General features: G+C 42.8%; 1 protein-coding gene, 2 pseudogenes and 2 gene segments (V, D, J or C); all 5 read left to right on the top strand.

Moving 5' to 3' along the window:
• Nucleotides 1-898: 898 nt before the first annotated feature.
• Nucleotides 899-4031, top strand: LOC115508071. The segment is given in 3 exon segments: nucleotides 899-1035; nucleotides 1134-1444; nucleotides 3990-4031. Coding segments are annotated over 3 exon segments (384 nt in total).
• Nucleotides 4032-31011: 26980 nt separating this feature from the next.
• On the top strand, nucleotides 31012-34121 carry LOC115508082 (annotated as a pseudogene).
• Nucleotides 34122-34230: 109 nt separating this feature from the next.
• Nucleotides 34231-36437, top strand: LOC115508081 (disintegrin and metalloproteinase domain-containing protein 21-like). Its single transcript, XM_030306467.1, is given in 2 exon segments — nucleotides 34231-35311; nucleotides 35314-36437. Coding segments are annotated over 2 exon segments (2205 nt in total).
• An 18260-nt stretch (nucleotides 36438-54697) lies between these two features.
• On the top strand, nucleotides 54698-55206 carry LOC115508068. The segment is given in 2 exon segments: nucleotides 54698-54779; nucleotides 54865-55206. Coding segments are annotated over 2 exon segments (360 nt in total).
• A 7148-nt stretch (nucleotides 55207-62354) lies between these two features.
• On the top strand, nucleotides 62355-62868 carry LOC116737916 (annotated as a pseudogene).
• Nucleotides 62869-72089: the final 9221 nt, after the last annotated feature.

Here is a 72089-nt window from a genome sequence, read left to right as displayed (position 1 = left end):
CTCTGGGAAACTGTATGGAGATTCCTCAAAAAACTGAAAATAGAACTCCCCTATGACCCAGCAATTGCACTACTAGGCATTTATCCACGGGACACAGGTGTTCTGTTTCAAAGGGACACATGCACCCCCATGTTTATAGCAGCACTATCAACAATAGCCAAAGTATGCAAACAGCCAATTGTCCATCGATGGATGAATGGATAAAGAAGAAGCGGTAAATATATACAATGGAGTATTACTTGGCAATCAAAAAGAGTGAAATCTTGCCATTTGCAACTATGTGGATGGAACTGGAGGGTATTATGCTAAGTGAAATGAGTCAGTCAGAGAAAGACAAAACTCATATGAGTTCACTCATATGAGGACTTTAAGAGACAAAACAGATGAACATAAGGGAAGGGAAACAAAAATAATATGAAAACATGGAGGAGACAGAGCATAAGAGACTCATAAATATGGAGAACAAACAGAGGGCTACTGGAGGGGTTGTGGGAGGGGGGATGGGCTAAACTGGTAAGGGGCACTAAGGAATGTACTCCTGAAATCATTGTTGCACTATATGCTAACTAATTTGGATGTTAATTTTTAAAACTGAAAATAAATACTAATTAAAATTAAAAAATTAAAATATTGTAAGAGAAAATAATGTGTAATCATGCTGTTGAGGTAAATATTTCTTTAAGATTATGCCGAAGCCTCCATTAATAAAGGTAAAAATCCAAAACTGAAAAAAAAAAGAATTCTTCATATTGTCACACCGCCATCCACACAAACTAATATAGAAGTGCGTCCCTACCCTGTCATTCACTTTTACACAATCAAATCTAAGTCTGGAGCTTGATATATATGTCAGAAGACATGCAAATGGGGCTCTCTCTGTGCTGATAAAACCAGCCCAGCCCCGACCCTGCAGCTGGGAGACGAGCCCCAGCCCCAGGAGTCCCAGGTGTTCCCATTCTGTGATCAGCACAGAACACACACACCTCACCATGGAGTTTGTGCTGGGCTGGGTGTTCCTGGTTGCTCTTTTAAAAGGTAATTCATAGTGAACGAGGGACACTAAGTTGTGAATGGAAATGAGTGAAACAGTGGATGTGTGACAGTTTCCTGACCATGATGTCTTGTGTCTGCAGGTGTCCAGTGTGACGTGCAGCTGGTGGAGTCTGGGGGAGACCTGGCGAAGCCTGGGGGGTCCCTGAGACTCACCTGTGTGGCCTCTGGATTCACCTTCAGTAGCTATGGAATGAGTTGGGTCCGCCAGGCTCCAGGGAAGGGGCTGCAGTGGGTCACAGCAATTAGTGGTAGTGGAGGTAGCACAGGCTACGCAGACTCCGTGAAGGGCCGATTCACCATCTCCAGAGACAACGCCAAGAACATGCTGTATCTGCAGATGAACAGCCTCAAGACCGAGGACACGGCCACATATTACTGTGCGAAAGACACAGTGAGGGGACATCACTGGGAGCCCAGACACAAACCTCCCTGCAGGAGGGGATCAGCACCACCAGGGGGCGCACACTATGCACAATTCTCCTTTGTGTTCCCAGGAGCAGGTGCAGATGGAGGTTACAGACAGGTTTCCTGTCAGGGTCTGGGGCTTCCTGTCCACACAGCAGTTTCCCCAGGGAGCCTCCCTGGTTATATGATTCTGTGTGTACCTATTAACTCTCTGAATTAGCAACTGGGTTCTCATAGGGAAACTAGACTAACATGCACAAAGACACAGTTGTTTGCACTTGCTTACTCTGGTCCCTCAACATGAGTGAATTACAGATTTCCTGAGGCACAACAGCTGCACCTTTACAGGATTCCCAGATGCGCTCCCTGTGCAACCAGGACCACAGGATCCCACAGCTCCTCCTTATCCTCATCCAGCCCTTGTCCCAGTCAACCAACGTGACACTTTCTTCATAGCCCTTTGCTACTCAGGACTTTAAATGAGCTACAGTTTTATTCAATTACTCTAAAAGAGAGACAAACAATCTCCATGTATTAGTCAAGATTCCCCTGAGGAACACAACCCAAAGGTCATTGGTTTCCATAACTAAATATGTTGAGAAGTCCCATGATCCACTGTCACAAGCTGAATACCCAGGAAAACCAGTGATGTAATTCTTGTCTGATTCTGACTAGTGTCTAGTCTCAGAACCTGGAGAGCTGATGATGTAACTCTCAGAAAAAGGGCCGGAGGAGACCAATATTTCAGTTCAAACAAGCACATGGGAAGTAAAAATGAGGGAATTCGTCTTCCATCTGCATCAGATTCTATTCACAACCTTAATGGAATGGGTGGTGCCCAGGCAGAAAGAAACCATGGATGGAAATGCCAATCTCTTCTGGAACACATCACAGACATCCACAGAAACAGTGGTGAATCTGGGCACCCATGACGCAGTCAAGATAACCTATAAAGTTAATAATGACAAGTCAACCTCCTGTAAACGTGGAGCTCAAAGACTGAAGATTTAAAAGACGATCCCATCATTGGGGTGGAGTCTGGTGGGCACAGCAGTGCTCCTGTGGAGGAGGGCAGAGGCCCATAAGGGGAACTGTGGTCTGAGTATCCCCTGGGTCGCATGGGGAGAGACAATTCCCTTCGTGGAGTGCATTTGGGAGATGGGGTATTGCCTCTAATAGGACAGGAGAGCTGACAGGCACCGTTAAAATTCCCTGATCGTTAGCACAGGAGCTTCTTCGGAGAGCAGCTAGCTGGACGCTGCCTTCTGGTTGTTCTTCATCATGTACTCCAAGCCCCTAGTGTTCATGCAACTGCCCATCTGGGGTAAACCAGCTCCAGGCACAGCACATCAAGACCCTCTCCCAGAGGATCAGTGGGGTCCCTGTCATATTGAGTTCACAAAACTTGGAGTTTTCAAACCCAGCTAGAGCTCCTGAGATAAAACATAAGAGCCCTGTGCCACCAGATGGGCCAATGGCTTGGACGCAGACAGGGTGAAAGCAATTCTGACAGAAGCCTGGGACCCACAAGTGTTCTCTCTGTGTGAGGGCTTCCCGAACAGGGGAGGCTGGGAACTCCAACTCAAGGGACTAGAGAGGGAGCTGATGCCAATATTTCCTCCCACCAATCAGCATGGACAGATTTCACTCAGCAGCACAGCATACCCAGTGGAAGCTGAACCACTAACACCAAGCTCCACCTACTCCAGTCCCCATCAAGTGCTTGCTTACTAGGAAAGAGTGCCTGGCAAGCAGACCACCACTGCACCCCTTCCTCCAAAGGCCACCGTAAACCCCCACACGCACCAAGTCAGCTGATCATACAGTGAGGCATATCCTCAACTCTAGGAGAGATAGGAATTAGCCTCTTTTAACAAGCAGACCAAACTCACCTAGTGAAAACTCACAACACTGGGGACAAGGTCCAACACTCCCCACTGGAGACAAGGAGAAAATCTGCAGAGGACGCTCCTGAGGGACAGAGCAGCCAAAACACGACAGCACAGTGCCATGGAACATAAAACAAATGCTTCATGAAGTGTCAGGCCCTGGACAGTATGTGAACACTTCTCTAGAAAGTATGTAAACACTTTCTAGAAGCAGAAAACATAACAATATTTTCTAAAACATTTAAGAAGGCAGAGACATAGACAACAACATGATGGAGGAATTCATCCTAAAAGAAAAAATGATAAAAGGTCATTGTGAGGGATACAATTAAACACATAAACTAGGGGCACCTGGGTGGCACAGTCGGGTGAGCGTCCGACTTCAGCCAGGTCACGATCTCGCGGTCCGTGAGTTCGAGCCCCGCGTCAGGCTCTGGGCTGATGGCTCAGAGCCTGGAGCCTGTTTCCGATTCTGTGTCTCCCTCTCTTTCTGCCCCTCCCCCGTTCATGCTCTGTCTCTCGCTGTCCCAAAAATAAATAAACGTTGAAAAAAATAAAAAAATTAAAATAAAAACACATAAACTAAAATGCCTCAAACAGAATTGCTAAAAACTCTCATAATGAAACAGGATTTTCAAAAAGTACGATAAGGATACTAGCTGTGCTTGAGGAAAATATATGAGACATGAGGGATACCCTTACTGCAAACAGAAAAGACCTAAAAACTAGTCAGCATGAAATTTTAAATGTTGTAACCGAGATGTGAAACTGATTGGATATAATGACCTCAAGGCTGAAAGAAGCAGATGAATGAGGAAGGGACATAGAAGATAAAATTATGGGGGAAATGAAGTTGGAAAGAAGAGGAAACTTAAAATATTGCATCACAAACGTACACTTAGGAAAATCGGCAACCCCATAAACTGTAATAACATTCTTTTGAAACGAGTCCCAAAAGAATAAGAGGGAGAAAAGGGGGGATACATTTTAGCTGAGTGAATTATAGTGAAAATTTCCACAAGCTGGGGAAGGAAACAGACATCCACATCTAGGAGGCAAAGACAACTCCCATTAAAATAAAAACTAAAATAAAAAGCAGGCCAACACTGAGACATATCATAGGAAAATGGCAAAATATCCACATAAAGAAAAACCATAAAAGCATCAACACAAAAGAAGTTGCTAACTAACAAGGGAAGATTAAAAAAAAAAACTATGGCAGATGTCTCTACAGAAACCTTCATGCAAGGAGGGAGTGGCATCGTATCCTCAGCATGCGCAACTGAAAATTATGCAGCTAAGAATACTTTCTCCAGTAAGGCAGTCATTCAGATACAAGGAGTGATAGAATTTCCCAGACAAACAAAAACCAAAGGAGTTCATGGCCTCTAAATCAGCCCTGCGAGAAATTAAAGGGGACCCTTTGACTGGGAAAGGAAGACTAAAAGTAACAAAGACTAGAAATAAACAGAGAAAATCTCCAGAAACAATGACTTTGGAGGTAATACTATGGCACTAAGTTTATATCTATCAATAATTACTGTGAATGTAAATGGGCAAAATATCCAATCAAAAGACATAGGTGTTTCAACCTAAAACACCTGTAGTTTGAAAGTGAGGGGAGGGTGAACAATTTATCATGCTAACGGACGTCAAAAGAAAGTTGTAGTACCACACTCATATCACACTAACTACTTTTCAAACCAAAATTTGTTACAAGAGATCAGGAAGGAAGTATATCATCATAAAGGGGTCTATCCAACAAGAAGATCTGAAGCTTTAAATATTTATACCTCAAAAACGTAAGCACTGAAATATATAACTCAATTAATAAGAAACATAAACAAACTCATTGACAACAGACAATAGAAATAATAGAGAACATTAATGTTCCACTTACAACAATGGAAAGACAATCTAAGCTGAAAAGCAATAAGAAAACAATGGCTTTGAAAGACACATGGACTGAATGGAATTAACAGATATATTCACAACATTCCATCCTAAAGCACCAGAATACACATTCTTTTTGAGTGCGCATGGAACATTCTCCAGAACAGATCACACACTATGTCACAAATCAGCCCTCTACAAGTGCAAAAAGACTGAGATCATTCCATGCGTATTTTCAAACCACAACACTATGAAACTTGAAGTCGACCACAAGAAAAATTTGGGCAACACCACCAATACATTAGGTTAAAGAACATTGTAGTAAAAGCGGAATGAGATTTTCAGGAAATTACAGAAGCAATAAAAAATACATGGAAGCGGGGCGCCTGGGTGGCGCAGTCGGTTAAGCGTCCGACTTCAGCCAGGTCACGATCTCGCGGTCCGTGAGTTCGAGCCCCGCGTCAGGCTCTGGGCTGATGGCTCAGAGCCTGGAGCCTGTTTCTGATTCTGTGTCTCCCTCTCTCTCTGCCCCTCCCCCATCCATGCTCTGTCTCTCTCTGTCCCCAAAATAAATAAACGTTGAAAAAAAATTAAAAAAAAATACATGGAAGCAAATGAAAATGAAAACATGCCAGTTCCAAACCATCTAGATGCAGCAAAGTTGATGGAAGACTGAAATATATAGCAGTACAGGCCAAACTCAAGAAAGAAGAAAGGTCTCAAACACACAACCACTTTACAACTAAAGGAGCTAGAAAAAGAACAACAAATGAACCCTAAAGCCAGCAGGAACAGATAAACAAAGAAGACTGGAGAAGAAATAAATGATATAGAAACAAAAAAAAACAGTAGAACAGATGAATGAAACTATAAGTTGGTTTCTGTAAGAATAAATAAAAATGAAAACCCATGGGCAGACTTGGCAAAAACAAAAGAGAAAGGACGAAAGTAAATATAATCAGAATTTGAGAGGAGACATCGCGACTGACACCACAGAAATACAACTATGAGAAAATAGTTTGGAGATTTATATGCCAACAAATTGGGCAATCTGGAAGAAATGGATAAATTCCCAGAATAATGTAGACTACCTAAACTGAAAAAGGAAGAAATAGAAAACGTGAACAGACTAATAATGAGTAAAGAAATTGAATCATTAATAAAAAATCTACTGACACACAAAAATCCAGGGCCAGATAGGTTCACAGGTGAATTCTACCAGATATTTAAGAAGAGTGTAAAATATTCTATTTAAGTAGAATAGAATATTCCTGTCTTCACAAACTGTTCCAAATAATAGAAATGGAAAGAAAACTTCCAAATTCATTCTATAAGATCAGTATGACCATGGTTCCAAACCATATTAAACCCCACTAAAAATGAGACTTTCAGGCCACTAGCCCTAATGAGCAAGAATGCAACAACTGTCAAGATAATACTTGCAGGGGCGCCTGGGAGGCTCAGTCGGTTAAGCGTCCGACTTAGGCTCAGGTCGTAATCTCGCGGTCTGTGTGTTCGAGTCCCGCGTCTGGCTCTGTGCTGAGAGCTCAGAGACTGGAGCCTGTTTCAGATTCTGTGTCTCCCTCTCTCTGACACTCCCCCATTCATGCTCTGTCTCTCTCTGTCTCAAAAATAAATAAACGTTAAAAAAAAGAAAGAGAATACTTGCAAACTGAATCCACCAATACATTAAAAGGATCCTTTAACGTGACCAGGTGGGATTTATTCCTTGGCTGTAAGCGTGGTTCAATAGTCACAAATAAATCAATGTAATACATACCATCAATCAGAGAAAGGATACGAATGATATGACCCTCTCAATAGATGCAAAAAAAAAATTGACATAGTACAGCATCCTTTCTTGATAAAACCCTCAACAAGGGGTAGAGGAAACACACCTCAACATCATAAAGTCCATACATGAAAACCTCACAGCTAATATCCTCAGTGGGGAAAAAAAAAAACCTTTTGCTCTACTGTCAGGAACACAAGAGGGACGTCCACTCCCATCATTCTACTTAACACAGCAGTGGAAGTCTTATCCTCAAAAACAGACAACAAAAATAAATAAATAAATAAATAAATAAATAAATAAATAAATAAATAAATAAAGGCATTCAAGTTAGAAAAGAAGAATTCAAACATTCCCTCTTCACAGATAACATGACACTCTATATAAAAAAATCAAGACTCCACCAAAATATTGCAAGAACTGATTCACAAATTCAGCTAAGTCACAAGATACAGTATCAACATACTGAAATCTGCTGCATTTCTACACAGCAATAATGAAGAAACAGAAAGAAAAATAAAAAAACTATCCATCCCGTTTACAACTGCACCAAATATAATAGGATACCTAAAGAGTTAAATTATCTATACTCGGAAGACTCTAAAAATGGTGAAAGAAACTGAGGATGACACAAACAAATGGAAACACCTTCAATGTTCATGGATTTAAGGAGCAAGGAGTGTTGAAATGTCTATGCTACACAAAGAAACGGGAGACATCATGATTATGGATTTCATGCTATATTACAAAATGTGCTTATCAAGACAGTAAGCTACAAGCACAAAAGAGACACATAGATCAAGAGAACAGAAGAGTAAACCCAGATATGGACTCACAAATGTATGGCCACCTCATCTTGGATGAAGTAGGAAAGACTATGGAATGGGAAAAAAGACAGCCTTGTCAACAAAGGGTGTTGGGAAAACTGGACCAGAACATGCAGAAGAATGCAACTGAACCACTTTCTTACTCCATACACAAAAATAAATCCAAATGGGTGAAAGACCTAAATGTGAGACAGGAGACATTCAAATCCTAAGGGGGAACACAGGCAGCAACCTCCTGGACATCGGACATAGCAACTTCTCACTAGACGTGCCTCGAGAGGCAAGGGAAACAACAGCAAACTTGAACTACTGGGACCTCATCAAAATAAAAATCTTCTGCACAGCTAAAGAAACAATCAACTAATCTAAAAGGCATTCTACAGAAATTAAAAAGGTATTTGCAAACCACGTGTCTGATAAAGGCTTACTATCCAAACTCTATATATAAAAAAAAAACTTCTCAAACTCAACACCCAAAATACAAAGAATCCAGTGGAGAAATGGGCAGAAGACATAAGGAGATACTTTTCCAAACAAAGCATTCAGATGGCTAACCGACACACGAACATACGCTCAACATCACTCATCATCAGGGAATTACAAATCAAAACTACAATGAGAGATGACCGCACACCTGTCAGAATGGCTACAATTAACAACTCAGGAAACAACAGATATTGATGAGGATGAGGAGAGAAGGGAACCCTTTTATACTCTTGGTGGGAATGCAAAGTGCCCGGACCATTCCAGAAAACAGTTTAAAAACTAAAAATTAAACAACCTTACACTCCAGCAATTGCTCTACTAGGAATTCATCCAAAGCATACAAAACTGCTGATTTGAGGAAGTACATGCACCCCAATGTTTACAGCAGCATTAACTATGACTGCCAAACTGAGGAAAGAGACCAAAAGTCCACCATGTGATTAATCTGCTATATGTATAGAATGGTATATTACTCAGTCATGAAAAAGAATGAAATCTTGCCATTTGCTAAGATGTTGATGCAGCTAGAGGGTATCATGCTAAGCATAGTAAGTCAGTCAAAGATAACAAACACCATATGATTTCCTCATATGGGGAATTTAAGAAACACAACAGATGATCTAGGGGAAGGGGAAAAAGAGCAAGAAATCATAAAAAAACCTCTAAGGTTAGAGACCAAACTGAGGGTTGCTGGAGGGCAGGTGTGTGGGGGATGGGATAATGGGTGTCTGGGATTAAGGAGGCCACGTGTTGTGATGAGTACTGGGTGTTCATGTCAGTGATGGACCAATAAATTCTACTACTGAAATTAATATTACACAATATGTTAACTAACAAATATTTAAACACAAATTTAAAAAATTTAAAAAGTACAAAAAAGGAAGGAAGAATTGTTGTCACAAATTGTCATGAACATGGAATCTAAGGTAGTGAGCCTAAAGTCTTGCATTTACTCATTATACCCCTAACTGATGGTGGACATAAATTAACATACTCATGAATTTTCACAGCAGTGCCAGGTGGTCTAGAATTGAAACCACAGCTGCCCTTCCCAACTCCACTGTGCCCACACACCATGGGCAGCTTGTCCAGACACCTGCACAAGAACCCAGGTTGGGCCTCAGCAGGGACCCATATCTGCAGAACTGGAAAGTGTGGACAGTTGACACTTCCTGAGAAGCTCTGGATTTCCTTCCCCGAATTCCTGTCTCAGCTCCCTTGTCTTCCTTTCCTGTCTCTTGAAGAGAACCATGTCCCCTCTTAGTGGTTCATGAAAGTGAGGGGATATATGTTCTATAAACATTCAATATGACAGATAACATACAAGGGAACAAAAAAAAAAAACCCATATGATGCAGCCTGTCTCACGGCTCCTATTCTCAATGTGGTAGAGTACAAATAAGGCTAAGTATTCATTTGATCAAAAACTGCACAGGACGTTGGAAAAGTATTAAGAAATGAGAAGCCTGGAAGAATTCCACAAATGCAGATATGAGCTCCCCTTGGAAGGAAGAAGAAAAATTACAGTCCCAAACACGCAAGAGTAAAATAATTTTAGGAAATGATACAAGAGTTTCAATGCGTTCTATTCATGAAGTGTCTAAAATTGGCAATGCAAAAACTGGATTTTGAGGGTTTCGCAAAGAATTGCGAAGGAAAAATTGTGTCAAGAACTCAGTTGTGTGCACAGAGCTCAACGGCTCCTGAGACATATAGAAAGCCCACCACCTGAAAAGGTAAACGTGTTTGTTGACCCCAGGAGCATATCTATCAAATCTGATGAGCAGTCTGGCCAAAGAGACACAGAATGGAAACTCTTGTGAAATTTGAACTTCAATTTCATATATTTCCACATAATTTCCATATATTAGGAAAAACCATGCCACGAAAATGATTTGCTAGAGTCTGTAAATTTAAAACCAAAAGACAAAACTCTAAGTCACCAGAGACCAAATAGGGAACACGTCAACATTGAGAGAAACCAGAAAAAACCAAGACTTTTAGTTACATTGTAAGTCAAGAAATCAGTGGGGTCCTGGGTGGATGAGTTGGTTAAGTGTCTCACTTCAGCTCAGGTCTCGATGTCACGATTTGAGGGTTTGAGCCCCGTTATCAGGCCCTATGCTGACAGCTCAGAACCTGGAGCCTGCTTCAGATTATGTGTCTCCCTCTCTCTCTCTGCTTTTCCCCCGCTCATGTTCTGTCTCTCTCTATCAAGAATAAACAGTTTAAAAAAATATTAGTCACCAGCAATCATTCATCAAGAAAATGAAAACTATAGCTAAGAACACAACACCCATAAAAAGAAATGGTATCAATAGACTTTGTGAAAATCAAATATGCTTATCTGCCCACGTGAATACCAATAGTAAGATAAGTTACAGAGTAAGAGACAACATTCACAAATTGCATAACCACCAAGGGACCTGCATCTTGAATATGCTAAGAGCCCTCAACAGTCAATGGGAAGAAAGGAAACAAACCTCCATAAAACAAGCACAGCCTTGTGTAGTAGACATCCTATCCTTGAGGTTATAGACACATTAGTTACGGACTGGAGAAGACTCTTCACACCATCGACTGTCAGGGAAATTCAAATCAAGAACGCAATAGATGCCCTATACACACATCCCAATGGCTCCGGAATGAAAACAACACTGACAGCAACATCCAGGTGAGCATCCAGCATACGTGGGGCCTCAAACAATGCAGGAAGGATTGACACACAAACACCAGCTCTGGAAAACCGTTGGCTGTTGCTTATGAAATTATACATGGATGACATAAAAAGGAACCTGGAAATACCACTCCCGAGTATTTGTCCCTGAAGAATGAAATCCCATGCTCAGAAAATAAATGGTGTGTAAATATTTATAGCATCTTTCTTAGTGTTAGAAGCTCAGAATAAGGCAAAAGTCTTTCTAAATATAAAGGAATAAACAACTATGAAACTTCCATCAATGGGAGGCTTTGCCACAGAAATGTGACACTACTGATGCACACCTGAAACCAGGTGAAACTCAAAGACATGATGTGGAGGGAAGGGCAGTACTCCCATAATTACAGAGGTGGTGTGACCTGGGACATTCACACAGCCAGACCATGGTGACAGTGGTTTGGTTGGGCATTCCTTATCTCTTTCTTTCCCAAACCACATGATGAGATACTCTGCTTCGTTGGAGAGCACTCCTATGTTCAACCACCCTCTGATGTATGGAGTCTCCACAGACTGAACCCTACAACCTCGGACTCCTCTGAATGGAGAGTTGCTCAGACCATAATCTGACATGTGTTCTGACAGGAGCTGTTCCCTCCACTGTCCCTGGCTCTGGCTCTCTCCTGCAGATGAGCAGGAGTAGGTTAGGAACCCTCCACTGAAACTATTGGTCTCCTGCACCTGACTCTCCCACAACATGAGGCCCAGACCTTCCTCACACTCAGCTGGAAATGAAGTCAGTTCTATAGGAACAGATTTGCTCCTTGATTTAGAGGATTGCTCCATCTCCCCCTTACCCTGGACAATACTCTGGGCAAAAGTCTGCAGCTGCAGGAGGTGTCGGGGACAAACAGGATTCCAAACAGTTTGGAAACTGAGGGCTCTGTTTAGGGGTGGCTGGCAGCTTCACTGCCTTGTGGCTTGCTTGTCCTGGTGGCATGAGACTCCTGCCATACAAGTCAGGTCTGGGGTGATCAGGTTCCCAGCATCCCTAGTGGACTGTGCCCAGGGCAGAGCTTCCTTCCTGGGAGTGGGGCTGCACACAATGAGTGAGTCGCACATCTCAGTGGCACCTGCTGGGGCTTGGCCTCAACAGCAAACAGCTTGGGGTCACTGACATCCTGTCCCTCTGGGAAAGAGTCCTCTGAACAGGAGCTGGTCACCGGGAATCCTGTGTATTGGCTACAACAGTCTGGAGGGGAGGTTGCAGCCAGGCTCAGTGGCACATGCCTATAGTCCCAGTTACTTGCACTGGAGTTTCTACTTGCTGATCTGGGGTGGGAAAGGAAAAGAACATACCTTGTTCAAATATTCTAGGTATTCTTTCTGGTAGTATATTTTCTGTAATAAATGCTTCTTCATGGGCTGTATGCCAACATGGCCATTTGCAGGCACTGTAAATACATTATTTGAGTTTTTCTTCAAATTCCAGTTAGTTAACATGCAATGTAATACTAGTTTCAGGTGTAAAATATAGTGATTCAACATTGCAATACAGCACCCACTGTTCATTATGAGCGCTCCCCTTAATCCCCATCAACTACCTCCCCATCCCTCCACCCACCCTCCCCAGGGTAACCATCAGTTTTTTCCCTATAGTTAAGTATCTGTTTCGTGGTGCTTACGTGGTTCCATGGGTTAGGCCCATGACTCTTGATCTGGGCTCTTGTCTTGATCTCATCGTTCCTGAGATCGAGCCCCACTTTGGTTTCTGCACTGACAGCACGACGTTTCCTTGGGATTCTCTTCCCATCTGCCTCTGCCCCACTCCCATTCTCTTTCTAAATAAATAAGTGAACATTGAAAAATCGCCTATTTCTTGGTTTGCCTCTTCTCTCTTATTCGTCCCTTTGCACATTTGTTGTTTTAAATTCTACATATGGATGAAATCACATATTTGTCTTTCTCTGACTTATTTCAGTAAATATAATACTCTCTAGGCCCATCCCTGTCCTTACAAATGGCTAATGTCATTTCTTTTGTGGCTGAGAAATATTCCAGTGTGCGTGGACGGGGTTACGTAGATATACCACGTATTCTATACCCATTCATCAATCAATGCATACTTGGGTTCGGTTGTTTCCATACCTGGGCTGTTTGTGACATAGCTTCTATAAAGATAAGGGTACAATTCCCTTCAATTAGTATTTTTGTATTGTTTGGGTGAATACCTAGTAGTGCATTTGTTCTATCGTAACATAGTTATATTTTTAGCTTTCTAAGGAACCTCCAAGTTGTTTTCCATAGTGGCTGTGCCAGTGTGCATTCCCACCAGCACCTCAAAAAGGATCCTCTTTCTCGGCATCCTCACCAACACCTGTTGTTTCTTGTGCTGTTGAGTTCAGCCTTTCTGACCAGTGTGAGTTGATATTTCATTGTAGTTTGGATTTATATTTCCCTGATGAGGAGTGATGTTGACCATCTTTTCATGTGTTTATTGGCAATCTGTAGGTAGCATTTGGAAAAATGCTTATTCATGTCTCCTGGCCATTTTTTAATAGGATTATTCAGTTCTGGAGTTGAATTTTATACCATATATAGAAAACCTGAAAGACTCCACCAAAAAAAAAAAAAAACCCCGCTAGAACTGGTACAATAAATCTGTAAATTTGCAGCATACAAAATCAACATATAGAAATTTGTTACATTTCTATACACCAATAATGAAGCAGGAGAAAGAGAAATCAAGGAAACAATCCCATTTAAAATTACACCAAAACCATAATATACTAGAAATAAACCTAAGTAAAGAGGTAAAACATCTGTACTCTGAAAGGTCTGGGGCATTTATGGAAGAAATTGAAGAAAACACAAAGAAATGGAAAAATATTCCATGCACATGGATAAAAGAAAAATCATTGGTAAATACCAATACTATCCAAAGCAATCTAGACGTTCAATGCAAATAATTCAATTTCCTGTCAAATACTACCAGCATTTTTCACAGAGCTAGAACAAATAACTCTAAAATTATCATGGAACCACCAAAGACCCCAAATAACCAAAGATCTTGAAAAAGAAAAAAACCTGGAGGCATCACAATTCTGGATATCGAGCTATATTACAATGCTGTAGTCGTCAAGACAGCATGATACTGACAAAAAATAGACACATACATTAATGGAAAAGATAAGAAAACCCTGAAATGGACACATCACTATATGATCAACTAATCTTTGACAGAGCAGGAAAGACTATCAAATGGAAAAAGTCCCTTCAACAACTGGTGTTGGGAAAACTGGACAGCATCATGAACTTGTCATGAACCTGGACCACTTTCTTATAGTACACACAAAAATGAATACAAATTGAATGAAAGACCTAAATGTGAGACAGGAAACCATCAAAATCCTAGAGGAGAACACAGGCACCAACCTCTTTGACCTTGGCCAGAACAAGTTCTTACTAGACGTGTCCCCAGAGGCAAGGGAAACAATAGCAAAAAGAAACTATTGGGATCTCATCAAGATAAAAAGCTTCTGCACAGCAAAGAACAAATCAACAAAACTAAAAGGCAACTGACAAAATGGGGGGAGATATTTGCAAATGACATCTCAGATAAAGGGTTAGTATCCAAACTCTATGAAGAACTTACCAAACTCAACACTCAAAAAACAAATAATCCAGTGAAGAAATGGGCAGAAGACATGAATACATATTTTTCCAAAGAAGACATCCAGATGGCAAAAAGACCCGAATAAAGATGCTCAACAACACTCTTCATCAGTGAAATATAAATCAAAACCACAATGAGATACCAACTCACACCTGTCACAATGACTAAAATTAACAATTCAGAAAACACAAAATGTCACCAAGAATGCAGAGAAAGCGAAACCCCTTCACATTGTTGATGGTAATGCAAACTGGTGCAGCCACTCTGGAAAACAGTATGGAGATTCCTCTAAAAATTAAAAACGGAACTATCCTGTGATCAAGCAATTGCATTTATCTAAGGATACCAAAGGTATCCAAAGGATACCAAAATGCTGATTCGAAGGGGCACATGCATCCCAATCTTTATGGCGGCCTTATCAACAAAAAACAAATTGTGGAACAGCCCAAATATTCATCAACACATGAATGCATAAAGAAGAGGTGGTAAATATATACAATGGACTATTACTTAGCCATCAAAAAGAATGACATCTTGCCAATTACAATAATGTGGATGGAACTACAGTGTATTATGCTAAGTGGAACAACTCAGTCAGAAAAAGTCAAAATCCTATGATTTCACACATTAGTGGAATAGAAGAAACACAACACACGGAAAGGAAAAATAAAACAAATCAAAACAGAGAGGGAGGAAACCAGAAGACACTCTTAAATACAGAGAACAAACTGAGGGGAAGTGGGGGAGGTGGGCTAAATGGCACGTGGCCATTAAGGAGGGCACTGGTTGAAATGAGAACTGGGTGTTATATGTATGCGATGGTTCCCTAAATTTAACCCCAGAATCAGTACTACACTGTATGTTAACAGACTTGAGTTTACATTAATATAATACAAGAAAATTATATATAGAGAGAGACTACCTCAAAATAGCAAGCTTCTGCACAGTGAAGGAAACAATCAACAAAACAAAAAAGCAACCTATGGAATGGAAGAAGATATCTGTAAATGACATATCCTCAGGGTTAGTTTCCAAAACATATAAGTTTTTTTAAATTGTTTCCAAAATATCAGTAGAGAGTGTGTCCATGCAGTTCAGCACACTGTTGTGTGAGAAGCACAACTCGTGTCTTCCACTTTTGTATTGTGGTAAGATCTCACTGAACATGAGACCCACACTCTTCACAAAATTTTAACCATACATTACAGTATTGTTAACTACAGGGGTAATGATGCGGGGACCCCTCTAGAACTTAATCATCTTGCATAACACAAAATCATAGCCCTTGAGATCTACTCCTCATTGACCCTCCCTGCCAGGCCCTGGAAACTGCCATTTCACTCTCCATTTCATTGTTATCAAAACCCATTTTCAGGGGCGCCTGGGTGGCGCAGTCGGTTAAGCGTCCGACTTCAGCCAGGTCACGATCTCGCGGTCCGGGAGTTCGAGCCCCGCGTCGGGCTCTGGGCTGATGGCTCAGAGCCTGGAGCCTGTTTCCGATTCTGTGTCTCCCTCTCTCTCTGCCCCTCCCCCGTTCATGCTCTGTCTCTCTCTGTCCCCAAAATAAATAAACGATGAAAAAAAAAAAACCCAAATTCAGCTGCCTGTTGCTGGAAAAGTTAATGTTCAAAGTTTCAGTTTTGGTGGGAAAGGAATTTGAACTATATTCAGAAGGTCAGCCACTGGGGAAAAGGCAAACTCTTGTCCAAATGCCAACTCTGAGGTTTCTCCCTGACCCAGGGCGTTTTAAAGCAGTAGAGGGTACTTAATCAAGCAAGGGAGTGCCACGGTCAATACCATCTTTTGATCATGGGCAGACTCCATGGTACAAGCTGCCAAAGTAACCTCAACTTCCCTGCATCTCCAGCTGAAGAGGGAAACAAACTACATGGGAGGAGACTGCCAGAGGCCAGGAAACAACCACCATAAGGGATTAGAGGAGAAAACCCCTGGGGCTCACACATGGTAGCAGTACTTTCTGTTCTCCCCAGCTGGCATAAGAAAATACTAAAATACAACCTTGTAGTTCACCAATCATCACTCAGAATACTGAGAAACGTTTTCCTCAGTGAACTCAGAGGAACCTTCAAAGCAAAAACCAAAAGGATCAAATGGCTTGCAAACTAATAGCCAAGGAGAATAAGACACATAAAACTACAAAGCGATTTTTTGCATCACCCATAAAGGTAAAATTGACAATGTTTACCTCCACATCACAAGGAAGCAAAAGCAGTGGTCTCTGTAATGAGGAAAAGGAGTCATCCAAAGAAAGTGACCCAGCAGTACCACAGGACATGGAATTGGCAGAGAAGTTCAGGGTGTTATAACTGCATAGCCCATATGCAAGTAGCGGGAGGAAAGATTGAAGGTGTTGACTAGAGCCATGCCTCTGGGTCCAAATCCCTACCCATGTCCATGTGACCACTCTTGACCATGGCCCACCTGCCCCTCCCACATCCACCCCAGATTAACTGATGTGCAGTGTCACCCAATGCCACACACTGGGACTGTTGCTGAACCCCACAGGTGACCCCCAGGTGCAGGGTGCTGGCCACCTGGCAAAGCCCTCTGTTCTGTCTGATGGTCTAGACCTGCCTTGGCTGAGGATCCTCCATTTATCCATTCTCACTGGCAGATGTCCCTGAACAGGGGCATGAGGCTGGCAGACGGCCAGGTCACCCTGAGGGCGCCCCTCTTGCTGTTTGCACTCTGGGCAGTGCTGGCTCCTGTGCAGGGTTTTCAAGGGCATCCCTCATGGTGCTACATCTCCTCTGAGGTGGTAATTCCCAAGAAGGAGCCGAACCACAGCAAGGGCATTCAGATGCCTGGCTGTCTGTCCTATAGCCTGCGTTTTGGGGCAAGAGACATGTTATGCACATGCAGCAAAATAAACTCTTTTGGTCCAGACTCTGCTGATGATGACTCAGGATGCTCAGGGAGCCTTGCAGGTGGACTACCCTTTCATGCCTCCAGACTGTTTCTACCTCGGCGACCTGGAGGAGATTCCTCTTTCCATGGTCACAATTGACACAGGCTATGGCAGCCTTGAAGATATCATGAAGTTGGATTAACTTGCCTATGAAATGAGACCCCTCGGTGATGTCCAATGGTTTGAACACTTTGTTTCTCAGAGAGTCGCAGACATCTGTGCAATGGGACCCACTTATAACCTGGGATATAAGGAGGACAGGGGACCCCCTGTTCCTCAAGGAAATGCCAGTGCAGCCCCAAGGATCTCTAGTAAGTTCTGTTCATCACATCACGGAATTTTCAAAGGAATTGCTCTCAGTTTCAAAACAATGTATAGTGTGTTAACCACGTGGAAAAAGTGCCCAATTCCTAATAAGGCTAGTTAGCTTAATTGAGTCAATATTTCATGGTATTGATGTAAGTTATTGGTTTCATGGTCATTTATAGTGAGAGACATCAAGCTCACACGGGCAATTATGTGTTGCATCAGAGTCCTTTTTTCTCTTCAACAGTATGAGTCAAAGTATTTTCGATTTCTTAAAACACATTCACCCTTAATGTGATTTGAGATGGGCCCCATGAGGTTCATTGCACTCCAGTTGTATATTCTATATGCCATCCACCAATGGGTTATATGCCATCATTCTGGGTTCTTTAGGCAGACATTATTTACTTTTGTCTGTCATAGCAACACATCAGATGGCAAGAAATTGTGGCTTGTGCATTGACACTGATGAATGTGCTTGCCAAAAAAGGTCCAGCTGCCTTAGGACCCAACTAACTGGTATAATGGAAGCTTTCAGTAACTGTTCCTTCATTCATATACAGCACATAATGAATTGTGGAACAGGCAAGTGCAGGTTCAACACTGAAATGGTGCATTTAAATAAAAGCCTGACGCACTATCATTATGGAAACTACACAGTGGATCCAGGAAAGCAGTGTGACTGCGGCTCATTCAACCAGTGCTACAGCAATCTAGGCTGTATGCGTGATGGTATCTGAACCCTGGGGGCAAATGTAATACAGGCAGACACTATACAGACTGCACCAACTCCGCTGCTTGGACACTCTGCAGAACAATCGAAGATATACTTGATTTTCCAGAGTCCTGCCATGGGGTGTCCTTGTCGGGCCCTGATGACTTCCATATGCAAGATGGAACCGCGTGCACTGAAGAGGGCTCCTGCTATCATGGGAACTGCACTGACCGCACTATTCACTGCCAAGAAATCTTTGCAAAAATTCTGGAAAGATGAAGATGTCTGCTAGACCATAAATCAAAAAAGCAGCCGACGTGGACACTGCAGAAGACCCCGGGGAATTCAACGCTGAACCTGTTCCCATACAAACGTGCCGTGTGGAAGGCTGCAGTGTAGTAACGTCACCCATCTCCCTCAGCTGCAAGAGCATGTTGGATTCCATCTGTCTGTGATCCAGGGTTCTGATGTTTGGGGCTGGATTCACATCGTAGCACAGGAACGACCGAGATTGGTCATGTGAGAACTGGTACTTCCTGTGCTTCTGGAAAGTTCTGTCAGGATACCTACTCCAATGGCAGTGGGGCTCAGCTGAATTATGACTGTATCCCAGAGAAATGCAGTCACAGATGGATGTGCAACCATAACAGGAACTGCCACTGCCACATAGGCTGGGATCCTCCATGGTGCACGGACAAGGCACTGGTGGGAGCACAGACTGTGGACCCCTCCAAGAAGAATTCAGTCAGTCAGGCAAAGTCATGAATCCATGGTATATCTCAGAGTGGTTTTGGTCACATTTATGCCCTAATACCTGCATTCATCCTTGTTGTTTCTGGAAATGTCAGAACTATAAACACAGAGAAAGTTAAGGAAGAGATTTTTGGAGAAGACAATCCATAATTTAGCCTCCAGACCCCTGAACAACTATACACAATGTATCTGGTGCATCTGTAAAAATACAGTATTGAGGCGGCACAGCTGACATCCACGTTTCCAAGGGTCTGCGGGAGACACAGGGGTCCTCAGGCACATCACAGCTCTGACACCAGGTCTCTCATGGGTCACCGACCAGCACTCTGAAATAAGAGTTGAAAACTGCATGCTTGTGGCCTTTATGTAGTTTTTAAGCTTGTAAGAGCCCAAACTGAGCCTTAGTTTCTGGGAAGAGGACCTGAGTCACAGCTGTGTCATGAGAGGAAGTGTCTGGTTCCAGAATTAAGAGAAGTTGACACAAGCTCCTTTATTGGCAACTTCATGAGTTTTCTCCAAAACTACGTTGTTGTGGACTGAAAAGTTTCTCATTCTCCAGGTAATCTGTCTTCCCCCAGTCCCAGGTGGGCTCAGGGTAAAGGAGAGCTACCACCCACCCATACTGCCTGTCCACACGGGGGTGTCTGTGGGCTGTGAGGGAAGGGGACTGGCATTAGGTTCCACCTAGCTCAAGCTTGCCTCTCTGGAGAGCAAATTTCCAAATGTGGGAGACTGAGACCATGAGGCTGAAAGGAGCACCCCATAAATCAATCAGAAAGGTAGGCACAAGTGCCTATGGATGACTCTGGCATCCAGAGGGAGCCCGATGAATGTGAATCCCTGCTCTCTTACTCTTGCCTACGTTTCAGTGAGTTTACCTTAGATAAGAATCTGCCTAGGGTTCCCACTTTGGTTTTCCAAGCACCTGCTAGAATAACACAGAGGTGAGCCTGTGAAAGATAGCGAATATAGCCCCATCCACTCCCAAGAAATCCTGTACTTGCTACCCTGTTTTCTATGTCCTGATCATTGCGAATGTGGGATGGAGGCCTGCCCTTCCCTGGGTCCTTGTGCCCTCTTGTTCTGGGCTGCGTAAGTCATAAATCCTGTGCTTCCATTTCCTTTGTTGCGGGTGTACTGAAACCCCACCTTCAGTCACAAGGGGCCTGCACATCTCATGTACCCCAAGCAAGAGCTCAGATGACTCAGGAGCTGCCTGTCACCAACTGTGACTTGATGTTGCCACTTCCTTCAGCAGGTCACAGTCTACAGGTTCTTAATTCAGTCCAGAAGCTGAGGTCCCACAATACATTTATCCCCAAGGATGGGATTGGGAGCCTAGCTGATGCCCCCCTACAATGCCTTAGACCTAAGAATGGCTCACTCATTCCTCACCCTCACGTCTCAGCTGCTGTGGGAAGGAGCTGGTGCTTGCTGGTGGTCTGTAGCTTTGATTTGGGCTTATGCCAGCTGTTTCCAGAAACCCTCACCCTAAATTATCAGTGCCATAAAAGGTCAGACTCCCTGCAGAGAACAACAAGCAGGCACCAGTCTGGGGGTGCAGGGGTGTGTATTTCCTATTTATCTCCAAAGGAGGTGGGCACCGAGGACAGCGTTCCTAGATTAGTGTCGAAGAAGACGCCAGCTGCTTGGTCCACTGTGTTGCGGCGAGCACCATGGTGTTGTGCTTGATTAGCCAGCCCTAGCTAGTGATGGAGGCAAATCTACAAGGAGCATCATGGCACCCAGGGTGGACGACTTGGCCAAGGCAAGCTCCCCCTAGTGGCTGCAATCCTCGCTGCTGCCGCCAATGGCTCCCCAACTGTCAGGTGTTGAGTGGGACACCTCAGCGTGGGAGGCCACAGAACACAAGTCTGGGAAGAGCTAACTTCTACCCCAGATTTTCCCTGTCATGATCCACTACACCTACATGTCCAAGGACCAGCGTGAGAGACAGAAATGCTGACAGGCACTATACCTTCATGGAAATGCAAGGCTTCCTAGAATCATTTGTCCAAAGGGAGGGAGACAAGGACATTGATTGGCTTTTGTGGGTCTTCGTCATTGGCTCCGAGCTGTTGCTTACAGCACTTGACATGCTGCAGCTGACTGGATTGGTCCAAGACCGCCAAATTCATCATTCACTGAAAAATTCAAAGTATCCACAGCCTGTTTACAGAGACACCCTAGAGGAGCCTCCAGGCTTTTCATTGTATCAAAAGACCATGATAAGCACGCCAAGGCACAGGGCACGGGACACAGACAAAAAAAAGGGGGAGGCTCTGAGGAAGACGCTCCCCAAGCCCCCAGAGCCCACAGAGGTAGGAAGAAAGAAGCTCTGATTCCTGGGAGTTGGATTTTTATGGCATGGCAGCACAGGCCCACTGTGAGAGGTCAAGCCCAGGTGACACCATCCAACTCTAAGATAGAATGGGGACAATTCAAAGAGTGTGGGGTTTTCGTTTTTTGTTTTTGCTTTCTGTCATGTGCCCAAGATCCTTGACCATTTCCAACCTGGAGTAGAGACCCTTGACGACACAATCTAAGGAGCTCTTCATGAAGGACCACTCTGACCTTAAGGCTGTGCCATTACATTCACAGTGGGGGAACAGGACGACATAGGTTCCTTTCCACGTGACAAGAACCTGATCTCAGGACCCACTGTGGAGACTTCCGGCGGAGGAGGGCCAGCGTCCATGCCGACCAGAGCTGGTTTCGTCAGGACACGCTGTGGAGGATTCAAGAGGACTAGGGCCCACGTCCAAACCCAGAAGAACCTGGTCTCCACAGGACCCCCTGCAGAGGATTCGGGAGGACTAGGGCCCAGGTCCACACTGACAAGAACCCGGTCCTCTCAGGACCCACTGTAGAGGATTCAGGGGGACGTGGCCCCGCGTCCACACTGACAAGAACCCGGTGTCCTCACGACCCGCTGGGGAGGATTCGGGAAGACGAGGGCCCGTGTCCCAACCGACAAGAACCCAGTCTTCAGGACCCGCTGTGGAGACTTCGGGGAGACGAGGGCCCGTGTCCACACCAACAAGAACCCGGATTCGTCAGGACCCGCTGTGGAGACTTCGGGTGGACGAGTGCCCACGTCCACACGGACAAGAACCTGGTCTCCTCAGGACCCGCTGTGGAGGATTCAGGGGGACGTGGCCCCGCATCCACACGGACAAGAACCCGGTCTCCTCACGACCCGCTGTGGAGGATTCAGGGGGACGTGGCCCCGCGTCCACACGGACAAGAACCCGGTCTCCTCAGGTCCCAACAAGGGAGGAGCAGGTGAGGAGAAAGCCAGGCCCCGGGAAGAGCAGCTTCCGGAACCCGGAGGCTGAGGGGGGCGCTGTTCCCCAGACCCTGGGGGGAAAGGACCCTGCGCGGCGTCGTGCGCGGCGACACTGTGTCCCCCGCGGGGCTTACCTCACCGGCGCCGGGCGGCGGGGCCGCGCGGCCGTGTTCCTGCTCCGCGCCCACTCGGTTCCCGCCGCTTCCTCATGCGGTTCGCGGTCCGGGAGCGGGGTCCCCTGGCGGAGCTTGCACTCCCGCCGCTCTGGCCTCGCGGGTCCCTTCAGCCTCCGCGCGGGGCGGGGTGTCCCTCCCGAGTCTGCGACGGCGCCGTGGGGACTTCGGTGCGACACCCCGGAGCTGCAGGTCGCTCCGGGCAGGACAGACGTGCTCACGGGGTCGGTTCCTCCGCGGCCAGGAGCACAGAGCAGCTCTCTGCCCCCGGGCGTCTTCCTCCGTTTCTGTCCCCAGTGCCCTGTCCTGGGACAGCAGGCCTGCCACCTCCTTGCTTACATTTCCTCTGGGGCACGTCGTTCCTTCTGCTGCGGTTGGAAATGGCACCGTCTCTTCCTTTCTCTTTCCGACGGGTCGTCAGGAGCGTGCAGACGTGCACGTGGTGTGTGTGTGCTGATCTCCGATCCCGCGAGTGTCCTCGTTTCTCCTTCCGTTGCCCTTGGAAATCACGCCGCCAGTTACGTTACCAGCAAAAGCGGGTTTATTCAGGAGTAGCGGAGAATTGCCATCCGGGCCCAGCAAGCTGTGGCAAAACCGCGGCCGGGTGGGGAGCACACGGAGAGGAACGCTGTTTCCGGAGAAGAGGAAGTTGGGAGGCTGGTTTTGAAGCCAGGTCCTCAGGAGGAGAGCAGGGCTGCAGGGCGAGCAGGCGCCTCCCGGGCCCGGCTGCAGGCGCGGTGGGTTTCCTGTAGGGGCCGCAGGGCACAGCTTCCCCTGGCGGGGCCTGAGCCTGGGGCTTCTCTCTGCGGAGGGTTCTAATCCTGGGTCTGTAGCCCTGGGTTGTTCCTGAGCCTGACCCTGGGTGCTGGGCTCCGCCTTCCAGCCTCCCCCTCCCCGCCTCCCGGGTCCACTTCGGTGAGATGTCCCTTCATTGGTTTTCGCAGTTCTAACAGCTCATTAGTGGCGTCTTGTGGACAACCGGAATTCCAAATCCCACTGCTTCCGCTGCACCCAAGACACGTGGCCACCAATTGAACCCTCCCACGTGCCTCTGGCTCACGTGCTGCCTCCTGCAGGGCCCGTGGCCTCTCTGCCTGGGTGAGCTGGGTCTGGGCGTGGGCCTACGCCACAGCGTTTGACCCCTCTCTTGCTTCTGTCATGCGGGTCTGACACTGTTGATTGGAGGAGACCTTTCTCTGTGACGTCAGACGTGCAGTGAACGTGTCACAGCAGCGCAAATACGCTTTACCTGGACGCTCGTTTCTTTACCACGTTTGCCACTTCACATGGGATACTTTGGTGCGTTTTAACCCAAACGGGGACGCCCTCCCGAGAAACCACCACAGAACCCCAAATGAGGAAATCCCTGCGTTTCCACGTTAGAACCCAGACCACAGGCCCACTTCAAGTGTCCCCACCTGCCCCACTGTGAAATGTCTTTTCCCATTCTGATCTGGTTTCTTTTGGGGAAGTGCTCCTGAGACTTTCCCCTATCTGTGTAACCTGGGGGGATTTAAAGAGCAAGGTGGTTCCTGGGGCGCCTGGGGTCTCAGTCTGCTAAACGCCGAGTTCACATCAGGTCATGATCTCGAAGTTGATGGGTTCGAGCACCTGCTTCTGGCTGTGTGCCAACAGCTCAGAGCCTACAGATTGCTTGAGATTCTGTGTCTTCCTCTTGCTAACCCCTACCGCTATCATGACCTGTCTCTGTCTCTCTTTTTCAACAATAAATAATAAATGTTAAGAAAAAAAAAAAGAGCAAGAGGCGCTTGGGTGGCTCAGTTGGTTAAGCGACTGACTTTGGCTCAGGTCATGATCTCGAGGTCTGTGAGTTCAAGCCCCGCATCGGGCTGTGTGCTTACAGCTCAGTGCCTGGAGCCTGTTTTGGATTCTGTGTCTCCATCTCTCTGACCCTCCCCTGTTCATGCTCTGTCTCCCTCTGTCTCAAAAATAAAGAAACATCAAAAAAATTTTTAAAAAAAGAAAAAAAAAAGAGCAAGATGGTTCCTGAGTGGCCTTTTCTGGATGGCCTCTGTCACTGAGGATGTTTTCTGCATTCACCCATGTTGTGACGTGTATCAGTCCTTCATTTTTAAATTCTGATTAAATGTACGTAACATAACATTTACCACGTAAGTCACTTTAAGCATACAGAAGTCTGGCATTAACTGCATTCACACTGTTGTACATCCATCTCCAGAACGTTGTCATGTTCCCTGAGGGAAACTCTGTATCTGTTAAACCCTAAATCCCAATTCCCCTTTCCCCTCGGCCCCTACAGCCACATTCTACTTGGTGTCTCTGAGTATGACTTTTTTGGACACCTCACTTAAGTGGAACCATAGTGTATTTTCCTTCTGTCACTGCCTCATTTCTCTCAGCATAATGACTGCCAAGTTCAGTCGGTGTGCTAGTGTGTGTCAGAACTCTCTTCCTTTTTAAGGCTGGATCATATTCCATTGTGTATATACTACATTTTGTTTATTTACTCATCTGTGAATAGTTACTTGGGTTGCTTCCATCTTTTGGCTGTTGTGAAGAAGCAGCTATGAATATGGGAACATGAATACCTGCTCAAGGCTTTGCTTTAAATTTCCAGATGTAAGTGCAGATGTGGAGTTCTGTGATAGCTTTCTGAGAAACCAGTATTCTCTACAGCCACAACATTTTACTTTATTTCTTTGTATGACAGAATAATATTCCTGTTTAAGGGTCTGCCCCAGGTTGTTTATCCATTCACACACCGATAGGCATTTGCATAGTTTCTACAATTTGGCTATTGTGAACCGTGCTTCTATGTATGTGCACATGCACTTTGTTTAAACAACTGTTTTCAATTCTTCGAGACATGCATCTAGGAGTAGTATTGTTGGGCCATATGGTAATTCTATGTTTTTATCTTTCTTTTGGGGGTGGATTGCCAAACTATTTTACACATAGTCTCCACCATTTTACATTTCCACAAGCAAGGTTGAAGGGTTCCAATTTCTCAACATCTTTACCAACATTTGTTATTTTGTAGTTGTATTGATTAGAGCATTTTTAGTGCGTGTAAAAGGGTATCTCACTGTGGTTTAAATCTTCATTTCCATAAGGACTATTGATGTTTAATATCTTTTCAAGTGGTATTCACCATTTGTATGATTGCACTGGGGAAAGATATATCCAAATCCTTTGTCCATATTAAAAATTGGGTTGTCTTTTTGTTGATGAGTTGTAAAAACTCTTTATACATTCTGCATAACAGGCTCTTACGAGACAAATACTGTGCAAATATTGTCTTCCATTAGGCTTTGTCTTTTCACTTTGGGATAGCATCTTCTGGTGTACAAAGGTTTCTAATGTTGAGAAAACTAAATTTATCTACTTTTCTTTCCTTGCTTGTGCTTTGGTGTCATCTCTAACAGCATTGCTAAACCCAATGGTCATGAAGATTTATCTCGATATATTGCTTCCAGAGCTCATAATTTTACATTTAAACTGTTGATCCATTTTGATTTGATGTTTGTATATGGTGTGAGGTCTGGATGCAATTTCATTCCTCTGCACATGGATAGCCAGCTGTCTAGCACCCTTTATTAAAAAGACCATTTGTTCCCCAATGTCATGTCGTCTGCTCTTGTCAAAATTCAGTTGACCAAAGATGAAGGGGATTATTTCTGCGTTCTCCATTAAATCTCACTGACCTGTACGTATCTTTATTTTTGTAATGTTTACTTATTTTTGAGACAGTGAACACACGAGGCCCAGAGAGAAAGGGAGAGATAGGAAACTGATTGGTGTGCAATCAGGACAGGATAGGCCTAGCCACAGAGCTGGCTCAAACACCACAAAGGACTTCTGAGAGCTGAGCATCGGCCCAAAAATTGCAATTTGCCCTTAGGTTACCTAAAAGTCATGAAGGGGCATTTAGGACACCAGGGGTAACTGAGATCTCCTGGGGTGCTCAGGTTACCAGGGGGAGCTGAGGACACCAGGGTCCCTCAGTTCTGCATGGAGCACTCAGACTTCCAGGGGGATGCTCAGGTCTCCATGGGGCATTGAGGCCACTAATTGCCACTCAGTTCACCTGGGGGCACTCAGGTCATCAGGAACACACAGGACACCAGGAGCCACGTAGGTAACCTGGGGGTTCACAGTCTCCAGGGGGCACCCAAGATCTCAGAATTCATATCCAGAACCAGTGTTTCAGGGTCAGGTTTCCTGTGAAGCATCATTCTCATCATGCCCTGCAAGCTTCATCCTGACCAGTAAACAGTACACACTGTTTCCTAAACCATTTACAAACACAGATGTCTTCTAACATTTAGAGTGAACAGTCATATAGTAGTGCCGACCTTGACAGAGACCAAGCTTGGGGATAAATCAACTCATATACAGACCTGTGCCTCACAAGTACACGGGCCACCATTTAAAATACATGTAAGTGATTTTCAAACAGAGGAGTAGAAAAGAGTAGTTTCTACCCCTCACTCCTTTTTTTCTCCATCCAGTTCAGGAAGCCAGAGACAACCAGTGGGGAGGCACACTGAGTCAAGTCTTACAAAACGGTCAGCCAGGGGTCCATTCTACTGAAGCGGTTAAGGAATCATCCACTGGATCCACCTGTCTCTGCACCTCGTCTCCACAGAACATGAGGCCCAGACCTTCCTCACACTCAGCTGGACATGAAGTCAACTGTATGCGAGCAGATTAGGAACTCAATTTAGTGGGTTATTTCACCGCAGTTTTCCATAGTGGCTACCCTATGTTGCACTCCCATCAAGTGAATTCTAGGATTGCCTGTTCTCCACATCCTCAGCAACACTTGAGATGTTCTCGTTGTGTTTGCCTTATTTTATAATAGCCTTGCTATCAGTTGTGAGGTGATATCTCAGGGGATCGGGGGTGGAAATCTCTGATGATTAGTGATGATGAACACCATGCATATGCTGGATGGACATTTTTTCAACCTTAATAGCAAAATGGATATTACATGCTTGACCCAAATTTTAATAAGGTGATGTGCTTACTGTTAAGATTATAATTGTGATTTTTGCTATTGATGTTAAGGAGTCCCTCCTGTATTTTTGATATTAACTCCTTTTCAATATTTTTTAATGTAATGTGTCCCATTTCATAGACTGACTTCTCACCCTGCTACTGTTTGATTTGCCCCCTTTCTAGTTTGATGCAGTCCCCCTTGTCTGCCATGGTTCTCTGTGATTTTGCTTTTGGATCAAATAAATCATTGTCAAGAGAATGTCATGATGTTTATCCTGTGTGTTTTCTTCGAAGGCATTTTGGATCAGGGTTCTGCTTAATCTTTAATCCATTTTGAGATTTTTTTGTGTTGACGTATATGTATGATGCAAGATTACAGCCAAATGTCATTATTTTGCATGTGTATATCAACACCATTTTTTAATGTTTCTTTTATTTTTGAGGGAGAGAGACAGATCATGATCAGGGGAGGCACAGGGATAGAGGCAGACACAGAATCCAGGCTCTGAGCTGTCAGCACAGAGCCCGATGTGGGGCTCAAACCCACAAATCATGACAACAATACATGACTGGAAGTTGGATGCTTAGCTGACTGAGCCACCCAGGCGCCCCTAGTCAACACCATGTTTAAGAGACACAGTCCTTTCCCCACTGTGCATTGTTGGAAATCTCATGGAGGATTTGCTGACTGCATCTGCACAATTCTACATCTTGGCTCTGTAATGAGCTCCACTGGTCTATATGACTCATTTCATGCCAGCAGTACACTGTTGGAGTTAATGTATCTCTGCAATATATTTAGAAGGAAGAAGTGTTCTCCTTCTCCGGGTTCTCTCCTCTTCATGATTTTTTTTTTACTTCCATGTGTTTTGTGGTTACATATGAATTAGCATATTTTTCAGATTCCTTTAAAAAAAGGCATTGGTATTTTCATTGAGATAAAAAGATAAATATAAAATTAACATAAAAAGATACAGCAGAGTAAAAAGACTATCACAAATGCAGAAAACAAATCAACTTCATTAAAATTTGATTTTGGAAAGATAAGTGAAATTTAAAAAACATAGGTAGCCTAGGGAAATAGGTAAGATTCAAACAAATGCGATCAGAACTGAAAAAGGAGACATAACTGAACTAAACACATGAAAAGGATCATAAAGGAAAAACGTAGATATTTATAGGTCAACAATTAGATCACCAAGAACAAATTACACATTTTCTAGCATTATATAATCTACCAATACTCTTTCATGAAAAATACAAGAGGAACAAAACACAAATTAGTAAGAAGATATCCTTAATGTAAAACCTTCACCCTCCAAAAAAAAAAAAAACAAGGCTTTATTAAAATTCTACAATATTTAAAGAATAATTAATGCCAATACTTCTCAAACTATTACAAATTGCTGATGAAAAAGACCACTCCCAGATGCACTTTATGAGGACACCTTTATGCTCACAACAATGCCAGAGAAACACACCACAAGAAGGGAAACTACAGGCCTGTCTCAGATACACATACATGCAAATTTCCTTGATTAAGTCCGAGCCTACTGAATTCAACAGCACACTGAAATTATCATACATGATAATCCAGTGTAATTCATCCCTGAAATGCAAGTATCCTTCAACATACACAAATGCAAAAATGTGATGTCCTCCATGAACAGAGGGAATGACTGAATCAAAGCCACCCTTAATTTGTTCATAGAATCATTAGACACAGTTTATATATATATATATATATATATATATATGAAATTTATTGACAAATTGGTTTCCATACAACACCCAGTGCTCATCCCAAAAGGTGCCCTCTGAAATACCCATCACCCACCCTCCCCTCCCTCCCACCCCCCATCAACCTTCAGTTTGTTCTCAGTTTTTAACAGTCTCTTATGCTTTGGCTCTCTCCCACTCTAACGTCCTTTTTTTTTTTTTCCCTTCCCCTCCCCCATGGGTTCCTGTTAAGTTTCTCAGGATCCACATAAGAGTGAAACCATATGGTATCTGTCACAGTTTTTTCATGAACAAAAACCACATGTTCATCATTTAAAAATAACTCAATTAAAAAGGAGAAGGAAATTACCTCCACATGATCATGGCCACTATGAGAGCCCACACCTGACAGCATATTGAACATAAAACACTAAAACCATTCCTGCCACATCAGTAGCCAGGCAATGATGGTCATCCCCAATAGAAGTATTCCACATGATAACGTGAAGAATAACTATGCCGCCTCAAACCATGTCATCGTGTCACAGTCCTTATTTGGATGAAAGTCACGGGAGAAACAGCCAGTCCAAGGACACTCAGACCCTCCTTTGTCCCTTGACAGCAGGATATAAATCTCCCTTGGGAAACTCCCCTTCCCTGTACCAGGAGGGGAGAACCATCCTTAGCACCAGAATAAGGAACTCAGGGACAAGAAGGTTGTGCAAACAAACCTAGTTATTTGTTGACTAGTTAAATACCCCAAAACCACACCTTTGCCTTGACTCTTGCCAAATCCAATGTTTAGTTGTCTGAAAGTCACAAGTGCCACCTGCTTTGTTCATTCTCTGGGTGTCATATTATTAGGAAGCCCAGGCACTTGCAAAAGGAAATTTATTCTCCCCTTTAGATCAGTCTTATGTCAATTGAATTCTTATACCGGGTGAAAACCCAGAAGAAAAGAAGGGAAAGGCATTCTTCTCCTACAACTGGAAGAAGTACCCACAAACTTTGGCAATAAAAAGAAATAAAAGACATTTAAATCAGTAAGGAGGAAGGACAATTACTTGTTTGCAGATGACATGATCTTAAAGATAACAACCCCTAGAGATACCACAAAAAATATTAGAACCAGTTTTTAAAAATGAGGAAAAGTGCAGGATGCACAATGAGCACAATGAACAAAGAAAATAAATAAAAATAAACCACCTATGATTCTACACACCAGCATGGAAATATATGCAAAATAAATAACAAAATTATACAACTGAAAATGGCACAGAATAAAGTACTTGGGATTAAACTTCATAAAGTATGTAAAATAATTGTAGAGTGAAAATGACCTTTGTTGATGAAAGACATGTAAAAATGCACAAATTCCGCAAATATACCTGTGCTCACTGATTAGAATTATTCATATTGTCACAGCACCATCCACACAAACTAATGTAGAAATGCATCCCAAACCTGCCATTCACTTTTAAAGAATCAAATCTAAGTCTGCAGTGTGATATATATGCAAGAGGACATGCAACTAGGGCCCTCTCTGTGCTGATAAAACCAGCCCATCCCGACCTGCAGCTAGGAGAGGAGCCCCAGCTCCAGGGGTCCCAGGTGTTCCCATTCTGTGATCAGGACAGAACACAGACACCTCACCATGGAGTATGTGCTTGGCTGGGTTTTCCTTGTTGCTTTTTTAAAAGGTAATTCATGGTGAACGAGAGACACTGAGTATGTGAGTGGATATGAGTGAGAACCAGTGGATGTGTGACAGTTTCCTGACCAAGATGTCTTGCGTCTGCAGGTGTCCAGTGTGACGTGCAGCTGGTGGATTCTGGGGGAGACCTGGTGAAGCCTGGGGGGTCCCTGAGACTCACCGGTGTAGTCTCTGGATTCACCTTCAGTAGTTCCAGCATGAACTGGGTCCGCCAGGCTCCAGGAAAGGGGCTGCAGTGGGTTGTGTATATTAGTAGTAGTGGAGGTAGCACAAGCTACGCAGACTCCGTGAAGGGCCGATTCACCATCTCCAGGGACAACGCCAAGAACACGCTGTATCTGCACATGAACAACCTGAAGACTGAGGACAGGCCACATATTACTGTGCAAGAGACAGCGTGAGGGGACCTCGCTGGGAGCCCACAGGCAAACCTCCCTGCAGGAGGGGATCAGCACCACCAGGGGGCGCACACTATGCACAATTCTCCTTTGTGTTTCCAGGAGCAGGTGCAGATGGAGGTTACAGACAGGTTTCCATTCAGGGTCTGGGGCTTCCTCTCCACAGAGCAGTTTCCCCAGGGAGCCTCTCTGGACACAGGATTCTGTGCTTACCTATTAACTCTCTGAATTAGATACCTGTTGTCATAGGAAAACTGCACTAACATGCACAAAAGACACAGATGTTTGCATTGCTTACTCCTGTCCCTCAACATGAGTGAATTACAGATTTCCTGAGGCACAACAGCTGAACCATTAGAGGAGTCCCAGATGCACTCCCTGTGCAGCCAGGACCACAGGATCCCACAGCTCCCCATTAACTTCACCCAGCGCTTGTCCCAATCAAACAACGTGAGACTTCCCTCCTGGCACTTGCTACTCAGGACGTTAAATGAGCTACAGCTTTATTCAATTCCTCCAAACAAGAGATAAATCATCTCCATGTATTAGTCTGGATTCTTCTGAGGAACAGAACCCAAAGCACATTGGTTTCCATGACTAAAGAGGTTGGGAAGTCCCATGATCTACCGTCACAAGCTGGAGACCGAGGAAAACCAGTGGTGTAATATGTCTGATTCTGAACTAGGGTCTAGTCTCAGAACGTAGAGATCTGATGATATAACTCTCATAACAAGAGCCAGAGGGGACCACTGTTCCAGTTCAAACAAGCACATGGGAAGTTAAAATGAGGGAATTCTTCCTCCCTCTGCATCAGATTCTATTCAGAACTTTAATGGAATGGGAGATGCCCAGACAGAAACCATGGAAGGAAATGCCAGTCTCTTCTGGAAACACATCACATACATCCACAGAAACAGTGGTGAAATGGGTACCCATGACTCAGTCAAGATAACCCATAAAGTTAATCATGACAAGTCAACTTCCTGTAAACGTGGAGCTCAAAGACTGAAGACTTGAATTTAAATTAAAAATAAAAGAAGAAAATTAAATACATACATATAAGAACTATTGGGACTACCTCAAAATAGCATGCTTCTGCATTGAGGGAAACAATCAACAAAACTAAAAGGCAACCTATGGAATGGAAGAAGATATTGTAAATGACATATCCTCAGGGTTAGTACTCAAACTATGTAAATGTTTTTAAATTATTTTCACGTTATCAGTAGAGTGTGTCCATGCCGTTCAGCATACTGTCATGTGAGAAGCAAAATTCATGTCTTCCACTTTTGTTTTGTGTTAGGATCTCACTGAACATGAGACCAACACTCTTCACAAAACTTGAAACATACAGTACAGTATTGTTAATTACAGGGGTAATGTTGTGGAGACCCCTCTAGAACTTAATCATCTTGCATAACAGAAAATCATAGCCCTTGAGATCTACTCCTCATCACCCCTCCCTGCCAGCCCCTGACAACTGCCATTCCACTCTCCATTTTATTGTTATCAAATCCCAAATTCAGCTGAGTATTTCTGGAAAGGTCAATGTTCAAAGTTTTAGTTTTGGTGGGAAAAGAAGTTGAGCTTTATTTAGGAGGCCAGCCACCCGGAGAAAAGGCAGACTCTTCTCCAAAAGCCAACTCTGAAGGTTTCTACCCAAACTAGGGGATTTTAAAGGACTAGACGGTTCTTAAACAAGGGAGTTCCATGGTGGATACCATTTTCGATCATGTGCAGCCTCCATGGTGCAAGCTGCCAAAGTAACCTCAACTCCCCTGCATCTCCAGCTGAGGAGAGAACCTCACATGCAGGGGAGGAGACTGCCAGAGGCCAGGAAAGAACCACAATAAGGGATTAGAGGGGAAATCCCCTGGGGCTCACACATGTTCAGCAGTACTTTCTGTTCTCACGAGATGGCATAAGAAAAAACTAAAATACAACCTTGTACTTCACCAATCATGACACAGAATACTGGGAAATGTTTCCTCAGTAAACTCAGAGGAAGCTTCAAAGCAACAACCAAAAGGATCAAATGGCTTGCAAACTAATAGCCAACCAGAATAAGACATGTAAAATTACAAAGCGATGTTTTTCAATACGTACAAAGGTAAAATTGACAGTCTACCTCCACATCCCATGGAAGTAGGAAGCATTGGTCTCCATAATGAGGAAAAGCAGTCATCCAGAGAAAGTGACCCAGCAGTACCACAGGACGTGGAATTGGTAGAGAAGTACAGTGTGTTATAATTGCATATCCCGTATCCAAGTAGAAGGAGAAAAGATGGAATGTGTTGAATAGAGCCGTGTTTCTGGGTCCAAGTCCCTACCCATGTCCATGTGAGCACTGTTGACCATGGCCCACCTGACTCTCCACATCCACCCCAGGTGAACTGGTGAGCAGGGTCACCCAATGCCACACCCTGTGACTGTTACCTAACCCCACAGGTGGCCCCGAGGTGTAGGGTGCTGGCCATCTGGTACAGCCCTCTGTTCTGTCTGATGGTCTAGACCTGGCTTTGCTGAGGATCCTCCACTTATCCATTCTCACTGGCAGAGTCCCTGAGCAGGGGCATGAGGCTGGCAGAGGGCCAGGTCACCCTGAGGGCACCCCTCTTGCTGTTTGCGCTCTGGGCATTGCTGGTTCCTGTCCAAGGTTCTCAAGGTCGTCCCTCATGGCGCTACATCTCTTCTGAGGTGGTAATTCCCAAGAAGGAGTTGCACCATGGCAAGGGCGTTCAGATGCCTGGCTGGCTGTCCTATAGCCTGCATTTTGGGGGCAAGAGCCATGTTATCCACATGAGGCACAAGAAACTCTTTTGGTCCAGACATTTGCTGATGATGACTCAGGATGATCAGGGAGCCTTGCAGATGGACTACCCCTTCATCCCTCCAGACTGTTACTACCTCGGCTACCTGGAGGAGATTCCTCTTTCCATGGTCACCATGGACACGTGCAATGGGGGCCTTGAAGGTATCATGAATTTGGATGACCTTGCCTATGAAATCAGACCCCTCAGCGATTCCCAACGGTTTGAACACGTTGTTTCTCAGATAGTGGCAGACACTAATGCAACGGGACCTACTTATAACCTGGGATATAAGGGGGATAGGAACCCCCTGTTCTCTCAAGCAAATATCAGTGCAGCCCCCAGGATCTCTAGTAAGTTGTATTCATCCCATCATGGAATTTTGAAAGGACTTGTTCTCGGTTCCAAAACAATGTATAGTGTGTTCAACAACGTGTCAAAATGTGCCCGATTCCTCATAAGGCTTGTTAGTTTGACTGACTCAATGCTTCAAGGTATTGATGTAAGGCACTATATTTCCTCCATGGTCATTTATAATCTGCAAGATCCAGTTGTCTTGAACAATTTTCAGGTGCCAGGGAGTCCGATTCATATCTACTTTCAAAGACACTTGTTTGTTGCTTTTCAACCACATACAGCTTTACTTATGAACAAAGATGCACCACATGAACTTCAGTTTCAGCCAGCCACATATGCGGTATGCGGATCAAAATCCATCATCTCGCTTGCTTCTCTAGGCAGACATTTTTTATTCTTGTCTGTGTTAGTAGCCCAAAAAATTGCAAAATCTATTGGTATTTTTTATGACAATAAGTTTTGTGCATGCCAGAGGAGGTCTACCTGCATTAGAATCAATACCCTATTATGACAGATTCTTTCAGTAACTGTTCCTTCATTCATATGCAGCATGTAGTGGTGAATAATTTTTGTGAGTGCATATTTGACTCAGGACTTTCCTATTTCAATAAAAGCCTGACTCACGATCGTTGTGGAAACTATGTAGTGGAGCCAGGTGAGCACTGTGACTGTGGCTCCTTCAAGCAGTGCTACAACAATCCCTGCTGTACGAGTGATTGTATTCTAACCCCTGGCAGCAAATGTAATACAGGCAGATGCTGTACAAACTGCACCTATTCCGATGCTGGGACACTCTGCAGGCCAATCCAAAACATATGTGATCTTGCAGAATACTGCCGTGGGGTGTCCGTGGAGTGCCCTGATGACTTCTATATGCAAGATGGAACCCCGTGCACTGAAGAGGGCTACTGCTATCATGGAAACTGCACTGACCGCACTATGCACTGCCAAGAAATCTTTGGCAGAAATGCTGTGAAGGGTGAAAATGTCTGCTATACCATAAATCAAAAAGGCAGCCAATATGGACACTGCAGAAGAGATCCAGGGGTATTCAAATCTAAACCCTGTTCCCCCACAGACATGCAGTGTGGAAGGCTGCAGTGTAGTAACGTCACCCATCTCCCTCAGCTGCAAGAGCATGTCGGATTTCATCAGTCTGAGATCTCAGGGTTCTGGTGTTTTGGGCTGGATTCGCATCGTAGCACAGGAACAACCGATATTGGTCATGTGAGAACCGGTACCCCCTGTGCTCCTGGAAAGTTCTGTCAGGATACCTACTGCAATGGCAGTGTGGCTCAGCTGAACTACGACTGTATCCCGGAGAAATGCAGTCACAGAGGGATATGCAACAATAACAGGAACTGCCATTGCCACGTAGGCTGGGATCCTCCACAGTGCACTGAACGAGGCATTGGTGGGAGCACAGACAGTGGACCCCCTCCAAGAAGAATGCGGTCAGTCAGGCAAAGTCGTGAATCCGTGGTATATCTCAGAGTGATCTTTGCTAGAATCTATGTCTTAATTGCTGCATTCCTCTTTGGTGTTGCCGGAAATGTCAGAACTATCAACAGACAGAAAGTTACGGAAGAGACTGTTGATCAAGACAATGCATAATTCAGCCTCCAGACCCCTAAACAACTATAGACAAGCCACGTGGCTCATCTGTGAAAATACAGTAATGAGGCGGCACAGCTAACATCCACGTTTCCAGGGGTCTGCGGGAGACACAGGGGTCCACAGGCACATCTTGGACCTGACACCAGGTCTCTGATGCATCACTGAGCAGAACTCTGAAATAAAACTTGAAAACTGCATGCTTGTGGCCTCTATGTGTTTTTGCAAGCCTGTAAGAGCCCAAACGGTGCCTAAGACTCTGTGCAGAAGACCTGAGTCAGCAGCTGTGTCTTGGGCTGAGGTTTCTGGTTCCAGAAATAAGAGAAGTTGCCACAAGCTCTTTTAGGGACAAATTCATGAATTTTCCCCAAAACTGTGCTCTTGCACACTGAGCTTTGTCTCATTCTTCAGGTGACCTCTCATTTCCTGGTCCCAATATGGGTTCAGGGTGATGGAGGGCTACCACCCACCCATACTGCCTGTCCCACACTGGGGTGTCTGTGGGCTGTCAGGGAAAGGGACATGGATTCGATCCCAGCCAGTGCAAGCTGTGCCTCCCTGGAGAGCAAATTTCCGAGTGTGGGAGACTGAGACTATGAGGCTGAAAGTAGCCCCCAGTGAAATCAATCCGAAAGGTAGGCACAAGTGTCTATGGATGTCTCTGGCATTCCGAGGGAGCCCGATGAATATGAACCCTTTTTCTCCTTCTTTTCTCTATTTTTCAGTGAGTTCATCCTTAGATGAGGGTCTGCCTAGGATTTCCACTTTGGTTCCCCCAAGAACCTTCTAGAAATCCTGCAGAGTTGAGCCTGTGGAAAGTTAGGGACCCTTTTTCTAAATATTTTTTACTATTTTTACAGTTGTCTAGAATATATTTTATATCATAATAGTGATATTAAAGTCTGTTTATTTTCTTCTGAATTGAAAATATACAACTTTTTAATAGTAATTGATTAGGAAATTTTCAGAACTAAATAGTAACTGTTTCAGAAATTACTTTGGAATAAGAATTTATCCCATAATTCACCAAGAGATGTAAAACACATGAAGCACATAACAGGATTTTCACTTCAGTTCATACCTAGAATCCTTTTGTTGGTGCAGATAGTCTTGTAAGTCGTACCAGTGTGTCCCCATGCATGCACTTTGTCTCAAAGACACATGGTTACACAAAGTATTAGACTGCCATGTGTACACATATTCTCCACATTCCAGGGCAAACAGGTAATCATACTTTCCCAGCACCTCCTGAAATTCCCGTGCAGCCACACTGCATATTCCCAGCAAGAATGCGTCCAGGAATGTTTGGGAAGGAGGGCCAAACAGGTGCCCAGCCACCTGCTTAGTAAACTACAGAAGGATGCTAAGTGAACTGTGGAGTAACATCCGCCCTTCTCTCTGTTTGGACACACATGTTACAGATGCAGACGTATTCAGTTAACACCATACATGTGCTGGAAACGTGAGTTTAAGTTAAGTAAGTTAAGTAAGTTAAGAAGTTATCCTTTACTTCAGGATAAAGTAAGAATGGGTCCTGTGGAGGATCTAGCACCCACAGGCCACACCCACTAATTGATGGGAGTCTACACACCAGCACCCAGTGATGTGGGCTTCAAGAATAGTGCTGGGTCTGAGCTGACAAGCAGAATGTGGCTGAACCTAGAGCCTAGAAAGGTGAAGGGGAGGAGGAAATTCTCCACCAAATGTTCTTGTGGACCAAGAACTAAGATCACATGACCTGGATTAACAGGGGAAAGAAACCAAAGTTCATTGTGTGTGCACAGAGGTCCCCCTAGATACACATTAACTAGATCAGAGAAGTGAGGGCCCCCTAAACTGACATTAATGAGCTAAGCAAAGTGAGTGCCCCCTAGAGTAATATTAACTAGATAAGTGAACTGTAGTGTGCCCCCTAGATTTACTAACTAGATAAAGTGAGTGCCCCCTCAGATATACACAAATCAGATAAGCTAAGCAGGTGCCCATTAGATTTATATTGACTAAATAAGTAAAGTGTAGCGTGCTCCCTAGATTTACATTAACTAGATAAGCTAAGTGAGTGTCCCCTAAATTTACATTAACTGGATAAGCAAGGTGAGTGCCCCTTAGATTTATATTACTTAGGTAAGTGAAATGTAGCTTGCCCCCTACATATACATTAACTCCATAAACTAAGTGAGTGCCCCCAGATATTCATTAACCAAATAAGCAAAGTGGAGTACCCCCTAGATACCCATTAACTAGACTGGCAAAGTGACTGCCCTCTAGATTTATGTTAACAAGAGAAGCAAAGTGAGTGCCCCCTAGATGAATAACTAGATAAGTGAAGTTAGTAACCCCTAGATTTACATAACTAGATAAGCAAAGTTTAACCTGCCCCCTAGATTTATATTAACTAGAAAAGTGAAGTGAGTGCCACCTACATATACATTAACTCCATAAGGGAAGTGAGTGCCCCCTATATATACATAAAGGAGGTAAGTGAGGTGAGTGCCCCTAGAATTATATTAACTAGATAAGGAAGAGAGTGCCCAGAGATATACATATACTGGATATGCAAAGTGAGGTTTCCCTAGATTTACATTAACTATCTAGGTGAAGTGTAGCTTGCCCCCTAGATTTACATTCACTACATAAGCAAAGCGAGTGTGTCCCCTAGAGTGACATTAACTAGATATGGGAAGTGTAGCTTGCCCCCGAGATTTGCATTTATTAGATAAGCAAAGTGAGTGCCCCCTAAACATACACTAACCGGATAATTAAAGTGAGTTCCCCCTATGCTGACATTAACTAGATAAGCAAATTGAATGCACCCTAGATACACATTAATTAGATAAGCAAAGTGTGCTTACCTAATGTGTCCCATAGGTTTTCATTAACAAGACAAGGAAATGAGTGCCCCCTAGATTTACATTAACTAGATAAGTGAAACGAGTGCCCCATAAATTCACATTAACTAGGTGAGTTAAATGAGTGCCCACTACATAAAAATTTACTGGGTAAGTGAATGATCCCTAGAATTACATTAACTACATAGGGGAACTGAGTGCCCCCTAGATTTACATTAACGAGATAATCACAGTGAGTTCCCCTAAATTTATTTCAACTAAATCAGCGCAGTGCCCCCTAGATTTATATTAACTAGTTGCACTAGATCAATATTAACTAAATAAGTGAACTTTAGTGTTCCCACTAGAGTCACGTTAACTACATAAGGGAACTGAGTGTCCCCTAGATTTACATTAAATCGATAAGCAAAGCGAGTGCCCCCTAGGTCTATATTAACTAGATAAGGGTGATGAGTGCTCCCTCGATATACGTTAATGAGATAAGGGAAGTTAGTGACTCCTAGATACACATTAACCACACAAGCAAAGCATTGCCTGCTGTTTTCAGCAAAGCCAGAAAGCAGTGTTCTGCTTTGCAATGTGTTCCCTGTAATGTCCTACACCAGGACATACCTATTTGGTTTCCCACATGTCTGACTTACTTCACTTATCCTGATGCCCTCAGGATCCACCCATGTTGTCGCAAAGGGCAAAGTTTCTTTCTTTCTTATGGACGAATCATAGAATTCCACTGTACATACAGGCCACACTTCTTTTTACCCATTCTTCTGTCTGCGGACACATAGGGTGTTTTGGTTCTTGTAAATAATGCTACAATGCACAAGGGTGGGGGGAATGAAGATATCATTTAAAGTTAGAGTTTTCACTTTCTTTGGAAAGTTGGACTTCCACAAAGACTCCAGTCCATGTGTGATCATCTAAGACTGTTTCCCGAACCTCGGAGACCACAGACAAGAAAGGTGGAGCAGGTTCAGGGGTCACTGTAGAGTCCATAGCCACACTCAGGTATGTTCACCTATGCATGTGTAGGGAAGACTCTTCAGGGGTCCATTGGCATATGGAGCTGGATCCCACAGGGCCCAAAAATGCACATTTGTTTGTGGATGGATGCCAAGTTTTGGATGGGTGTGAGAGATAACACAGGGACATCTTAGGCTGCTAGGAGGCTGACATTACCCCTCTACTACACTTCCAATTCTTTTGTGAGATTCAAAAGACAAAAGCATCAAGTGTGACTATAAATCAATGCTCATGGGTACACAATACATACAGATATGACCTGTGACATCAGTAGAGTGGGGAGTGGTGTGGAGCCGTTAAAGTGTACTTGTCCATGGGATTGAATTTAAGTAGTTATCAGTTGACAATAGACTGTTACGGCTTTAGAGTGTTTTGTGTAAGGGCATGGTAAACCCAAAGGATCTATCTAAAGAATGTGCACAAAAGGAACAAAGAAGAAAATGAAAATGTGTCAGGGCAAAATATCAACTAAGCACAAAGGAAGCCATTCATATGGGAAATGGAGTACAAAAGCTGTGAGATGTAGAAAGAAAACACAGGTCTTATGTTATGTTCCAATCACAATGAGGAAAAGTGTTCACCGTTCTTGTTTTGTTTTGTTTTGTTTTGTTTTTTGTTTTGTTTTGTTTTACATCCCAAATTTCTCATGATCTATCCCCTGGCCATAATGCCTTTAATTTTCTTCAAAAATGCCACGATCTCTACTTAGCACCAGTGTCCTAACAACTGTTGTTATGGCTGTTGTTTCTGTGAGTGTACAGAATCACATGAAATTATTCCCACCAACACACACACATGCACACTTGTATGAAATCTTCTCTGTGCATAAGCATCTTTAGGGTTAATATCACATATTGTATGATTTGCAGTCATGTCCATGCATAGTTAAATTATTACCAGCCAAATGTGTATAGGAATGTCTTCTATGAATACCTTTTTTTTTTGGCCCCAGATTTATTGAGAGATAATCGACATATAACATTATGTAAGTTTAAGGTGTACAATGTGATGCCTTGATACATGTATATAATGCGAAATGCTTACCAAGTTGAAGTTAGTCAATACATTCTTCAGCTAATTATGGTAAGAACATAAAGCAACTTTCAATATACAATATGTATATTAATTATTGTCATCTTACTATACATTAGACCCATGGAAGCTTTTTGTCTATCTTCTAACTGGAAGTTTGGACACACTGAGCAATGCCCCCCCCCCATTTTCCCTGCCCCTCAGTCCCTGGAACCCACCATTGCACACTGTTTCTGTGAATTTGATGTTTCTAGACTCCACATGTAAGTGTGATCATACAGAATGTGTCTTTCTCTGTCTGACTAATTTAACTTAGCATAATGTCTTCAACCTTCATCCATGTAGTCACAAATGGCACGATTAACTTTTATATGGATGAAATCTATCTATCTATCTATCTATCTATCTATCTATCTATCTCTGTATCCATCCATCTATCTATCTAATCTCACATCTTCTTTATCTATTAATCTGTTGATGAGCAGTTAGGTCTCTTCAGTGTCTCAGCTATGGAGAGTAAGACTGCAATGAACATGGGGTGCACATATCTCTGATGTAGTGACTTCATCCCCTGTATATATCACTCAGAAATGGGATCGCTGGGCACAACCATACTTTTGTTTCTAATTTTTTGAGAATTCTCCATACTGCTTTCAGTAGTAACCTCACCAGTTTACATTCCTAGGGACAGTGTACCACGTTTGCTTATTTCCACATGCTCACAAGCATTTGTTATCTCTTGTCTGATGGTAACAACCATAATAACAGGTGTGAAGTGTTATGGGATTGTGGCTTTGATTTGCATGTATCTGGTGATGAGTGATGTTGAGCACCTTTTAATGCACTTGCTGGACGTTTGTACATGGACTTTGGAAACAGGCCCTTTCAAGTCCTCTACTCCCCCATTTTTTTTAAAATTGGGTTGCTTGTTATAATATTCAGCAAAATGAGCTTTTTTTAAATTTTGGATATGAACATCATATCACACGTTTTACAATTTTTTTCCATCCCTGTAAAATGTCTTTTCCTTTGGTGAATGTGTCTTTTCCTAAGCAGAAGATTTTTAGTTTGATGTGTTCTCACTCACTGATTTTTGTCTTTATTGACTGTGCATTTAGAGTCATATCCAAAACATCATTTCCAAGGCCAAGGTCAAGGAGATTTTTGCCCATGTAGTTTCTAGGTGTGTTATGGTATCCCTATCTGGTTTTTGTGTAAAAGGAAGGCGGGCATTTTAAATCTAGTGGGGACATTCACTCTTCCTCTCAAGTTGGGCACCAGCAGACAGCCCCTTTGTGTCTCCAGCTGAGGAGGGAAACCCACATGCATAGGAGGAGAATGCCAGAAGCCAGGAAAGAATCACAATAAAGGATTAGAGGGAAAAAATCCTGGGGCTCACACATGGTCAGCAGTACTTTCTTTCTCACCAGATGGCATAAGAAAATACTAAAATACAACCTTGTACTTCACCAATCATGACAGAATACTGGGAAGTGTATCCTCAGTAAACTCAGAGGAAGCTTCAAAGCAACAACCAAAAGGATCAAATGGCTTGCAAACTAATAGCCAACCAGAATAAGACATGTAAAACTACAAAGCAATGCTTTTCTTTTTTTTTTTTTTTAAATTTTTTTTCAACGTTTATTTATTTTTGGGACAGAGAGAGACAGAGCATGAACGGGCGAGGGGCAGAGAGAGAGGGAGACACAGAATCGGAAACAGGCTCCAGGCTCTGAGCCATCAGCCCAGAGCCCGACGCGGGGCTCGAACTCACAGACCGCGAGATCGTGACCTGGCTGAAGTCGGACGCTTAACCGACTGTGCCACCCAGGCGCCCCTAAAGCAATGCTTTTCAACACATACAAAGGTAAAATTGACGTCTACCTCCACATCCCAAGGAAGTAGGAAGCAGTGGTCCCCATAATGAGGAAAAGTAGTCATCCATAGAAAGTGAACCAGCAGTGCCACAGGACATGGAAGTGGTAGAGAAGTTCAGGGTGTTAAAATTGTATAATCTGTATTCAAGTAGCTAAAGGAAAGATGGAATGTGTTGAATAGAGCCATGCCTCTGGGTCCAAGTCCCTACTATGTCCATGTGAGCATGCTTGGACAGGGCCCGCCTGCCTCTGCCACATGTGCCCCAGCTAAACTGATGTGCAGGGTCACCCAATGCCACACCCTGTGACTGTTACCTAACCCCACAGGTGGCCCCCAGGTGTAAGGTGCTGACTGCCCAGCACAGCCCTCTGTTCTGTCAGGTGGTCTAGATCTGGCTTTGCTGAGGATCCTCCATTTACCCATTCTCACTGGCAGATGTCCCTGAGCAGAGGCATGAGGCTGGTAGAGGGCCAGGTCACCCTAAATGCGTCCCTCTTGCTGTTTGCATTCTGGGCAGTGCTGGCTCCTGTCCAAGGTTCTCAAGATCATCCGTCATGGTGCCACATCTCCTCTGAGGTGGTATTTCCCAAGAAGGATCTGAACCACAACAAGGGCGTTCAGATGCCTCGCTGGCTGTCCGATAGCCTGCGTTTGGGGGGCAAGAGACAAAACTTCATTTTTACTTTCAATTTCATTAAAAATATTCCTATTTGGGGAGAGAGGGGAAGATGGCAGCTTAGGAGAACACCTTATCATGCTGATCGCTTAGATTCCACCCACATCTGCCTAAATAACCCAGAAAATTTCCAGAAGACTAGCAGAACAGAGTCTCTAGAGCCAGCACACACAAGAGGCCTATGGAAGAGGGTAGGAAGGGCAGAGAGGCAGTGCATGCTATACAGACAGTCGGGAGGGAGCCAGGGTGGTGGAGGGGTGACAGCCCGGGAAGGCACAGCCCCCAAAGTCTGCCTTGCAAAAGCGGAGGGGCCGGACTCTGTGAGTTCTGACAGCCAGCGGGGCTTAACATCTGGGATGCTAACAGTCAACAGCTCTGCTCTCAGGGAGTGGGGAGAGTAAGAGGACACCTGGAGGCAGAGTTGATGAGTCCCGGAAGACAGAGCTCAGCTCGGCAGGAACAAAGGCAGTGGCCAGCGCCATCTCCCGCTCCCATCCCCCAGCCGAAACCCCAAAGGGAACCAGTTCCTGTCACCAAACTTGCTTGCATCATGCAAACACCCAACACTGTGCTTCTGTGGATCCATCCCTCCGACAGGTCTGCCTCCCTCCTGGTGCTTCAGGGCCCCTACCACAGAGGACCACTGATGGCAAAGCGAGCTAAGCCTACCCCTCCCGCCACTGTGCACCTTGTGGATCCACCATGCTTAATATGCCAGATCCTATCGAAGCAGCACCCCAAGCCTGGAAGTGTGCAAGCAGCACAGACAGGGGCCACACCACTCCACAGTGAATCTTGCCCCTGGGAGAGGGTAACATAAGGTACACACCAGTGTGACTGTGGCCCCAGCGGTGGGCTGTGGGCAGACATTGGGTCTGACTGCAGCCCCGCCCACCAACACAAGTTACACCAGACAGCACAGGGGAAGTGCCCTGCAGTTTAGAGCCACCACAGGGACTACCAAAAATGGTGAAACGGAAGAACTCGCCTCAAAAGAAACTCCAGGAAGTAGCGACACTCAACGAATTGATCAAAAACGATTTAAGCACTATAACACAACAAGAATTTAGAATAATAGTCATAAAAGTAATCACTGGACTTGAAAAAGGCACAGAAGGAAGCAGAGAATCTATTACTACAGAGATCAAGGGACTAAGAAATAGTCATGAGGAGCTAAAAAATACTATAAATGAGCTGCAAAATAAAATGGAGGTGGCCGTAGCATGGACTGAAGAGGCAGGGTAGAGAATAGGTGAATTAGAGGATAAAATTATGGAAAAAGAGGAAGCTGCGAAAAAGAGAGGTAAAAAAATCCAGGAGTATGAGGGGAGAATTAGAGAACTAAGTGATGCAATCAAATGGAACAATATCTGTATCATAGGAATTCCAGAAGAGGAAGAGAGAGAGAAAGGGGCTGAAGGTGTACTTGAACAAATCATAGCTGAGAACTTCCCTGATCTGGGGAAGGAAAAAGGCATTGAAATCCAAGAGGCACAGAGAACTCCTTTCAGATGTAACTTGAATCGATCTTCTGCATGATATATCATAATGAAACTGGCAAAATACAGGGAAAAAGAGAAAATTCTGAGCAGCTAGAGATAAACATGGTCTAACTTACAAAGTGAGATCCATAAGAGTAGTGGCAGACCTATCTACCGAAACTTGGCAGGCCAGAGAGGAATGGCAGGAAATCTTCAGTGTGATGAACAGAAAAATGCATCCAAGAATCCTTTATCCAGCAAGTCCGTCATTCAGAATAGGAAAGATAAAGGTCTTCCCAAAGAAACAAAAATGGAAGGAATTCATCACCACTAAACCAGCCCTACAAGAGATCCTAAGGGGGAGTCTGTAAGTGAAATGTTGCAAGGACCACAAAGTACCAGAGACATCACTACAAGCATGAACCTACAGATATCACAATGACTCTAAACCCGTAACTTTCCATAATAAAACTGAATGTAAATGGACTAAATGTTCCAACCAAAAGACATAAGGTATCAGAATGGATAAAAAAAGAAGACCCATCTATTTGCTGTCTACAAGAGACTCATTTTAGACCTGAGGACACCTTCAGATTGAAAGTGAGGGGATGGATAGCTATCATGCTCCTGGAATTCAAAAGAAAGCTGGAGTAGCCATACATATATCAGACAAACTAGACGTTAAATTAAAGGCTGTAACAAAAGGTGAAGAAGGGCATTATATAATAATTACAGGGTCGATCCATCAGGAAGAGCTAACAATTATAAATGTCTATGCACCAAATATGGTAGCACCCAAATATATAAAATAATTACAAACATAAGCAACCTTATTGATAAGAATGTGATCATTGCAGGGGACTTTAACTCCCCACATACAACAATGGATAGATCATCTAGACACAGGATCAATAAAGAAACAAGGGCCCTGAATGATACATTGGATCAGATGGACTTAACAGATATATTTAGAACTCTGCATCCCAAAGCAACAGAATATACTTTCTTCTCGAGTGCACATGGAACATTCTCCAAGATAGATCACATACTGGGTCAGAAAACAGCCCTTCCTAAGTACAAAAGAACTCAGATCATACCATGCACAGTTTCAGACTAAAATGCTATGAAACTTGAAATCAACCACAGGAAAAAGCCTGGAACACTTCCAAAAGCATGGAGGTTAAAGAACACCCTACTAAAGAATGAACGGGTCACCCAGGCAACTAGAGAAGAAATTAAAAAATATGTGGAAACAAATAAAAATGAAAATACAACACTCCAGGGGGGCCTAGGTGGCTCAGTCGGTTGACATTCCAACTTCGGCTCAGGTCACAATTTCCCAGCTTGTGAGTCCGAGCCCCACGTCCGGGTCTGTGCTGACAGCTCAGAGTCTGAAGCCTGCTTTAGATTCTGTGCCTCCCTCTCTCTCTGCCCCTATCCCACTCGCATTCTGTCTCTATCTCTTTCAAAAATAAATAAACATAAACAAAAAAGAAAATACAACAATCCAAATGCTTTGGGATGCAGCAAAGGCAGTCCTGAGAGGAAAATACCTTGTAATCCAAGCCTATCTCAAGAAACAAGCAAAAAATCCCAAATACAAAATCTAACAGCACACATAAAGGAAATAGAAGCAGAACAGCAAAGACACACTAAACCCAGCAGAAGAAGAGAAATAATAAAGATCAGAGTGGAAATAAACAATACAGAATCTAAAAAACTGAAGAGCAGATCAATGAAACCAAGATTGGTTTTTTTGAAAAAATAAACAAAATTGATAAACCTCTAGCCAGCCTTCTCAAAAAGAAAAGGGAGATGACCCAAATAGATAAAATCATGAATGAAAATGGAATTGTTACAACGAAACCCTTAGAAATACAATCAATTATCAGGGAATACTATGAAAAATTATATGCCAACAAACTGGACAACTTGGAACAAATGGACAAATTCCTAAGCACCCACACATGGCCAAAACTCAATCAGGAGGAAAGAGAAAGCTTGAACAGACCCATAACCAGCGAAGAAATTGAATCGGTTATCAAAAATCTCCCAACAAACAAGAGTCCAGGACCAGATGGCTTCCCAGGGGAGTTCTACCAGACGTTTAAAGCAGAGATAATACCTCTAGTTCTCAAGCTTTTCCAAAAAATAGAAAGGGAAGGAAAACTTCCAGACTCATTCTATGAAGCCAGTATTACTTTGATTCCTAAACCCGACAAAGACCCTACAACAAAGACAACTACAGCCCAATATCCCTGATGAATATGGATGCAAATATTCTCAATAAGATACTAGCAAATCGAATTCAACAGCATATAAAAAGAATTATTCACCATGATCAACGGGTTCATTCCTGGGCTGCAAGCCTGGTTCAACATTCGCAAATCAATCAGTGTGATACATCACATTGATAAAAGAAAAGATAAGAACCATATGATCTTGTCAACTGATGCAGAGAAAGCATTTGACAAAATTCAGCATCCTTTCTTAATAAAAACCCTCAAGACACTCGGGATAGAAGGAACACACTTGAACATCATAAAAGCCATTTATGGAAACCCCACAGCTAACATCATCCTCAATGGGGAAAAATTGAGATATTTCCACCTGAGATCAGGAACACGACAGGAATGTTCACTCTGACTGCTGTTGTTTACCATAGTGTAGGAAGTTCTAGCATCAGCAATCAGACAACAAAAGGAAATCAAAGGTATCAAAATTGGCAAAGATGAAGTCAGCTTTCACTTATTGCAGATGACATGATACTACACATGGAAAACCCAATAGACTCCACCAAAAGTCTGCTACAACTGATACATGAAATCAGAAAAGTCGCAAGATACAAAAGCAATGTACAGAAATCAGTTGCATTCTTATACACTAAAAATGAAGCAACAGAAAGACCAATGAAGAAACTGATCCCATTCACAATTGCACCAAGATTCATAAAATACCTAAGAAGAAACAAACCAAAGATGTAAAAGATCTGTATGCTGAAAACTATAGAAAGCTTATGAAGGAAACTGAAGAAGATGCAAAGAAATGAAGAAACATTCCATGCTCATGGGTTGGAAGAAAAATATTGTTAAAATGTCAATACTACCCAAATCAATCTACACAATCGAAATTGCAATCCCAATCAAAATTGCACCAGCATTCTTCTCAAAGCTAGAGCAAGCAATCGTAAAACTTGTATGGAACCACAAAAGACCCAGAATAGCCAAATATTAAAGAAGAAGACCAAAGCGAGAGGCATCACAATCCCAGACTTTAGCTTCTACTACAAAGCTGTCATCATCAAGACAGCATGGTATTGGCACAAAAACAGACACATAGACCAATGGAATAGAATAGAGACTCCGGAATTGGACCCACAAATGTATGGCCAACTAATCTTTGACAAAGCAGGAAAGAATATCCAATGGAAAAAAGACAGTCTCTTTAACAAATGGTGCTGGGAGAACTGGACAGCAACATGCAGAAGAATTAATCTAGACCACTTTCTTACACCATTCACAAAAATAAACTCAAAACAGATAAAGGACCTGAATGTGAGACAGGAACCCACCAAAACCCTAGAGGAGAGAGCAGGAAATAACCTCTCTGACTTCGGCCACAGCAAATTCTTACTTGACACATCTCCAGAGGCAAGGGAATTAAGAACAAAAATGAACTATTGGGACTTCATGAAGATAAAAAGCTGCACTGCAAAGGAAACAATCAGCCAAATTAAAAGGCAGCCAACGGAATGGGAAAACATATTTGCAAATGACATATCAGACAAAGGGCTAGTATCCAAAATCTATAAAGAACTCATCAAACTCCACACCTGATAAACAAATAATCCAGTGAAGAAATGGGCAGAAGACATGAATAGACACTTCTCTAAAGAAGACATCCAATTGGCCAACAGGCACGTGAGGAGATGCTCAATGTCACTCCTCATCAGGGAAATACAAATGAAAACCACACTGATATACCACCTCACACCAGTCAGAGTGGCCAAAATGAACAAATCAGGAGACTATACATGCTGGAGAGGATGTGAAGAAACGGGAGCCCTCTTGCACTGTTGGTGGGAATGCAAACTGGTGCAGCCATTCTGGAAAATAGCGTGGATGTTCCTAAAAAATTAAAAATAGTTCTACCCTATGACCCAGCAATAGCACTGCTAGGAATTTACCCAAAGGATACAGGAGTGCTGATGCATAGGGGCACTTGAACCCCAATGTTTATAGCAGCACTTTGAACAATAGTCAAATTATGGAAAGGGTCTAAATGTCCATCAACTAATGAATGCATAAAGAAATTGTGGTATCTATTCAAAATGGAATACTACCTGGCATTCAGAAAGAATGAAATGTGGCCTTTTGTAGCAACGTGGATGGATCTGCAGAGTGTTGTGCTGAGTGAAATTACTCATATGGGGAAAGACAGATACCGTATGTTTTCACTCTTTTTTTTTTTTAATTTTTTTTCAACGTTTTTTATTTATTTTTGGTACAGAGAGAGACAGCATGAACGGGGGAGGGGCAGAGAGAGAGGGAGACACAGAATCGGAAACAGGCTCCAGGCTCCGAGCCATCAGCCCAGAGCCTGACGCGGGGCTCGAACTCACGGACCGCGAGATCGTGACCTGGCTGAAGTCGGACGCTTAACCGACTGCGCCACCCAGGCGCCCCTGTTTTCACTCTTATTTGGATCCTGAGAAACTTGACAGAAGACCATGGGGAAGGGGAAGGAAAAAAAAAGTTAGAGAGGGAGGGAGGCAAACCATCACAGACTCTTAAAAACTGAATAAACTGAGGGTTGATGGGGGTGGGAGGAAGGGGAGGGTGGGTGATGGGTATTGAGGAGGGCATCTGTTGGGATGAGCATTGGGTTGTATAGAAACCTATTTGACAATAAATTTCATATTTACAAAATAATCTTATTTAATTTTCATTACTATTTTTTTTAGTTTTATGTAAATTTTTTCAAATTCCATTTTATTTCCATCATTTTACTTTAGTCTACTACAGTACATTCACTTTTTCAAATTATCAAATGATTTCTTTTTTTCTTTTCTTTATCTTTATTCTCTTTTTCATTTCTTTACTTTTTTCTGAAATACAGAACAAAAAATTCATATTTATTTTTAATTTTTATTAAAAATATTTTTCTTTATCTTTTCTACTATATTCTTTACTTTTGTGTATATTATTTTCAAATTCTATTTTACTCCCATCTACCCATTTTACTCTACTTCAGTGTATTCATTTTTTCAAATTCTCAAATGATTTACTTTGCCCCCTGGTTTTCCCCTAATCTGTCAAACCAATTTCAACACCCTAAAAAAATACACCTAGCATGTAGCATTAACTATTAGATTTGTGTGTGTGTATGTTTAAATTTAATTTTAATAGTTTTGTAATTTTACTGTTTTATTTCAATATTTCTACTTCGTTAATTCCTTTTCTCTCTTCAAAATGACAAAACGGAGGAATTCACCCCAAAAGATCGACCATGAAGAAACGACAGCCAGGGATTTAACCAACACAGGTACAAGCAAGATGTCTGAACCAGAATTTAGAATCACGATAATAAGAATACTAGCTGGAGTCAAAAATAGATTAGAATCCCTTTCTGAAGAGATAAAAGAAGTAAAAAAAATAGCCAGAATGAAATTTAAAATGCTCTACCTGAACTGCAATCACGGATGGATGCAGCTGTGGTAAGGATGGATGAGGCAGACCAGAGAATCAGCGATATAGAGGACAAACTTATAGAAAATAATGAAGCAGAAAAAAAGAGGGAGATTAAGGCAAAAGAGTATGATTTAAGAATTAGAGAAATCAGTGACTCATTAAAAAGGAACATCAGAATCATAGGGGTCCCAGAGGAGGAGGAAAGAGAAATAGGGGTAGAAGGGTTATGTGAGCCGATCATAGCGGAAAACTTTCCTAACCTGGGGAAAGACACAGACATAAAAATCCAGGAAGCACAGAGGACCCCCATTAGATTCAACAAAAACTGGCCAGCAACAAGGCATACCATAGTCAAATTCACAAAATACTCAGGCAAGGAGAGAATCATGAAAGCAGCAAGGAAAAAAAGTCCCTAACATACAAGGGAAGACAGATCAGGGTTGCAGCAGACCTATCCACAGAATCTTGGCAGGCCAGAAAGGAGTGGCAGAGTCTATTCAGTGTGCTGAATCAGAAAAGTATGCAGACAAGAATTCTTTATCCAAGAAGGCTGTCATTCAAAATAGAAGGAGAGATCAAAGTTTCCCAGACAAACAAAAATTAAAAGAGTTTTTGACCACTAAACCAGCCCTGCAAAAAATTTTAAGGGGGACTCTCTGAGGGGACTAAAGATGAAATACATGTGTGTGTGTGTGTGTGTGTGTGTGTGTGTGTGTGTGTGTGTGTGTATCAAAAGCAAGAAAGATTAGAAAGGACCAGAGAACACCATCAGAAACTCCAACTCTACAAGCATCATCATGGCAATAAACTCATATCTTTCAGTACTCACTCTAAACCTCAGTGGACTCAATGCCCCAATCAAAAGACACAGGGTCACAGAATGGATAAGAAAACAAGATCCATCTATATGCTGTTCACAAGAGACCCACTTTAGACCTAAAGACACCTTCAGATTGAACATAAAGGGATGGAGAACCATCTATCATGCTAATGGTCAACAAAAGAAAGCCCGAGTAGCCATACTTATATCAGACAATGTAGACTTAAAAATACTGTATCAAGAGATGCAGAAGGGCATTATATCATGATCAAGGGGTCTATAGACGAAGAAGACCTAATCATTGTAAACATTTATGTGCCAAATGGGAGAGCACACAAATATATAAATCAATTAATCACAAACATAAAGAAACTCACCGATAGTAATACCATAATATTAGGAGACTTCAACACCCCACTCACAGCAATGGACAGATCATCTCAACAAAAAATCAACAAGGAAAGAATGGCTTTGAATGACACACTGGACCAGATGGACTTAACAGATATATTCAGAACATTTCATCCTAAAGCAGCAGAATATGCATTCTTCTCCAGTGCACATGGAACGTTCTCCAGAATAGACCATATACTGGGACACAAATCAGCCCTAAGTAAGTAAAAAGTACAAAAAGTACAAAAAGATCGAGCTCATACTGTGCATATTTTCAGATCACAATGCTATGAAACTCGAAATCAACCACAAGAAAAAATTTGGAAAGTTAAAAAATACCTGGAGACTAAAGAACATCCTACTAAAGAATGAATGGGCTAAGCAAGCAGTTAAGAGGAAATTACAAAGTATATGGAAGTCGATTAAAATGATAACACCACAACCCAAAACCTCTGGGACGCAGTAAGGTGGTCATAAGATGAAAGTATATAGCATTCCAGGCCTTCCTAAAAAAGGAAGAAAGATCTCAGATACACAACCTAACCTTACACCTTAAGGAGCTGGAAAAAGAACAGCAAATAGAACCCAAAACCAGCAGAAGACAGGAAATAATAAAGATTACAAAAGAAATTAATGCTATTGAACCCAAAAAAACGGTAGACCAAATCAATGAAACCGGAAGCAGGTTCTTTGAAAGAATGAACAAAATTGATAAACCACTAGCCAGTTTTATCAAAAAGAAAAAGGAAAGGATGCAAATAAGTAAAATCAAGAATGACAGATCACAACCAACACAACAGAAATAAAAACAATAGTAAGAGAATATTATGAGCAATTATATGCCAATAAAATGGGTAACCTGGAAGAAATGGGCAAATTCCTAGAAACATACACACTACCAAACTGAAACAGGAAGAAGTATAAAAATTTGAACAGACCCATAACCAGTAAGGAAATAGTATTAGTAGTCAAAAATCAGTCAAAAACAAAAGTCCAGGGCCAGATGGCTTTCCAGGGGATTCTACCAAACACTTAAGGAAGAGTTAACACCTCTTCTCTTGAAGCTGTTCCAAAATATAGAAACGGAAGGAAAACTTCCAGACTCTTTCTGAAGCCAGAATTACCTTGATTCCAAAAGCAGACAGAGACCACACTACAAAGGAGACCTATAGACCAATTTCCCTGATGAACATGGATGCAAAAATCCTCAACAAGATATTAGCCTACCGGATCCTACAATACATTAAAAAAATTATACACCAAGACCAAGTGGGATTTATACCTGGGATGCAGGGCTGGTTCAAAATACGGCATCCTTTCTTGATTAAAACCCTCAAGAAAGTAGGGATAGAAGGAGCACACCTCGAGATCATAAAAGCCATATATGAATGAGCCAACACTAATATCATCCTCAATGGGGAAAAACTGAGAGCTTTAATGTGCTTAGTGTTACTACAATAGTGAAGAACTAAGGTTTCTCTGCACAGCATTCTGGGGCCTAAATTCCTTTTTCTGGTGCTAAGGACAGTTCTCCCCTCCTGGTACAAAAAAGGGTGTATTTCACATAGGAGATTTATATTCTGTTTAGGGAACAAAGGATGGTCAGTGCGTCTCTGCACTGGTTGTTTCTCAAGCATGTTTCATTCCAGTGGCATATTTGGGGTGGCATATTCTGCTCCCCTCCACCATGTAATGCTGGAGTAGAGACACTGGAATAAATGTACTGTGAGTCTTGACAGGAACCTCCCTGCAGGGCCGGGCCTAGACGGCAGGGGACTTTCAGTACTACCCAGCACCAGGCTGCTACCTCAGGTGAGTAGGTGCACAAGGGGTGAGGAAGGCTTTCCTGTCAGAAGCCAGTGTTTCCATTTCCTGAAAGCAATCTAAAATATCAGTAGATGAGGGATGCTAAAGGGTGTCTAAATATCCTGTTCCATCACAGCATTTAATGAACTCAGGCAGTGAGAAGACACTCGGAGACGCGGCTAGTCCCGGGCTTTTAGATATCTTCATCTAAGAGACGGAAGCCAGGATGCATTTATTACCCATTTTGTGGGCAGTTTGGAGTCACGCTTATCCAGGACTAAGACGTTCAGATATCAGAGCCAACAACAGGTTCAGGTGGCCTCTGCCTCATTCAACACTGGTCCACAATGGGGAGAATTTTCTGTAATGTCTTATCACTCAGTGGCAGGAGCTCAGTCTGCACACAGTTCAGAACCTGGCCAAGGACCCATGTCCTCAAACAAGGATTAGACTGGTGCTCTCTGAGTCCCAATGTACACGGTCTCTGGGACCGTCTCCAGATGGTTCTGGTCCTGTGTATGAAATCCTCTGTCTCATGAGTATGCAAATAGTCCTAAGAGCACTAGGTTAAGTACGGGTGTGTCTGTGCCCTCACAGCATCACTGTAAAACGCCATCCTCTACCGGAGACCCTGTGACACATCCCCTCACAATGGACTGGAGCTGGAGAATCCTCTACCTCGTGGCAGTGGCTACAGGTAAGGGTCACCCAAGTCCCTGGACACAGGAGAGGACCAGGACCAGTCAACATTGATTTCATCCACTCTTGTCCCCTCTCTACAGGTGTGCACTCCCAGGTTTTGCTGGTGCAGTCTGGGGCTGAAGTGAGGAAGCCTGGGGCATCAGTGAAGACCTTCTGCAAAGCATCTGGATACAGCTTCACTGATTACTATATGCACTGGGTGCGACAGGCGCCTGCACAAGGGTTTGAGTGGATGGGAAGCATTGACCCTGAAGATGGTTCTACAAGGTATGCACAGAAGTTCCAGGGCAGACTCACCCTGACAGCAGACAGATCCACAAACACAGCCTACATGGAGCTAAGCAGTCTGAGGTCTGCAGACACGGCCGTGCATTACTGTGCAAGGACACAGTGAGGGGTTGTCATGTGAGCCCAGACACAAACCGCCCTGTAGAAGAAGATCAGGACCACCAGGGGGTGCACACTATGCACCATTCTGTTTGTGGTCCCAGGAGCAGGTGCAGGTAGGGGTTGCTGGAAGGTTATGGGCCATGGCCTGGGGCTTCCTCTCCATAAAGCTATTTTCCCCAGGAAGCCTCTCTGGACACATGATTCTGTGCTTAACTACTTGGGTCTGGTTTACAAAGTTTGTTTTACTAGGAAAACTATAATTACATGAACAAGAGATAGAGTCTCTTACAATTGCTTACCCTTGTACTAAATATCAATGGTTTACACGTATCCTGATGCACATCAACTGAACATTTACAGGAGTCCCAGGAGCGCTCACTTTGCATCTAGGACCACAGGACCCCATAGCTCCTCGTTATCCTCACCCTGCTCTTGTCCCAGTCAAACACCATGACACTTCATTCATGTCACTTTGCTTTTCAGAACTTTATATGTGTTCCAGTTTTCTTCAAATACTTGAAACTACAAGAGAAAAAGCATCTACATGTATTAGTCAGGAGAATCCTGAGGGACAGAACACATAGCACATTGGCTTACATGACTCAATAGGCTGAGAAGTCCCATGATATACTATCACATGCTGGATACCCAGTAAAGTCAGTGGTGTAATTCTCATCTGATTCCAAACTAGTGTCAAGTCTCAGAACGTGGGGACCTGATGGTTTAACTTTCACTCCAAGGGCAAGAGGAAGTCAATGTTACAGCTCAAGCAGCCACACAAGAAGTAAAAATGAGAGAATTTGCTTCACTTTTATTTTTATTCTATTCATAACCTTAATGGATTGAGTGATGCCCACGTCCCAAGACACCAAACGCAAGAACACAGTGCACACAGCACTCACCAAAAACCCTTCCTGAAGTGCGAGTCTCCGTACAGCCTATGAACTCTTCTTATTGTAGCCATAACTCTCAGAAGCTGAAAACATAACAGGTTTTCTAAAACACAGAAGAAGACAGAGACCTAGACAATATGAGAATATGGAGGAATCCATCCCCAAAGAGAGAACAAGAAAGGATCATATCCAGGGATCTAATCAAAACAGATATAAGGAATAGGCCTAAAACAGAACTTAAAACAACAATAGTAAGGATAATGGATGGGCTTGAGAACAGCATAGAAGACATCAAGGATATGCATACCACAGAGATAAAAGACATAAAAACTGGTCAACGGTGAAATTTAAAAATGCTATGAAACAGACATGATGCCTACTGCACATAATAATGGGTGGAAGCAACAGAGGAATGACTAAGTGATATAAAAGATAAAATTATGGAAAATAAGGAATCAGAAAAGAGAGGGTAAACTAACTTCTTGTGTTATGGATGTAGACTTAGAGAACTCAGCCACTCTGTACAGTGTAGTAACATTCCTTTCATAGGAGTCCCAAAAGAAGACAGGGAAAAAGGGACAGAAGGTTTATTTGGGATCTAGGTCAGTGAGTCTAACTACTTGGATTTACCCATTTTATCCCTAACTGGTAGTGGACATTAATTAACAAACATACTCATGATTCCCAATGTCGGTGCCTCTTGAGTTGGAATTCAAACCCCAGCTGCCCTTCCCAGCTCCTCTGTGACCACATCTCATGGGCAGTCTGTCTAGACAGCTGGCATCTATGTATTGCCTGTGTGTAGACGTCCTTGCTCCTGGACCAGGCTCATTCACCCAGGTCTGCTGGGTACTCAGAAAGCACAGACTAGTGTCAGCTGGCATTCCTTGTACTTCCCATTCCTCACTAGGGAACAAGTTCAGCCTTGAGGATGCATGGTTACCATGTGCTGTTCCACTGGTCTACACCACCTGACACCACCCATGTATTCCAGTACTTGCTTCTGAAGGGAATTTCCAAACAGATGACAATTTCACTAGTGATTTACACCAAAAAATAATTGGATCCAAGTGAGGGCACAATATTGGATTTTAGCTGCATGTTAAGGGGAACTTTGCTTTCATCTTAGAAGACAGAGAAGAGGTTTATACCAGAGACAAGGTCACAAGGATGGATCCTCCCAGAACCAGCAGTGGACCATCGCCTTACTGAGAGAGGGTACATTTCACATACAATAGAAGCTGTGAATGTATAACAACTGGAGGGAGTGACCTCAGAGGGTGGAGGGGCCACAGGGGTGGCCAGAACTTCTCTTTACCCTCAGGTGAGGGATCTCCCGAGTCATGTCACTTGTCTACAACACAGTCAGGTTTGAGGGTGGCTGTGGTTCTGGTCTTATATCCCAGAGCCCAATTTGTAGGGCTGCCATCGACCTCCACTGGCTAGTGTCCAACATCGTATGATCAAGGCTGCAGAAAACAGGATGCATATCAGCCCCAAAAGTCCTCTCTCAATGGCAATGACTCCTTTATGTGTCTTTCCTTGCTGTTATCTGTCTTCACGTTTCTGTCCTTACTGTTTCTCTTCACCTCAGAGCATTTGGGGGACATCCATGCATATCCACCTGGGTTCGGTTAGACACTCAGACCCAGAGGGAGACATGGACTTCATGCAAGAAAGTGTCTGTGCCTGGTGATGAGGGGTTTCATCCCACCATTCTCAAGGTATTCCCTCCCACAGATGTGCTGTCTTCAGGACCCACTCATCTTCAGTTCCGAGATGGACATTTGGTGACTGCCCATCTGTGTCCTGAATTCCATCCCCAGACTCATACACATGGCAGTAATATCAATGTCTCAAAATTAATCTCATGTGACAAGTCCCTTTGGCCACATAAGTTATTCTACACAGGTTCAAGAATGACATAGTTGACCACAGTCCACACTGATGTCAGGGAAAGTTCACCTCCATCCCACGTGACACTCACATTACCACACCCCCAAATCCTCCAACATGTCAAATCATTAAATATTAAGTCAAGTCCAAAACGTACTTAATTTCACTACCTCTAAAACCCCAAATCTAACCACATAGCTTTTGTCTATATTATTTTCAAATTCTATTTTACTCCCATCTACCCATTTTACTCTACATCAGTGTATGCATTTTTTCAAATTCTCAAATGATTTACTTTGCCCCCTTTTTTTCCCCTAATCTGTCAAACCACTTTCAACACCTAAACAAAACACACCTAGGATCTAGCATTAACTATTAGATTTGTGTGTGTGTGTGTGTGTGTGTTTAATTTTTAATTTTAATATTTTTGAAATTTTGTTTGTTTTATTTCAATATTTCTACTTCATTAGTTCCTTTTCTCTCTTCAAAATGACAAAACAAAGGAATTCACCCCAAAAGAAAGACCACGAAGAAACGACAGCCAGGAATTTAACCAACACAGGTACAAGCAAGATGTCTGAACCGGAATTTAGAATCACGATAATAAGAACTAGCTGGAGTCAAAAATAGATTAGAATCCCTTTCCGAATAGATAAGAGAAGTAAAAAAAAAAAATAGCCAGAATGAAATTAAGAATGCTATACCTGAACTGCAATCACAGATGGATGCAGCTGTGGTAAGGATGGATGAGGCAGAACAGAGAATCAGCGATATAGAGGACAAACTTATAGAAAATAATGAAGCAGAAAAAAAGAGGGAGATTAAGGCAAAAGAGCATGATTTAAGAATTAGAGAAATCAGTGACTCATTAAAACGGAACATCAGAATCATAGCGTTCCCAGACGAGGAAGAGAGAGTAAGAGGGGTAGAAGGGTTATGTGAGCTGATCATAGCAGAAAACTCCCTAACCTGGGGAAAGACACAGACATCAAAATCCAGGAAGCACAGAGGACCCCCATTAGATTCAACAAAAACTGGCCAGCAACAAGGCGTACCATAGTCAAATTCACAAAATACTCAGGCAAGGAGAGAATCATGAAAGCAGCAAGGAAAAAAAGTCCCTAACATACAAGGGAAGACAGATCAGGTTTGCAGCAGACCTATCCACAGAATCTTGGCAGGCCAGAAAGGAGTGGTGGAGTCTATTCAGTGTGCTGAATCAGAAAAGTATGCAGACAAGAATTCTTTATCCAAGAAGGCTGTCATTCAAAATAGAAGGAGAGATAAACGTTTCCCAGACAAACAAAAATTAAAACAGTTTTTGACCACTAAACCAGCCCTGCAAAAAATTTTAAGGGGGACTCTCTGAGGGGACAAAATATCTATATACACATATATATATATTTATAATGTGTGTGTGTGTGTGTGTATCAAAAGCAAGAAAGATTAGAAAGGACCAGAGAACACCATCACAAACTCCAGCTCTACAAGCATCATCATGGCAATAAACTCATATCTTTCAGTACTCACTCTAAACCTCAGTGGACTCAATGCCTCAATCAAAAGACATAGGGTAACGGAATGGATAAGAAAACAAGATCCATCTATATGCTGTTCACAAGAGACCCACTTTAGACCTAAAGGCACCTTCAGATTGAACATAAGGGGATGGAGAACCATCTATCATGCTAATGGTCAACAAAAGAAAGCCCGAGTAGCCATACTTATATCAGACAATCTAGACTTAAAAATACTGTATCAAGAAATGCAGAAGGGCATTATATCAGGATCAAGGGGTCTATAGATGAAGAAGACCTAATCATTGTAAACATTTTTGTGCCAAATGGGAGAGCACACAAATATATAAATCAATTAATCACAAACATAAAGAAACTCACCGATAGTAATACCATAGTATTAGGAGACTTCAACACCCCACTCACAGCAATGGACAGATCATCTCAACAAAAAATCGACAAGGAAAGAATGGCTTTGAATGACACACTGGACCAGATGGACTTAACAGATATATTCAGAATATTTCATCCTAAAGCATCAGAATATGCATTCTTCTGCAGCGCACATGGAACGTTCTCCAGAATAGACCATATACTGGGACACAAATCAGCTCTAACTAAGTACAAAAAGATTGAGATCATACTGTGCATATTTTCAGACCACAATGCTATGAAACTCGAAATCAACCACAAGAAAAAATTTGGAAACGTAAAAAATACTTGGAGACTAAAGAACATCCTACTAAAGAATGAATGGGCTAACCAAGCAGTTAACAGGAAGTTAAAAAGTATATGGAAGTCAATTAAAATGATAATACCACAACCCAAAACCTCTGGGACGCAGTAAAGGTGGTCATAAGATGAAAGTATATAGCATTCCAGGCCTTCCTAAAGAAGGAAGAAAGATCTCAGATACACAACCTAACCTTACACCTTAAGGAGCTGGAAAAAGAACAGCAAATAGAACCCAAAACCAGCGGAGACAGGAAATAATAAAGATTACAAAAGAAATTAATGCTATCAAAACCAAAAAAAAACAGTAGACCAAATCAATGAAACCGGAAGGAGGTTCTTTGAAAGAATGAACAAAATTGATAAACCACTAGCCAGTTTGATCCAAAAGAAAAAGGAAAGGATGCAAATAAGTAAAATCAAGAATGACAGAGGAAAGATCACAACCAACACAACAGAAATAAAAACAATAATAAGAGAATATTATGACCAATTATATGCCAATAAAATGGGCAATCTGGAAAAAATGGACAAATTCCTAGAAACATATACACGACCAAACTGAAACAGAAAGAAATATAAAAATTTGAACAGACCCATAACCAGTAAGGAAATAGTATTAGTAGTCAAAAATCTGTCGAAAACAAGAGTCCAGGGCCAGATGGCTTTCCAGGGGATTCTACCAAACATTTAAGGAAGAGTTAACACCTCTTCTCTTGAAGCTGTTCCAAAATACAGAAACGGATAGAAAACTTCCAGACTCTTTCTGAAGCCAGCATTACCTTGATTCCAAAAACAGACAGAGACCACACTACAAAGGAGAACTATAGACCAATTTCCCTGATGAACATGGATGCAAAAATCCCCAAAAAGATATTAGCCTACCGGATCCTACAATACATTAAAAAAATTATACACCAAGACCAAGTGGGATTTATACCTGGGATGCAGGGCTGGTTCAATATCTGCAAAACAAGTAACGTGATTCATCACATCAATAAAAGAAAGGACAAGAACCGTATGATCCTCTCCGTAGATGCAGAGAAAGCATTCAACAAAATATGGCATCCTTTCTTGATTAAAACCCTCAAGAAAGTAGGGATAGAAGGAGCACACCTCGAGATCATAAAAGCCATATATGAATGACCCAACACTAATATCATCCTCAATGGGGAAAAACTGAGAGCTTTAATGTGCTTAGTGTTACTACAATAGTGAAGAACTAAGGTTTCTCTGCACAGCATTCTGGGGCCTAAATTCCTCTTTCTGGTGCTAAGGACATTTCTCCCCTCCTGGTACAAAAAGGGTGTATTTCACATAGGAGATTTATATTCTGTTTAGGGAACAAAGGATGGTCAGTGCATCTCTGCACTGGCTGTTTCTCAAGCAAGTTTCATTCCAGTGGCATATTTGGGGTGGCATATTCTGCTCCCCTCCACCATGTAATGCTGGAGTAGAGACACTGGAATAAATGTCCTGTGAGTCTTGACAGGAACCTCCCTGCAGGGCCGGGCCTAGACGGCAGGGGCCTTTCAGTACTACCCAGCACCAGGCTGATACCCCCGGTGACTAGGTGCACAAGGGGTGAGGAAGGCTTTCCTGTCAGAAGCCAGTGTTTCCTTTTCCTGAAAGCAATCTAAAATATGAGTAGGATGAGGGATGCTAAAGGGTGTCTAAATATCCTGTTCCATCACAGCATTTAATGAACTCAGGCAGTGAGAAGACACTCGGAGACGCGGCTAGTCCCGGGCTTTTAGAAATCTTCATCTAAGAGACGGAAGCCAGGATGCATTTATTACCCCATTTTGTGCAGCAGTTTGGAGACACGCTTATCCAGGACTAAGACGTTCAGATATCAGAGCCAACAACAGGTTCAGGTGGTCTCTGCCTCAGTCAATACTGGTCCACAATGGTGAGAATTTTCTATAAGGTCTTATCACTCAGTGGCAGGAGCTCAGTCTGCACACAGTTCAGGAACCTGGTCAAGGACCCATGTCCTCAACAAGGATTAGACTGGTGCTCTCTGAGTCCCAATGTACATGGTCTCTGGGACCATCTCCAGATGGTTCTGTTCCTGTGTATGAAATCCTCTGTCTCATGAGTATGCAAATAGTCCTAAGAGCACTAGGTTAAGTACGGGTGTGTCTGTGCCCTCACAGCATCACTGTAAAACGCCATCCTCTACCGGAGACCCTGTGACACATCCCCTCACAATGGACTGGAGCTGGAGAATCCTCTACCTGGTGGCAGTGGCGACAGGTAAGGGTCAGCCAAGAGCCTGGACACAGGAGAGGACCAAGACCAGTCAACATTGACTTCATCCACTCTTGTCCCCTCTCTACAGGTGTGCACTCCCAGGATTTAATGGTGCATCTGGGGCTCAAGTGAGGAAGCCTGGGGCATCAGTGAAGACCTTCTGCAAAGCATCTGGATACAGCTTCACTGATTACTATATGCACGGGTGCGACAGACTCCTGCACAAGGGCTTGAGTGGATGGGAAGCATTGACCCTGAAGATGGTGCTACAAGTAATGCACAGACGTTCCAGGGCAGACTCACTCTGATGGCAGACACATCCACAAACACAGCGTACATGGAACTAAGCAGTCTGAGGTCTGCAGACACAGCCGTGTATTACTGTGCAAGGACACAGTGAGGGGTTGTCAGTGTGAGCCCAGACACAAACCGCCCTGTAGAAGAAGATCAGGACCGCCAGGGGGTGCACACTATGCACCATTCTGTTTGTGTTCCCAGGAGCAGGTGCAGGTAGGGGTTGCTGGAAGGTTATGGGCCATGGCCTGGGGCTTCTTCTCCATAAAGCTATTTTCCCCAGGAAGCCTCTCTGGACACATGATTCTGTGCTTACCTACTTGGGTCTGGTTTACAAAGTTTGTTTTACCAGGAAAACTATACTTACATGAACAAGAGATAGAGTCTCTTACAATTGGTTACCCTTGTACTAAATATCAATGGTTTACACGTATCCTGATGTACATCAACTGAACATTTACAGGAGTCCCAGGTGTGCTCACTTTGCATCTAGGACCACAGGATCCCATAGCTCCTCGTTATCCTCACCCTGCTCTTGTCCCAAACACCATGACACTTCATTCATGTCACTTTGCTTCTCAGAACTTTATATGTGTTACAGTTTTCTTCAAATACTTGAAACTACAAGAGAAAAAGCATCTACGTGTATTAGTAAGGATAATCCTGAGGAACAGAACACAGAGCACATTGGCTTACATGACTAAATAGGCTGAGAAATCCCATGATATACTATCACATGCTGGATACCCAGTAAAGTCAGTGGTGTAATTCTCATCTGATTCCAAACTAGTGTCAAGTCTGAGAACGTGGGGACCTGATGGTTTAACTTTCACTCCAAGGGCAAGAGAAAGTCAATGTTACAGCTCAAGCAGGCACACAAGAAGTAAAAATGAGAGAATTTGCTTCACTTTTATTTCTATTCTATTCATAACCTTAATGGATTGGGTGATGCCCACTTCCCAAGACACCAAACGCAAGAACACAGTGCACACAGCACTCACCAAAAACCCTTCCTGAAGTGCCAGTCTCCGTACAGCAAATGAACTCTTCTTAATGTAGCCATTACTCTCAGAAGCTGAAAACATAACAGGTTTTCTAAAACACAGAAGAAGACAGAGACCTAGACAATATGAGAATATGGAGGAATCCATCCCCAAAGAGAGAACAAGAAAGGATCATATCCAGGGATCTAATCAAAACAGATATAAGGAATAGGCCTCAAACAGAACTTAAAACAACAATAGTAAGGATAATGGATGGGCTTGAGAACAGCATAGAAGACATCAAGGATATGCATACCACAGAGATAAAAGATATAAAAACTGGTCAACCGTTAAATTTAAAAATGCTATGAAAGAGACATGATGCTTACTGCACATAATAATGGGTGGAAGCAGCAGAGGAATGACTAAGCGATATAGAAGATAAAATTATGGAAAATAAGGAATCAGAAAAGAGAGTGTAAACTAACGTCTTGGGTTATGGAGGTAGACTTAGAGAACTCAGCCACTCTGTACAGTGTAGTAACATTCCTTTCATAGGAGTCCCAAAAGAAGAGAGCGGAAAAGGGACAGAAGGTTTATTTGTGCAAATTGTAGCTGAAAGTTGCCCTAACCCAAGGAAGGAAATGAACATCCAAATCCAGAAGGCACAGAGAACTCCTATCAAAATCAACAAAAGGAGGCCATTACCAAGATAAATCATAGAAATTGACATAATATAGAGATAAAGGAAATCCTAAAAGCATCAAGAGAAAAGAAGTCCCTAAGAAGGGAAGGCAAATAAGGTTAGTTCCCTTCACAGAAACTTACCAAGAGAGAAGGGAGTGTCATCATACATTCAATGTGCTGAATGGGAAAAAAATAGGCAGACAAGAATACTTTATCCAGGAAGTTTGTCATTGAGAAGAAGGAGAGATAAAGAGCTTCCCAGACAAACAAAATCTAAACGAGTCTGTGAACCCTAATCCAACCCTGCAAGAAATACTAAAGGGGACTCTTTGAGTGCGAAAGAAAGACAAAAAGCAACAAACACTAGAAAGGAACACAGAAAATCTCCAGAAAAAAATTACTTTACAGAAACATTGTGATAACACAATTACACTAATATCATATCTTTCAGTAATCACTGTGAATGTAAATGAACTAAAAAGTCCAGTCAAAAGACACAGGGTATCAGAATGGATTAAAAAAACAAGATCCGTGTATATTCTGCTTGTAAAAGACTCCTTTGAGACCTAGAGAGACCTGTTGATTGAAAGTGAGGGGTTGCAGAACAATTTATCATGCTACTGGACATAAAAAGAAAGCTGTAGTACCATATTCATATCAGGCAACCTAGATTTAAAATACAAAGACTGCAAAAAGAGATGAAGACGGGCATTATATCATAAAGTGATCTATCCAACAAGAAGCACTAACAACTGTAAATATTTATGACCACAAATTGGGGCACTGAAATATGTAAGCAATTAATGACATAAAAAAACTCATTGATAATAATACACTAGTAGTAGGGGACTTTCACTTGTAAGTCGGGGACACCCCACTTACAACAATGAACAGATCGTGTAAGAAGAAAATCAAGAAGGAAACAATGGCTTTGAATGACACAGGTGCAGATGGACTTAACAGATATATTCAAAACAATCCATCTTAAAGCAGCAGAACACATTCTTGTTGAGTGCACATGGAACACTCTCCAGAATAGATCACACACTGGGTCATAAATCAGACCCTACAAGTACAAAAAGATTGAGACTATGGCATGCATATTTTCAGATCAGAACACTATGAAACTTGGAGTCAACCACAAGGAAAAATTTGGAAACACCACTAACAGTTGGAGTAAAAGACCATCGTACTGAAGAATAAAGCGGTTAACCAGGAAACTAAAGAAGAAATAAAAATACATGGAAGCAAATGAAAATGTTAGCGTTGACGGTCCAAATCCTGTGGGATGCAGCAAAAGCAGATTTAAGATGGAAGTATATAGCAGTACAGGCCTAACACAATAAAAATAAAATTTTAAACACACAACCACTTTACACATAAAGAAGCTAGAAAAGGAAGAGCAAATGAAACCTAAAATCAGACGAGGAGGGTAAACAATCATAGAGTATCTATAAATGGCACAGAAAGAAACAAAAACAGTAGAACAGATCAACAAAACTTTTAGGTTGTTTTCTGAAAGAATGAATAAAATTGAAGTTCCTGGACCAGATTATTCAAACAGAAAAGAAAAAGGACCCAAAGAGACAAAATCATGAATTTCATGGGACAGATCACAACCAACACCAGAAATAAAATCAATTATAAGGGAATATTATGAAAAACCATATACTAACCTATTAGGCCGTCTGGAAGAAATGAATAAATTCCCAGAAACATGTAAACTACCAAAATTTCAACAGGAAGAATTAGAAAAGGAGAATTACAGACCAATTGCCCAAGTGAACATGGATGCAAAAATTATCAACAACATACTTACAAATTGACTCCAACAGTACATTAAAAGAATCATTTACCAGGATGAAGTCGGATTTATTCCTGGGGTGCAAGGATGGATCAATATTAACAATCAATCAAAGTTATACACCATATCAATAATAGGATAAGACCCAAATGATCCTTTCAATAAATGCAGAGAAGCATTTGATAAACTACACTATCTTTTCTTGATAAAAACCATCAAGCAAGTAAAGATAGATGGAAAATTCTTCAACAACATAAAGGCCATATACAAAACACGCACTGTTAACATCATCCTCAATGGGGAAACACTGAGTGCTCTCCACATATGGTCAGGGACACGACAGGGATATCCACTGTCACTAATTTTGTTCAACGTAGTACTAGAAGGCTTAGCCTCTGCAATCAAACAATGAAAAGAAATAAAACGCATAGACATTTGAAAGGAGTAAGTCAAACTTTCACTCTTTGCAGATTACATGATACTCTATGGGGAAAATCCAAAAGATTCCACCAAAAGACTTCTAGGACGGAGACAAAACTCAGAAAAGTTGTAGGATACAAAGACAACATCAAGTTATTGGCACTATATACATACACCAAAAATGAAGCAGAAAAGAGAGACATTAAGGAATCAGACCCATTTACAATTGTACCAAAAATCATAACATACCTAGGAATAAACCTAACCAAAGATGTTAGAGATCTGTATGCTAAAACTATAGAAAGCATATGAAGCAAATTACACAAGACACAAAGGAAGAACATTCCATGGTCATGGATTGGGAAACAAATATAGTTAAAATATCAAGGGGCGCCTGGGTGGCGCAGTCGGTTAAGCGTCCGACTTCAGCCAGGTCACGATCTCGCGGTCTGTGAGTTCGAGCCCCGCGTCAGGCTCTGGGCTGACGGCTCGGAGCCTGGAGCCTGTTTCCGATTCTGTGTCTCCCTCTCTCTCTGCCCCTCCCCTGTTCATGCTCTGTCTCTCTCTGTCCCAAAAATAAATAAAACGTTGAAAAAAAAATTAAAAAAAAATATCAATACTACCCAAAGCAATCTACACATATAATGTGATCCTTACCAAAATAACACCAACATTCTTCACAGAAAAAGAACAAAGAATTTTAAAATTTGTATAAAACCACAAAACACCGAATAGGCAGAGCAATGTTGAAAAAGAAATCCAAAGCTGGAGGCATCACAATTCTAGACTTCAAGCTGTATTACAAAGCTGTAATCATCAAGACAGTATGGTACTGGCACAAAAATAGACACATACATGAATGGGACAGAATAGAGAACCAGATTTGCTGAACAGTCTGTTCCGCAAATGGTGCTGGGAAAACTGGATAGTAACATGAGGAAGATTGAATCTGGAACACTTTCCAACAGCAAACACAAAAATATATTCAAAATAGATGAAAAACCTAAATGTAAGACCAAAAAACATCAACATCTATAAGAGAAAACAGGCAGAAACCTCTTTGACCTCGACCTCAGCAACTTCTTAATAGACATGCCTCTAGAGGCAAGGAAAACAAAAGCAAAAAATGAACTATTGGGACCTCATCAAGATAAAAAGCTTCTGCACAGTGAAGGAAACAATCAACAACACTAAGTGGCAACTGACAGAGGAGTGAAGATATTTGAAAATGACATCCATGGTAAGAGTTAGTATCCAAAATCTATAAGAACTTAACAAACACAGAAGAACAAATATCCAGTGAACGGTCAAAAGACACGAGCAGACACTTTTCCAAAGAAAACATCTGGATGGCTAAGAGACACATGAAAAGATGCTCAACATCACTCATCATTGGGGAAAAACAATTCAAAATCATGATAAGATACCACCTCACACCTGTCAGAATGGCTAAAATAAACAATTCAGGAAACAACAGATATTGGCAAGGATGTGGAGACAGAGGAACCTTCCTATACTCTTGGTGGGAAGGCAAAGTGGTGTGACCACACTGGAGAAGAGTTTAAAAAGTTAAAATAGAATTACTTATGTCCCACCAATTTCTCTACAAGGTATTTACACAAAGGACACAAAAATTCTGATTCAAATAGCTAAACGGGTGATGGAGATTATGTAGGTCACTTGTTGTGATGTGCACTGGGTGTTAATGTATGTGATGAATCACTAAATTTTATTCCCAAAACTAAAACTACACTACATGTTAACTAACAAAGATGTAAATAAATAAAACCTTCAGACATTAAAAAACAGGGGAAAACAAGGAAAGGGACAAATTTTGCTACAAATGGTCATAAACAATGGGATCTAGGGCAGTGAGTCTAACTACTTGCATTTACCCATTTTATCCCTAACTGGTAGTGGACATTAATTAACAAACATACTCATGGTTCCCAATGTTGGTGCCACGTGAGTTGGAATTCAAACCCCAGCTGCCCTTCCCAGCTCCTCTGTGACCACGTCTCATGGGCAGTCTGTCTAGACAGCTGGCATCTATGTATTGCCTGTGTGTAGACGTCCTTGCTCCTGGAGCAGGCCCGTTCACCCAGGTCTGCTGGGTACTCAGAAAGCACAGACTAGTGTCAGCTGGCATTCCTTGTACTTCCCATTCCTCACGAGGGAACAAGTTCAGCCTTGAGGATGCATGTTTATCATGTGCTGTTCCACTGGTCTACACCACCTGACACCACCCATGTATTCCAGTACTTACTTCTGAAGGGAATTTCCAAACAGATGACAATTTCACTAGTGATTTACACCAAAAAGTAATTGGATCCAAGTGAGGGCACAATATTGGATTTTAGCTGCATGTAAAGGGGAACTTTGCTTGCATTCTTAGAAGACAGAGAAGAGGTTTATGCCACAGACAAGGTCACAAGGACGGATCCTCCCAGAACCAGCAGTGGACCATTGCCTTACTGAGAGAGGGTACATTTCACATACAATAGAAGCTGTGAATGTATAACATTTGGAGGGAGTGACCTCAGAGGGTGGAGGGGCCACAGGGTGGCCAGAACATCTCTTTACCCTCAGGTGAGGGACCTCCCGAGTCATGTCACTTGTCCACACTACAGTCAGCTTTGAGGGTGGCTATGGTTCTGTTCTTACATCCCAGGGCCCAGTTTGTAGGGCTGCCTCCGACCTCCACTGGCTAGTGTCCAACATCGTCCAATCAAGGCTGCAGAAAACAGGATGCATGTCAGGCCCAGAAGTCCTCTCTCAATGGCAATGACTCCTTTATGTGTCTTTCCTTGCTGTTATCTGTCTTCATGTTTCTTTCCTTACTGTTTCTCTTCACCTCAGAGCATTTGGGGGACATCCATGCATATCCACCTGGGTTCGGTTAGACACTCAGACCCAGAGGGAGACATGGACTTCATGCAAGAAAGTGTCTGTGCCTGGTGATGAGGGGTTTCATCCCACAATTCTCAAGGTATTCCTCCCACAGATGTGCTGTCTTCAGGACCCACTCATCTTCAGTTCCGAGTTCGACATTTGGTGACTGCCCATCTGTGTCCTGAACTCCATCCCCAGACTCATACACATGGCAGTAATATCAATGTCTCAAAATTAATCTCATGTGACAAGTCCCTTTGGCCACATAAGCTATTCTACACAGGTTCAAGAATGACATAGATGACAACAGTCCACACTGATGTCAGGGAAAGTTTACCTCCATCCCACGTGACACTCACATTACCACACCCCCAAATCCTCCAACATGTCAAATCATTAAATATTAAGTCAAGTCCAAAATGTTCCTAAATTTCACTACCTCTAAAACCCCAAATCTAACCATGTAGCTTGGGTAGGGTGAGACTGTGGTACCTTCCATCCTGGGGTGAAACTCTCTCCATCAGCCGACCTGCATTTCTAGAAAACCATTCATGTTCTTCTGAATGCTTCTGCATGGTAACCATAACAGGTACTGGCATTCCTATGCCAGAAGAAATACAGTGTAATTGAGAAGTGCATCACCAACAAGAAACAATTTGATTATCAATCTGGGGAAACCCGTTAGGTTCAAAGACAGAATGCTCTGAATCTCAGACTCCAACTTGTCTCTGGGATTGACACTTCCTTTTTTCTTCAAGGTGGTACATGTCTGAAGTTGAGCACATTTATCCCAGTTTCATGAAAGTAGAATTTCTGAGCCCAAAAATCTTCTTTTGTTCTCTTGATTATCAAATGAAAAGTTCTTCTGACTCTTGCCAGCTGATAACTATTCAAGATTGTTGCTCAGCAATGATTAAAGGAAATATAACTGTATATTTATAGGGAAGAAGCAGAGTGAAGGGTTCAAAGCTGGAAAGTATGTAGGAGGAGACATCCTGTGAACAGAAGGGTCTGCAGTGCTCATGATGGAAGGGTCTCACCCTTGCATGTTGCATAAATGGGGAGGGGAATAAAGGAGTCACTGTATCTCTGCAGGGGTCTGTGAAACAACAGGAGCACGGGGATGACCGGGGGCAATCACAACCACCAGGGGGAACTCAGAGACCAGGGGGCTCATGATCCAGGACAAGAGATTGGTTGAGGACTCTTCTCCTCTAAAGGGCTTTCAGATCCAGGCTCTGCACACTTATTCTGACATGAACACAGCAAAGAGTTTGGAAAAGCTGTGGAAACACACAAGTGTCCTCCCTGTTTAAATAAACCATGATAATGGGAATACACAAATTTTCCAAGGGTCAGGCACTGGGATAAATATATCTTTGATCATTCTCACTTTAACAAGAGTTTAGAAGAATAATGATCTCCATTTCATAGATGAAGAAATATTTTTAATTAACATCATCCTTCCTGATCTCAGGTGTTTTGCCTTCAACATATTTTAATAAAATTCAACCATTTTAACGTTATTGAGGCTTCCTTTTTTTAATGTTTATTTATTTTCATGAGAGAGAGAGACAGACTACAAGCGGGCAAGGGGAAGAGAGAGAGAGGAGACACAGTATCAGAATATGAAGCAGTCTCCAGGCTCTGAGCTGTCAGCACAGGGCACGACACAAGGCTCAGACTCATAAACTGTGAGACCATGACCTGAGTCAAAATCGGACACTTAACCAACTGAGCCACACAGGGGCTCCATATGGAGGGTTTCCATTGATGTCCACATAGAGTTCATGTGTAAATGACCCCTTGTGTTTGTAGAAAACCCCTGGCATCTCCAGCAGCTCTGTGAGTCTCTGTCGAGGCTTCTCACTCTCTCCAATTTGTGACACAATAGACCTGGCTTCCATCCATCACTCTCCTGGGACTTCTAGAAGGTCAGGAACCTGCAAACCTCACTGGGATGTCCAGCCTTGTCCTGCATGTGGTTCAGGAGGCCGGTGGGTCCCCTGATGGGGAGCACACGTTCAGATACTGGGACTACTCTCACCTCATACGTGATCTTGAACATTCACACACTCTGTCTCTGCTGCAGTGTATCTGTTAACCTGTACATTGGTGGTATACTGATTCTTACCTCAAGTGTTTGGGTGCATATGCGAAAATAAGGATTATCATGCGTACTTATAATCACTGCAGAAAAATCACAAATTAATGAATCACAATGTCCTGAAAGATATTGGGACACCAAACACTGCCCCATCCCTTACACCTGCCAAGGGTCACTGGCTTCTTGAGGATTCTATTGCAAAATATGCTATATTGTCAAAGGACATCTGTATGCTGATTAAACCCTCCCATCCATGAAACTGTAGCTGGGTGAAGAGCCCCAGACCCTAAGTGTTCACATTCAGTGATCAGAACAGAACACAGACATCTCACCATGGAGTTTGGGTTCACTTTGGTTTTCCTTGGTTCTATTTTAAACAGTAATTCATGATGAACAAGAAACACTGACTATGTTAGTGGATATGAGTGAGAGAA

Source organism: Lynx canadensis, chromosome B3 (genome assembly GCF_007474595.2).
Source record: "Lynx canadensis isolate LIC74 chromosome B3, mLynCan4.pri.v2, whole genome shotgun sequence".
Classification (NCBI taxonomy): domain Eukaryota; kingdom Metazoa; phylum Chordata; class Mammalia; order Carnivora; family Felidae; genus Lynx; species Lynx canadensis.
This window is presented reverse-complemented; position numbering and strand designations above follow the sequence as displayed.